Source organism: Geotrypetes seraphini, chromosome 3 (assembly GCF_902459505.1).
Source record: "Geotrypetes seraphini chromosome 3, aGeoSer1.1, whole genome shotgun sequence".
In the NCBI taxonomy this organism is placed as follows: Eukaryota; Metazoa; Chordata; class Amphibia; order Gymnophiona; family Dermophiidae; genus Geotrypetes; species Geotrypetes seraphini.
The window spans coordinates 189399052-189464365 of NC_047086.1; the positions used below are offsets into that span (position 1 = coordinate 189399052).

The 65314-nt window shown below is 42.0% G+C and overlaps 1 protein-coding gene across 3 annotated transcripts; it reads right to left on the minus strand.

The window, feature by feature from the left end:
- Window positions 1-31053: 31053 nt before the first annotated feature.
- Window positions 31054-60724, minus strand: GPR84 (G protein-coupled receptor 84). 3 transcript variants are annotated; one of them, XM_033935607.1, is made up of 3 exons: window positions 60557-60724; window positions 49623-49738; window positions 31054-32725 (listed from the first exon to the last, which is right to left on the minus strand). In XM_033935607.1, exon 3 carries the CDS (start codon window positions 32657-32659, stop codon window positions 31514-31516), a length of 1146 nt encoding a protein of 381 aa, XP_033791498.1. In that variant the 5' UTR covers window positions 32660-32725; window positions 49623-49738; window positions 60557-60724; the 3' UTR covers window positions 31054-31513. The 3 variants fall into 3 exon arrangements, with proteins under 3 accessions (XP_033791498.1, XP_033791499.1, XP_033791500.1); XM_033935608.1 differs by lacking the exon at window positions 49623-49738 and having other exon boundaries at window positions 60561-60724; XM_033935609.1 differs by lacking the exon at window positions 49623-49738.
- Between the last annotated feature and the right edge of the window lie 4590 nt (window positions 60725-65314).

Here is a 65314-nt window from a genome sequence, read left to right on the forward strand (position 1 = left end):
CTTTTGAGTATCGGGGCCTCACTCCTCCGTGGTTATGTGTTCCCCAGTGCTCTTTTCGAACAAGCAGGTTGTTCACCCGAAGGAGCGGGGTTCCCCTCCTGCCTCTGTAAAGTATCAGCACTCACCAACTCCTCCAGTTCCGTTTCCTGTAAGGACTGTATTTTGGCAACAGCGTCACTCAATCTTTCTCCTCTGAGGATCAAGGTCAGATCTCCCTCCGATGATCTATCCCTCTTCTGCTAGGCAGCTGTAGAACAGACTGGTAGTGCCTGATTAGTTCAGTGTCTTTGTGAACAGGCTTCTCTCCTTCCAGTATGCACTGGAGACACCTGTGAACCAGATTGGCAATTCCAGTGGGTTTTTATTCATTCATTCATTCATTTTTCTATACCTTTCTCCCAAGGGAGCTCAGTACATTTATTTCAGTACTCACATTTTTCCCTGTTTGTCCTGGTGTGCTCACAATCTATCTAATGTACCCAGAGCAATGGAGGGATTAAGGGACTTACCCAGGGTCACAAGGAGCAGTGTGACCTCTTTCTTACTGGGCCCCCTCTGGGGAAAGAATTCAAGGCCCCTCCAGTAACTTGACATCTTTGAATACCTCTGTTTCTGGTTTTACTCCAACCAGATAAGGAAAACTCCAAAACCTGGTAAGCTTCCTACCAAGTTCTTTATAAGTTCAAGGGACTGAACTTATTTATACTGATCATGTGGGGCAGGGACATGTCATTCTCTATATGTCTCCTCACATGTATAAACATGCAAAACCGAAATATACACACGCACATACAGACAAAACAGACACAAGACACACACATACACGGGGGATGGGGTTGGAAAGCATTACATGAACCATGCTCTGCATGCTTTCCCCTCATACCCTCAGCAGCAAGTAGGCTACACTGAAGGCTCTGAAGAAGCAGGCAGGTAGGTGAGACTGATTGTAGGGTCTTCAAAGTCCTAGGCCACAAAAGAGAGAAACTGATTAACTGGAGAAAGTTTACATACTTTGGGGAGAATGGGATAGAAAATGAATTATATGATTCTTTGGTTCTTGCCTAAGATCCATCCATCAATTGGAGAATAGGATACAGGTTTCAATCCTAGGAAATCATAGCTGTGGATGCACCTGTTCTTTTCAACCAGCAGGGGGCATCACAATACATACAAAGAAACAGACAATAACAGCAGATCAAGGCCATACATCCTGTTTAGCATGCCCAGCCACACCAATTGCTCATCTATTTGTATCTGGGACCCATTTTTCCTGTGAGACAGGAAAGATCTTATAAAACATTTTACCCCTTTCAATAAGGTATTTACTTGAAGGTGTCTAAAAAGAATCCTCAGGATGAAGATATTGTGACACAATCTTAATCATCGGAGGAACAGAAATTAGATTTAAAGAACTTGTCAGCTATATTAGAGTAATCTATAATTAAATCTATCCAAAGAGCTACATTGGTTGCTTCCTTTATTTTTGAACAAGATTTGAATAATGTAATGAAAGTTTATTTCCATAATTCTAAGACTTTTTTTTTTTTTTTTTACAAACAAAAGGCTGATTTTAAAGATCGCAAATTATCTATGCCAACTCTATGGTATGGCTGCACCTCAAATACTGTGTGCAGTTCTGGTCACCCTATCTCAAAAAAGATATAACGGAATTAGAAAAAGTACAGAAAAGGGCGACAAAAATGATAAAAGGGATGGGATGACTTACCTATGAGGAAAGGCTAAAGCGGCTAGGGCTCTTTTACATGGAGAAGAGACGACTCAGGGGTGATATGATAGAGATCTATAAAATAATGAGTGGAGTGGAAAGGGGAGATGTGAATCGCTTGTTCAACCTTTCCAAAAATACTAGGACTAGGGGACATGCGATGAAGCTACTAAGTAGATTTAAAACAAACTGGAGAATTAAACTCTGGAATTTGTTGCCGGAGAATGTGGTAAAATCAATTAGCTTAGCAGGGTTTTAAAAGGTTTGGATAATTTCCTAAAACAGAAGTCTATAGGCCATTATTGAGATGGCTTGGGGAAATCCACTGCTTGGAAATAGGATACTGGACATGGTGGACCTTCGGTCTGTCCCAGTATGGCAATTCTTATGTTCTTATGGAATATTGCTATTCCTTGGGTTTTGGCCAGGTACTAGTAACCTGCATTGGCCACCTTTAGAATGGGCTACTGGACTTGATGGACCATTTAAGCAACAAGACTAAACAGGCTATCATAGTTTTTGTTTTGTTGTTCTTTCCTATCCCTTTATACCTGCTGGAAAATACTTTTAAGAGGAAATTGTTGTGTTATTCATTGTCTTTCCTCTTATGTCACTTGGGGGGGGGGGTCCTTTTATTAAACCGTGGTAGAGCTTTTTACCATGGGCCGGCGAGATAAAATGCTCTGATGCTCATTCAATTCCTTTGAGTGTTAGATTATTTACCTCTACCGTGGTTTAGAAAAAGCCAGTGTTGGAGAATTAGGTTTTTGTTTTGATGTTTTAATGTGATTTGCTTTATGTATTCAGACTTAATCTAGTTCTTTAAACCAGAGGTTCTCAACATGCGGTATGCATGCCCCTAGGGGTACGCAAACCACTGGTAGGGGCTACGCTGCACTGTGTGGGTCTACCACCCTCCTTACTCCTCAACCCCCCTAATGGAACCACTGTTGTTACTGACTCTGCTGCTCCCGCAATTAATTTTGCAGTCTTGGTGCCACGATCCTGCGGTCCCCGCACTGCTCTGTTGCTTCAACGGGTTAGTGGTAGCGATTCCTACATGCTGCCTGCCGCTAACCCGGAAGCTTCTCCTCTGCTGGGACCCACCCTCTGTCAGAACTTCCTGTTTCTGCCCGAGCAGGATGTGACAGAGGAGAGGCTTCTAGATTGGCAGCAGGTAGGAATCACTGCCACTAACCCATTGAAGCATGAGAGAGAATGTTAGTTGTAAGTGGAAAGGAAGGAAGGAAAAATGTTGCAGGAGGAGAGAGTGGTGAGAGAGGAAGAAAAGGACATAGGGTGGAGGGAAGGGAGAGATGGTGCATGGGGAGAGAGCATGTAAGTTGTGAGTTAGTATGTATATGTGTTCAGTTGGGGGGAGGGAAGGAAAGAAAATTGTTGCAGGAGGGGTGAGAGTGGTGAGAGAGAGAGAAATGGTTTACCCAGGTTTACCCACTCCCTGGCACCATACCCTCAACCGACAAAAAAAAAAAAAAAAAAATTGAACCTAATTCATCCTTCCGAATCATATTACCTACCAACGCCTGGAAAAAGATTTGATATGTAATGCAATATAACTGCTTTCATCCAATGTTACTAAGTCTATACTCATTCTGTTACTATGTCTTACCCTAATTGTCATGTACCCTCCTGGAAATGTCCAGCTTCATCTTATGTAATCCGCTTTGAACCGCAAGGTACAAGCGGAATAGAAATCACTAATGTAATATAATGTAATGTAAATGGGCATGGGATGGAGGGGAGGTAGAAAAAGTGCATAGGAAGAAAAAATGCTGTGAGTGGGGTTGGGGAGGCTCCAAGCTTGAAAGCCAATGAAAGTCCAAACTGATCTGCTTGACACTGACAAGAATTGATCAATACGTTTTTATTCTTAATACCTGAAAAAGATTGAAAAATTAAAAGAAATGAGTCTCTACCTCCAGAAATGTCTCTAGCTCCAGAAAAGTAAACCCAGCAGATATTCTGGTATAGTCCCATTAAACACTTTGAATATAATACATGCTAGTTAAAAAGAATCCAAGCTTGTACTGTACAGGAAACCAGTGAAGAGAAATAAAGACAAGTGAGACTGTCAAACTTTTTCAAACACAATATAAGTTCAGTGGCATTGTTCTGAAGGAGCTGAAGTCTAGAACACAACTTGACTGAAAAAGAAGCCTAAAGATTATTACAATAATCCAAGTGGGACAGGATGAGATCCAGAACCAAAATAACAAAATACTTCCCTTCATAATAATGGTGGACATTATGTAATTGATGCAATTTGAAGAATACTCTCTGAACTATGTAATTAATTTGAGTTATGAAAGGGAAAGAGAATGGGGACTTGTGTGTGTGTGGTGTCCAAAATAACTCCTAGTACCTTTGAACTATGTTTCACCTTTAAGGAGAGATATTACTAATTCATCAGGAATAGAAATGGTACTTTAATATAACCATAGTAGTTTAGTCTTATCCTTAATAAGTTTAAATCCATGTACAGTACTGTAATATTCAATTTTAGAAATACATGTAGCTTGCCAAAGTAATAGATTGTTACTGATAGGTCCTAGTAATAACATATCAGCTGCATAAGAGTAACATTTCACATTCAGGGTATCAAAACCTTGTGGTTTCGCTGTCCCTAAGAAAAGCAGAAACTGCACGAGCCTGTCCCTACTGACCTGATAGGGTTTGCACAATTTCTTCCTCTCTTGCAGTACTCTCCCTTTTTTTTTGTCATGGAGAAGTGGCATTGGCAGTTCAGTTGGTGCCTTCCCGCCAGTTTCCATGAAGTAAGCAGTTTAAACGTACACACAGTATGGAAACATGAAATGCATCAGCCCTCACATGTTTCCTCATTCCCCCTCTTTCTCAAGTGCCTGGCATTGTGAAAGACTGAGAACTCCCAGTCTTCTTAAGACCTCTGAAGACAGGCTGACGGTAGATGGTGTAAAGAGCACACGATGCCTACCTACGTACAGATGTGCAATGAGGGCAAAAACAGGGCAGCAGGATCAATAGAGAAAGGTGCAGATTCACCTTAGAGAACACTTAACCCCTTCTGCACAGTCTTTTTATCTCATGCCAGATTGATACAGAAACACTCGACCATCTGACAAACTCACCAGCATTTCATTGAAAAGACAGAGACATGAATTTACGGTAACACAGTTGAAGTTCATTATAAACTAAATTCCTGTGGCTATAGGGATGTTTGTTAAAGTCTGTGCTAAAAAAATTACCTTCTATGGTTTAAGAAATAAGCACAGAGCATACCACAGTGTTTTAATTTGTCCACCTTTTTATATACCTCAGAGGAGAGGGGTGATCTATATTACCCCTTAAAACAACAACTCCCAAACCTGTCCTACTGATCTCACAGTCATTCTGATTTTAGGATATTCATGATGAATATGTATGATAGCATGAGTTGTCTTCAGTGTATGCAAATAACTCTCATAATGTTCACTGTGTGTGTCTTAAAACCCCAATCTCTCTGCACCCCTCCCCAGGAACTCCATTCACCTGGCAAATCACTCCTATCAGTACCCTTCTAGAATAACCTTGGATAAATTTCCTGAACTAGTACATTATGCTCTGCCTCTGGCCCTATTCAAATCTAGGCTAAAATTCCATCTTTTTTCTGCTGCTTTTTACACATAACCCCTTATTCACTTGTTCAGTACCTGTGTTTTAATTATCCCCATACATTATTTTTCTAATTTCATTTCTTCTTCGGTTGAGCAGCATATTTCCCTAATCCTTTCCCTAAATAGATCCAAATGCAAACATAGACTATGGCTCAGACATCTTTCCTTACAGACCAGACACTGCACACTTGTCTGGCAGAGGGTGCCCCCAGGAAAAACACCTAGAGAGATGAGGAATGCATTTGCATGGGAAAGGGGGCTCTTTTAAATAAGCGTGGCTGCAATGATCAATGCCACTATTGTATAGCCGCAGAAAGGAACTCCTCCTCTGTTTTATGCTGTTTATGTGGGAATATAATGTGCTGACATTATTGCTACTCTAGTGTGAGATGTGTGCAGCAAAAAAAAAAAAAGGAAGCTATCAGCATATTACACATATTACACTGACTTTCTTTGCAACTTTTCTCTCTACTTTTGAATGGACCAGATGGGTGTGAGCTGAGCAGACTGGGGAGAGAGAAAGAGGGAAAAGCAGTTAGGAGTTAAGAGAGAGAGTGACAGAGAAAGAGAGGAACAAAGTTTTTGCAGAGAGGGACAAAAAAGGATCCTGTTGCTTCATCAAACACCTGAGACAAGTTACCAAATAAACTCTAGTCCTGGGTTTATGCCACTGCATGCAGGGATCTGTAGTCCTGCGTCTCTTAGAGAATACAGTTTGGAACTCAGAAGTATAAGTTTCTGTATATAATGGGGTAAAACTAGGACTGGATCAACCTTGTCATACAAATCTAGCAGCACCATTTCCAGGGAGTAATCCTTGGCCATGAGAACTAAGAGCAGACATATTTGCAGGGCCAATTTTAAGTTGGTATATCTATCTATACAGTTATATTTATGTGGCTAATTTTAGGCGGTCAATTTTGCAAGGTTGAAAAATAGCTAGGTAAATATAGACACACAAATATGGTCTCCTAAAATTGACCACATAAAGTCGGCCTCACAAATATATTTGTCCAATATTAGCTGCATAGAATTAGGTGCTCAGGAACCTGCATTAACCAGTCCACGTAACTTTTTTTTTTTTAAATTAAAAAACAAAACAAAATTCTCAACTATTCCCACCCGAACATGTGTCCCCCCCCTCCCCCCGAGGAAGGACCACGAGAGGTCACGGAAGCCATTCTGAGAAGCCGTTGCACGGAAGCCATTCTGAGAAGCTAGGGCACTATGCTCCTATCCCCACCAGGGCAAAGGTAGGCACGAGGGTCTGGAGTGGGTTTGTTTGCTTTTTTACTTTATTATAGTTTAAACATTTTTTACAAGAAAACTCTTGTTTGGGAAAAACAGAAACATCATGAAGAAAAATTGCAAAATTTAAACTTTTTGCAAAATTGAGACAATTAACTACTGTATATATCTTCTTTAGACCACAATAAATGGAAGGGGAGGGTCCCGATAAAGTGGAGAGAAACTCATATCACAGGTATTACATAATCAGCAGCTAAATCCCGCTTATTCAAACTACTGTTCAAATTAGCTAAACATTCCCAGCTGCCAATTTCTTCAAATCTAGAAAGGCTTCCTCCGTATTCACGGTTTCCATATCTACAGTTTCACTTATTTGCGATTTTTTGGCCGCTGACTCCGCCCCCTCCAAACGTTTTTCCTTTTACTGTACAGTACCAATAAAAAGTTTATCATTTACCATTACTGTACTGTAACACTGAAAATTGCTGCTTCCATGCTTTCTCCCCAAAATTCGCTGCTTCCATGTTTCCCAATGTGCACTGAGAAAAACGTTACTTCCCAGCATCCCTAGAGGGAAAGGCTTCTTCCCAGCATGTATGAAATCACTGGTTGGCTGCCCTGAAATCGCTGGTTATTTGCAGTTTCAATAGTAAAAGCAATGTCATTTTCCCAAAACTGCGAATAACATATAAAAAATTAAAGTTTTTTTCATATTTGCGCCTATTGCCAGAACGCATCCACCGCGAATATGGAGGGAGAAGTGTAAAAGCATGGCTCCTTGAGGTAGCTTTTGGGCCATATGCCTTATTGTGAAGCCATGCTTTCTAGTCCTTTTAATGGCTGTGGGAAGTTGTATCTTTTAATAACACTGCTGAATACACAGGAAAAATTACCCTAGAGCAGTGGTCTTCATTCATTTTTAAGCTGAGACCATTCTGGATTCTAATGGTCTGAAAGGGAGCCACCAAATATCTTCCAGGTGGTGCCATGACACTGCTGACCAGTGTATATCAGTGACTTTCATCCTCACTAGTCCACCATCGAACTTCATTGGGGGGGGGGGGGGGGAATTCTCAAGATTGTGAGCATTTCTAGATGCATTCTCTTTTGTCCAGTATACTGAGAAATACCTTGTTTTTCAAGCATGTGGTTCTTCTCCCCTCCCCCATCCACTTTCCTGTTTCTATCCAAAGCCTGGGTACAGAGGCAGAGTACCAGAAAAAAAAATACACAGAAAGACAATGGGGGCCGCCACAGAGGTCTCTAGGGGCAAAACTAGAGGCTATCATTATCCCCCGGGCCTTGCATTGAAGAAACTACCCTAGAGTATTAGAACCGTAGCCCAAATCCTGACATATCCAGGAAATTCTGCTGTAACCCAGTCCCGTGTATGGAATTACTGACTACATCCAAACTGTACAGTATTCAACTATAATAAATTTTAATACTTCTTGAGGCCCATTTACCGCCCTCCCACCCCTTGGAACAAATCCTCTGAGCTCGTTCTCGAAACCATATCAAATGCCTTCCTCAAATTTCAAAGATTTTTGATCATTGGGGACATTAATCTCCACCTTGATGACAACACCAACAAGGATACGATCGAACTAAAGAGCTTCCTTATCTCTCTCGGATTTTCCCCCCCCTTCACCTTCCCCATCCCATGAAAAGGGACACACCCTAGACCTCATCAGTTTCCTGGACCTTACCACCTACAAAACCTCAGTCAGCGACATCATCTGGGAACAGGTCCCCTGGTCTGACCACTTCCTTGGGACCTTCCGCCTCCCCATTTTCATGTCGCACCTCGGGACCCATCCCCGCTCCACTAATTCCATCACTTTTCGCAAAAAAATTTCAAGCAACCTGTTCTGGTCAAAATTCCTCAAAAAATTCTCCTCTGCACCTAAGCATGCAGATCCTGAATCCAACTGGCATAACTGGACCGCCCTCTCTGAATCCACCTTCCTCTCCCTCGCCCCCCTTTCAACCAAATCTATCTCCTATCCTCGCAAAGCCCCCTGGTACCTCCCTTATCACAGAGAACTAAAGCAGAAATGTCGCGCCCTGGAGCGCAAATGGAAAAAATCTAACTCCCCCATAGATAGACAAGCCTGGAGAGCCAACATTAAGCTCTACAATTCAGCACTAAAAAAAGCAAGGATGAACTTCTACGGTGAGAAAATCTCCAGATCCAATAACCAGAGTAGCACACTTTTCAAAATCTGGCGCTCTCTAACCTCCAAAACGGACTCCACTTCTCTCCCCTCCTCTCCCTCAGCTGAAGTCCTTGCAAAATTCTTCAATGAAAAGGTCACTTCCCTGCGATGCTCCTTCCCACCCACAGTCTCCTACAACTCCTTGGTGCTCACGGACCCCAACCCCACTCCAATAGCCACTTCAATGGCCTCTATCGCTATCCCAGCCAATAGACTCTGGACTACCTTTGAGCACGTATCCGAATCCCTCATCCTTAAAATCTGTCTCAAACTGAAATCTTGCAATTGTTCTTTAGACCCATTTCCCTCTTACCTCTACGAGGAAATACCCTCTCAGGCCATCTCTTCCATCACCAAACTCTTAAACTCCGCCCTACATTCGGGCCTATTCTCCCCAGAAATGGGCCATATCGTCTTATCCCCTCTATTGAAAAAACCCGACCTCGACCCCTCTTTACCAGCCAGCTATCGCCCAATAGCAAATATCCCTCTCCTAACTAAGATGCTTGAGTCCATCATATCGACCCAACTTTCATCCTACCTTGAGAAATTCTCCATTCTACTACCTTACCAATATGGCTTTCGCCCCAATTTCAGTACCGAATCCCTATTGACCTCCCTAATCTCCAAGATTCAACAACTTCACTCCCACAACAAGTTCGCCGTCCTCCTGCAATTCGATCTTTCTGCCGCTTTTGACGTCGTTCACCACGATATTCTAATTCACCAACTCTCTGAGATTGGCATCACCTCTACAGTCCTCGAATGGTTCTCAAAATTCCTCCGTTCCCGATCCTACATTGTCAACATGAATGGCACCTCATCCTCTCCCTGGATACCAACCTGCGGAGTCCCGCAAGGCTCTCCTCTATCTCCTATCCTCTTCAACATCTATATGTCTTCTCTAAAACTCCTTAGTTTATCCCCCCTTGAAACAATTTATACCTACGCTGATGACATCCTTGTCCTTCTTGAGACTGACTCAAACCTCATCTCTCAGAGAACATTTCCGCTTGTGTCTCGAACCTCCAATCTTGGGCCCACACCGTCCAAATGAAACTGAATGAATCCAAGACAAAACTTCTTTGGCTCGGCCCAAACTTAGCTCAGCTACCCACCTCAATCCCACTGTCCTCTGGCTCCACACTGCAGCTCGAATTCTCCAGCAAGGTCCTGGGTGTCATTATCGATTCTACACTGTCCTTCAATGACCACCTCAACTCCCTGGTAAAAAAAATGTTATTTCAGCCTCCACATGCTGAGGAAAGTAAGATCTTGTTTCCACCAAAATCATTTTGCCGTTCTTGTCCAATCCATCATTCTATCCAGACTGGACTATTGCAATTCTATCTTCATAAGCCTAACAAAGAAAAACCTTCACAGACTCCAACGGATTCAAAATGCCGCAGCCAAGCTTATCTTTGCAAAAAGTAAATATGATCATATCTCACCGCTCCTTCTCAAGCTTCACTGGCTTCCGATAATTCCCAGAGTCCATTTCAAATGCATTTGCCTAACTTTCAAGATCATCCATGGCATCCTCCCCCCATTAATTCCGCTTTCTTGGAACTCATCAAATCCTAATACCACCAGACCCACCCAAAAACTGAAGCTATCCTTCCCCTCACTAAAAGGCATTTCCCTCCCAGGAACCTCCCTCCACTTCAGACTCACCGAGCTCTGGAACAACCTTACCTCCCCCCTTCGCAACCTGAGTGCTCTCCAATCCTTCCGTAAACATCTGAAAACCTGGTTATTCTCAAAAATCTAACACTTCCCTCCTCTTTGACATCCTAGCCCGCTAACTTCCTTCTTTCCTCTGATCCTCTTCTAACCCTCTCCTTGTAGTTCCTTTCTCTTTACAATTCCTGTAAACCGTGCCGAACTCTACAACCCTGGAGATGGTGCGGTATATAAACCTAAGGTTTACTTTAGTTTAGTTTAGTTAAGTTTTTATAGACATTTTTATAGTTTCAGCTCATGCTACAATTTACTACTTGACTTGTAACTCAATTTTGAGATAAGCAACAGTAGAGCACCATGTTTTACTCTATTATCACATTATGAACATAATGATATTCTACACTATTTCTATATTTGATTTGATTTAATGTTCTCTAAAATTATAAAACAGTTTTACATCTGCTTATTATCATTTGAACTACACAGTTTATTAGAATTATTAATTATCCAATTTAGTTCACTTATACTACACTTGTTTAATATATGCTTGGTATTTTGCGCAGTCAGGCCTTGATTCTATAAAGGACATCTAACTCCCAGGCACCGTTGAGTGCAATTTTCAATCATCCACTTAGCGGTACCTAAGTAGTCATAGGCAATAGTAGGTGTTGAATCCTTAGGCGCACTTCCATTTAGACCAGAGTTTTCTTGGCCTAAATGAGTGCACCTAAGTTAGATGCCTACTGGCACCTAAGTCAAACCACACTCCACATCTGCTACAAATCTGCCCCAAACCATGCCTATTTGCTTGTAGGCACCTCTTTGTAGACACTTACATCGAAGTGGTAAGCACTTACCGAGTTAGAACATAAGAACATAAGATTTGCCGCTGCTGGATCAGACCAGTGGTCCATTGTGCCCAGCAGTCCGCTCATGCGGCAGCCCTTAGGTCAAAGACCAGTGCCCTAACTGAGACTAGCCTTACCTGCGTACGTTCTGGTTCAGCAGGAACTTGTCTAACTTTGTCTTGAATCTGAAGTAAAGGCTGCTTTGTTTACCTCATTGGAATAACTACAAGACGGCATTGTATCTTCCAAAACAGACAATATTCGTTTATTGTTAGTATAAAAACTTACAGTATTACAGCAGCAGAGACATATCAGAAAAATGTATTGTCAGTTCAGAATATGCAATAGAGAGAAGAACTTACACCCATATGCTTAGCAGGGGGCTAGCAGATCCCCGTAGCATAAGTAAGTGAATCTCTCTGGCTTTATCTAGAATGCACGTGTTTTTTATACAGAGAAATTCTTCCTTTGTTCCAAAAAGTACATCCCCGAATTCTGGTTATGTAATTCCCTATTGGTACATAAAATAATGTAAATCTAACTCCTCCTCTCAGTCAACGCCTCTCTCACCTCCATCCCCCCCTCCCCAGTAAGGGGGGGGGGCCTTGCAGAAACAGAGAACTCTTGGTGAACTTTCTTTCTTCAGCACTGAGACATGTAGATGCTAATTAGTGGTTTTACAATTCTGTGCATCTTCTGGTGTCCTTGTATGCTGAAAGTTGGCAAAGGTGACCTTTCAACAATCCAGCTGCTTGGTTCCCATAACTTGGTTCAGAGACAGGGAGCAAATGTTTTGGTACCAAGTTCTCTCATCTCGCTACACCCACATCGTCCTGCAGGGATCCTTGCTCATTATAAAAGTTTTATGGCTTTCCAGGGTGCCTGGCATATGAAGTCATACAGCACTGATAACAGTTCAGCAGAACCTTGGAGAAATATCCTCCCAGCAGGGAATGGAGACAAAAACGTTAGCATTGCAAAGGCTGCAGGTGTTTACCGACAGCAAGGTACAGGCTGGGCCTGGCTATGGGAAAATATAGGTCTGTAGTGTCCAGCATACACAAGTGAGGCCAGTATGTCCAGTTGAATCATCTGTATGTCCAGGTTATATCCATGTCAAATCCCTGGAGGGTGTTTTCCCCTATAAAATCCTTCAGAAGAGCATTCCAGTTTTCTACCACTCTCTGGGTGAAGAAGAACTTCCTTACGTTTGTACGGAATCTATATCCTTTTAACTTTAGAGAGTGTAATCTAATGTAATGTAATTTTATTTCTTATATACCGCTAATCCGTTAGGTTCAAAGCGGTTTACAGAAAATATACATTAAGGATACAATAAAAATAAGATAAGTAAAGATAGGTACTTAGAAAATCCCTTACTGTCCCGAAGGCTCATAATCTAACTAAAGTACCTGAGGAACAATCAATGAAAAATAAAATTATAATATGTAAAGACAGAGATAAAGATTGAGACAAGATATGAAATTCCAACAAGTAATTCAATAAGCAAATTAATAAGAATTGAGAAGAAAAAAATAAAAAATAATAAAATACCAATTAAAATAAAAATAATGAACAATATATAAAATAAAATAAAGACCAGTCAAACAATATGATCTGATGAAGATGATCATAAGAATATATGCCAGTCTAGACAGATGGATCAGAGTCAGAGAAAAACCAAATTGCAGGATAGTCAAATTGGGTCCGAGTCTGGGCAATGTCAAAATACAGGCTTGATATTTGGGATGGAAGAAAGGCAATGCCAAATGCAGGCGAGATTGTAAGGATCAGGTGACCACAGAAACATCCGGGCAGCCGCCATTATCAACTCGATGTATCGCTGCCTTAACGACCAACTGCCATCATCTTTCGATTCGACGGCTGTCACCCAGGATCCCGGGAACCCTCCAACAATAATGCGACTCTCCAGCAGGACGACTGCCCCATCACGCTGCTGCACATGCTGGGGATCCCTCTGACGTTGCCCTTTCCTCAACAGCACCGCCTCCAAGCCCGCTCCGCTGTGCCGTCCTCCTTCCTGACAGCACGTCTCCAAATGCAGCGAGAGAGACGCACGCCGCTGTCAGCACACAGACACATGGAGCCGCCGAAACCAGACATCTCCCGTCCTCCATGATGAAATCAGGTCCCAACTCAACATCCTTCAACCACCGCCAAGGAACCAGTCGAGCAGCAGCAAGAGGCTCCCTCTGCCATTAGACCGGAGCAACTGTCAAACCTGGAGAATCAGTTGAATGAACTTAAAAACGATATAAATAAGAATAAAAGTCCCAAATGAAAATAATAAAGTTAAAAACAATACCAGTAACAAAGAAATTCAAAAGGTAGACAAAATAAGGCAAAATAGAACCAAAAACAAAAATAGGATGAGGGAGACAGCACAGTTGATGACCTAACTGGCCGCCATCTTGTTAGAAAGTGCTCTCTCATTCTCTCTACCTTGGAGAGGGTGAACAATCTCTCTTTTTCTACTAAGTCTATTCCCTTCATTATCTTGAATGTTTCAATCATGTCCCCTCTCAGTCTCCTCTTTTCAAGGGAGAAGAGGCCTAGTTTCTCTAGCCTCTCATTGCATGGCAAGTCCTCCAGTCCCTTAACCATTTTTGTTGCTCTTCTCTGGATCCTATTGAGTAGTACTATGTCCTTTTTCATATACGGCAACCAGTGTTGGACACAGTACTCCAGGTGGAGGCGCACCATGGCCCGGTACAGCAGCATGATAACCTTCTCCGATCTGTTTGTAATCCCATTCTTAATAATTCCTAGCATTCTGTTTGCCTTTTTGCCGCCACCACACATTGCACGGACAGTTTCATTGACTTGTCTACAAGTACTCCCAAGTCTCCCAAGTACGCCAATTTTCAAAAAAGGATCGAGAGGAGAACCGGGCAATTATAGACCTGTGAGTCTTACGTCTGTCCCAGGCAAGATGATTGAATCACTGATCAAGGATAGCATAGTTCAGCACTTGGACACACACGACTTGATGAAACCCAGTCAACATGGATTCAGGAAAGGGAAATCGTGTTTGACGAATTTACTCCAATTCTTTGAGACCGTGAACGAGCAAATTGATAGTGGAAAGCCGGTGGACATAATATACTTGGACTTCCAGAAAGCGTTCGACAAAGTTCCACACGAAAGACTTCTCAGGAAACTACAAAGCCATGGCATAGAGGGAGATATACAAAGATGGATAGGCAAATGGCTGGATAACAGGAAGCAGAGAGTGGGCATTAATGGGAAGTTCTCCGACTGGGAGATAGTGACTAGTGGTGTACCCCAGGGCTCAGTACTTGGACCGATCCTTTTTAATATTTATATCAATGACTTGGAAAACGGAACATCCAGTGAGATCATCAAGTTTGCAGATGACACAAAACTCTGCCGGGCAATCAGATCGCAGGAGGATAGTGAGGAACTCCAGAGCGATTTGTGTCGGTTAGAAAAATGGGCGGAGAAATGGCAGATGAAGTTCAACGTGGAGAAATGCAAGGTAATGCATTTAGGCAGTAAGAATAAGGAATATGAGTACAGAATGTCAGGTGCAAGTCTGGGAAAAAGTGTACAAGAAAGGGATCTGGGTGTACTGATAGATAGGACCCTGAAGCCGTCAGCACAATGCGCGGCAGCGGCAAAGAAGGCAAATAGAATGTTGGGCATGATAAAGAAAGGAATCTCGAGTAGATCGGAGAAAGTTATAATGCCGCTTTATAGGGCAATGGTCAGACTCCACTTGGAATACTGCGTCCAACATTGGTCTCCCTACCTAAAGAAGGATATAAAACTGCTGGAGAGGGTGCAGAGACGAGCAACCAAACTAGTGAAGGGTATGGAGAAACTGGTATATGAGGATCGACTTAAAACACTGGGATTGTTCTCCCTTGAGAAAAGGAGACTGCGTGGGGATATGATCGAGACCTTCAAAATACTGAAAGGTATCGACAAAATAGAGCAGAGAAGATTATTTACATTGTCCAATTTGACACGGACAAGAGGACATGAAATGAAGCTAAGGGGGGACAAGTTCAGGACTAATGTCAGAAAGTTCTGCTTCACACAGAGAGTGGTTGGCATCTGGAATACTCTCCCAGGGGAGATTATTGCAGAATCGACAGTCCTAGGCTTCAAAAGCAAACTAGATGCATATCTCCTTGAGAGAGGCATATAAAGTATGGTTGGCTATAAAATAAACCAGGTGTATACCTGGCAGGGCCTCCGCGTGTGCGGATCGCCGGACTTGATGGACCGAAGGTCTGATCCGGAGATGGCGCTTCTTATGTTCTTATGTTCTCTTTCCTGGGGGATCTCTCTGAGTACAGCACCAGAAATCCTGTATTCGTGAAAACAGTCATCGTATATCTAGATTTTCAGAAGGCGTTCGACAAGGTCCCACATGAATGTCTACTTCGAAAAATTGTGAGCCATGGAATCGAGGGTGATATACTCACGTGGATTGGAAACAGAGAGTGGTAGATAGGAAACAGAGAGTGGGGGTAAGTGGACAATACTCAGACTGAAAAAGCGTCACGAGTGGAGTGGTGCAAGGTTCGGTGCTCGGGCCCGTGCTCTTCAACATATTTATAAATGACCTAGAAATTGGTATGACAAGCGAGGTGATTAAATTTGCAGATGATACAAAGCTATTCAGAGTAGTGAGGACACAGAAGGACTGCGAAGACCTATGAGACATAAACCCACTCTTGGAATGGGCCGCGAAATGGCAAATGAGGTTCAACGTGGATAAGAATAAAGTAAAAATACACTAATATAATACATAAAGATATTCCTTACAAAATATTTCACATATTTTAAAATTCTAATCCATATAATCTCCAAACATTTTATATGACATACCATAGTCCCCCCCTTATCACCCCTTCCCTTCCCCCCTCCCTCCTTCTCATTCCCCCCCCTACCCTCCTTCTCATTCCCCCCCCTACCCTCCCAGGATGAAAGGTGACAAAACCAGCCAGGTTTTGGAATACAATGAAGGCAACCATAGCTTCAATGTAATTCATTAAGAATTAAACTTCTTGCTCTAGATGAAAGTTTTTGAATATATGGGTCCCAAGTTTTCAAAAAGAAACAAGTTCATCTAGGAGATCGATGAACCTCCCAAACCTCAAATAAAAATACACGATGAAATTGATTCCTCCAATGCCAAAAACTAGGAGGTTCTGTCTGTAACCAATATTGCATAATACATTTATGACCTACCATACAAGCTTTCTGAAATAAAAGGCATCTTCCTTGACCATATACCTCATAAGCAGCTGCCTTACCAAAAAGTACTCCCCTTGGAGATCCCACCACAGGGCTATCCCATAATGAAACTAATATAATAAGATTATTCTGAATCTTTGTGGTGGTGGTGGTGGTGGGGGGGGGGTGTTATTATTATGTCTTTCATTTTGTTACTTGCTATGGTTAAAGCAGGATATAAATTTTAAAATAAATAAATAAATAATGTGAAAGAGAGTTAATAGAGGCCAATGGATAGTAGCCATAAGAGGTGACTAATTAAGACTGTCAGCAATTCCATGTTAGAAAGGAAGATACATCCAATCCTGGTTTTATATTGGTGCATGAAGCAAGACTTAGGTTGCTTTGCAGAAGGAGATAAAAATGCATGCACTGGAGTAAAATCAGGACTGGAGCAGTGTCTTTTGGTATATTTGGCTCATTTGGTAACTATTCCTGCAATAGCAGCGGATATGAACCGAGTCTATGACTGCTAATAATGCAATGCCCTAACAGAGAGACTGATCAGTCCAGTGCACTATCAAAATGAGGAAGTGAAATTGGTCTGCTAGTCCTCAGACAGGAAAGTTCTACTATATTTGAAGGTTTTCTCGGGGAGAGTCGGAACTTAGGGGGCTGACCGGCAGCTTCAGCTCACCACACACTTCCTCTCTGCCTGCTCCAAACCCTCAAATTACATGGACTGCTGTCATCAGGCGGCAGAAACCTCATTGCTCAATTTACCCATCCAGCACATCATTTCACAAATGCTATAGTGTTTCTTAACATAACATTGTGCTTGTTGACCGCGTAACCATTAGTTCAACGCGGTTTACAAAAACTTACTAAAGAAAATCATAATTCATGGGATGAAGAGAGTTAACAAAGATATTTTTGGTTATGACATTATTAGAATGATGTCCCTGGTGGGAAGTGACGTTAATAGAGTCATAGGGAGGGTAATTTTATGATAGGGTACCTAGGCAGGAAATGCACATGGGTGAAACTAACCACAAATACAATATCTCCTCCAGTTCTAAATGTTATGTGTGAAATTTTTCATAAAGGAAGTCAATAAATCCCAATAAATCAATAAATAAATAACTATCCCCCCCTTTAACAAAACCACAATAGTGTTTTTTTAGTGCAGGCCAGCGCGCTGAATGCTCTGTGCTACTCCCGATACTCATACCCCCTCTTTTACAAAACGGAGATAGCGGTTTCTAGCGCGGAGAGCCGCGCTGAATGGCCCGCGCTGCTCCTGACGCTCCTAGGAACTCAATGAGCGTCGGGAGCAGCGCAGGCCATTCAGCGTGGCTCCCTGTGCTAGAAAGTGCTATCACAGTTTCATAAAAGGAGGCGTCAGGAGCACCGCAGAGCATTAAGCGTGTTGGCCTGCGCTAAAAAAACGCTATCGCAGTTTTGTAAAACGGGGAGGGGGGAGGGGTATATTATGCTTTTTGTAGAAACATAATTTTATCCAGTTTTTATTTTTCTTATTTATTTCTTAAGATCAGCGGTGTCAAAATGTTTGTCATTGGAGAGCCTACAGCGGGTTAAATACTCGTAGGTTGATACTAGTGCAAGAGCCATCTCAGTTGCTAAGGTGACTTTATGGAACAATTTAGCTGGACAATTAAGAATGATGAACATACAGTACAGCACATTAAAAAACTTTTAAAAAACAGAGTTATTTGTGGAAGTTTTTTTTAAATAGTTGAGCATTGTTTTTTTTTTGGTTTTTTTTTTTTTTTTTTTTGGGGGGGGGGTGAATACAAGATACAGAATGAATAATGTTATGTAATGGTATTGTTTAATATTATATGGCATTATCCCTGTCTTTTATCAAGCTGTGCTGCTGAGCAGCACAAACTAAATGCCGAGCCACCCATAGGATTAGAATATTTTATGTACGTATTTTATAACCCACTTAGGCTTTATGTGGGCTATAAGTCTATTAAATAAATAAATGTTATTTAGTTATTTAATTGTGACTCCAGTTGCAGGCCAGTTAGCTGAAAAATGACTCATGCTGAGTCATTCAGCCTTGACCACACTGTAGTTCCAGTAAAGTTTGATTTGCTTCATATCAACGTCTGCCTTTGTCATCCATTCTGTTGTTTGCTGTTATTTACATGGTAACATAGTAAATGATGGCAGATTGGTTTTTTTTTCTTTGTTTCTTCTGGGTCACAAACCTTAGAGTTCACCTGGTACAGTCCTTAGGTTCCAACTACTGGAGTTGTCATCGAAGCTTGCTCCAGCCTATCCTATCCATCTCCTTTGTGGGATTCAGACTGTGAAAGTTTACCTATTCATATTCTAGATAGAAATTCTCTGTGTTCATCTCATGCATTTTTGAATTCTGTCACGGTTTTCCTCTCCACCACCTCCCTTCGGAGGGCATTCTAGGCATTCCAGGCACCCTCTCTGTGAAAAATAATTTCCTAACATTACTCCTAAGTATACCACCCTTCAACCTCAAATTATGTCCTCTAGTTTCTCTGGAAAAGATTTGGTCCTATATTAATACCTTTCAACTAACTTTTTGCCTAGTCACTCTCTCAACCCTTCACCAGCATCAGTAAGTAATCCTATATGAAGATATATTGCAACACATTGTATGTAAACCCTATATTGTAACACTGTGAATGTAAACTGTAACTCGTTCTGAGCTCTTTGGGGATGATGGGATATAAATCTAAATAAATAAATAAGTTAACTATAAGATAAAAATAATAAGAGAGATGTCTGCCCAGAGAGATTAACCGAGAAATGAGACCAATGACGGTAATGGTATGGTAAGTCTGCATGTTTAAAGTTTTTTCTTGCAGTGACACCGCTGAGGTCTGAAGTACTTTATTCAGGATAGTGACTATGAATGTTTTTGATGTTCTTTTCCAGATGTATTCATATGTGCATTTCTTGGAACTGCTACCCCCTATGGCACATAAAAGCAGGTGTTCTCTTTTTTAAACACCTACATCTATATTTGAATATCATAGAGCAATCAATGGGGAGAGTGTGGGGCAGTGGTTAAAGCTACAGCCACAGCATGAGGTTGTACGTTCAAACCCACACTGTTCCTTGTGACCCTGGGCAAGTCACTTAATCCCCCCCCCCCAATTGCCTCAGGTACATTAGATAGATTGTGAGCCTGCCAGGACAGACAGGGAAAAATGCTTGAGCGCCTCAATAAATTCATGTAAACTGTTCTAAGCTACTCTTCCAGAGTATACATATTGAGGTCCTCCAGTCTCTTCTCATACTTATTTTGGTGCAGACCCCTCTACCATTTCCTCTGGACCACTTTAGGTCATCTTATATCTTTGGCAAGATGCGGATTCCAAAACTGAACACAATACTCCAAGTGGGGTCTCACCAACGGCCTGTAGAGCGGCATCAACACCTCCTTTCTTCTGCTGGTTATGCCTCTCTCTAGTCTATAGCATCCTTCTGACTACAGTGAAGGGAACGTGAAGGTTTAAATATCACCAAAACCTCTAAAATGCTCCGGCCATATAATAATACCAGAAAACTATTCAAAATAGATTCATAAAGATGATAATTCATATGAATTTTAAAAAAATCTTTTTTAGGATGTGGGTCATCTATAAAGGGCAGTAAGTCATGCCTAAAAAAACCCAGCAATTTCACTTGGGGATGAACGCAGCACTCTTGTTTACTTTTTACTCCTCTCTCTCCCTCCCCTAAGGGCTCCTTTTACTAAGGTGCGCTAGCGTTTTTAGCGTGCGCTAAAGATTAGCGCACGCAAACCACGCGTTAAATGAAAAATACTAACGCAAGCTCTATGGAGGCGTTAGCATTTAGCGTACGTGATATTGTAGCGCACGCTAAGCACGTGCTAAAACCACTAGCGCACCTTAGTAAAAGGAGCCCTAAATGATCTGACACTGCTCCAGCGCTCATAGAATTCCAATGTGTGTCGGAGCAGTGTCAGGCCATTTAGCACCCTGGGGTTGTGGTAGAAACCTCTACCACAGCTTAGTAAAAAGGAGTCTTAATTTGTTATAATCATAAGCTCCAATTTTCCTATAAATGCATATTTAAAACAGGCTTTAGTCATTCATCCATCAGCAATATTTTGTGCAAAAATAAAACTTTCCAAAGAACAATATCAAAATAGGACTTATCTGGCAATCGCTGTTCCTTGAATTGTATGGCACATACAATTCCACAAAAAGCAGACAAAATCACGTTTCGAGACAAAGCTCTGTGTCAGAACATGGCTGTAACCTGTTGCAAAATTTCAAAGCATCACAAAAATTCCCTTTTTAAAAAAATGTTTTTCTTTTAGAGAATAAATCCAATATCAAATTCCAAGCTTCCAACCTTTAGAATATTCTTTCTATGTTACTCCTTTAAATCCTTAACTGATGTTGCTACTTCTGTTTTAGCCATAGACCTCAGAAACACCCCTCCTCCGTCCCATAAAGGTTATGATCTCATAACGGGGAGATTCATGTGTAACCTCCTCATCGGTCAAGGCTTAAATTTTTAATGGCTGATGCTCAATAATTTTATATTTATTTTGAACACTTTTTATACTTTAAAACGACTAATGAAGATTATGTACTTATCTTCAAAAGTGTTGCTGTACATAGGCTGGTGGACCCGACATGTTTCGCTGCCGCTTCGTCAGGGATCCACTCTTGCCGTTAACCACCATCCCGCATAGACTCTTAGGATACAAGACTCTTGATCTGATCACCATCTTATAACCATCAGCTATACCATTAACAAGAAGCAACCCATAAAGGCAAAAGAATCCCAAATCAAGCAGATATACAATGACAATTCTATAGACCTAGAAACCTTCTCATCTAGCATCGCTCAACTAACAAAACCTGCAAAACTAAACCCAATCTCCATCAATGATACCGCCATAAACTGGCACACAGGAGTCAAATCCCTCTATGACAACCTAGCCACAACCAGAGTGATTAGACAACACCCTCACAATCCACCCTCTTCCTTTTTAACCGATCAGCTAAGAACCAATAAAAAGAGAGCTGAGAAGAGCCAAAAAAAATGGTGCAAAACAAAACACCCTGTCGATAAGACTAAGTGGAAAGAACTACATGAACAATACAAACAGGCCCATCCTTGAAGCAAAACAGACTTACTACTCCCAGCAATTACTAAAGTCTCCAAACAGATCAAGAAACCTATTTACGCTGATAAGAGATTTTTCACCTCATTCTAAGGAAACGATCAACTCCTAAACACCAACTTAACCAAGAATAAGACACTCTCTACCTTCTTCACAGACAAAATTGATAAAATATGTTCCAACCTCGACTCCTCCACCCAACACACTCCTCAACCTTATATCAACCTCCTCTCCACCAAAACACCACCAGCAATAACAGATACCATCTCCCATATAGAACTCAGCGGATCTTGGACCCCTGCACATCCATCTCCTAATGTCAGCCAAAGACTCCATTATAAACTCTATCCTTCTACTCATCACACCTCACTACAAATAGGACAAGTGCCCAAAAGTTGAAAATCAGAAATCATAAGGCCGATCTTTAAAAAAAAAAAATCCCTCGTCCCAAACACACCAACCAACTTCAGGCCTGTCTCTAACCTGCCCTACATATCTAAGATACTGGAAAAGGCATCACTAACCCAACTAAAAACATTTGACAAACAGGAGGCCCTTTCTACATTCCAGTCAGGCTTCAGGAAACACCACAGCACTGAAACTGTCTTACTCGACATCATAGGCGACTGCTGGCAACTGCTGGATAAGGGAAATGACATCCTACTTGTTTTGCTTGACCTAAGTACAGCTTTTGATACCATCAATCACTCTATCCTCCTCACCCTCCTCACAGAAATCAGTATCCGTTATACAATACTACACTTGTTCTAATCCTTTCTTGAGCCAAGGATCCTAAAAAGTACTACTTGGCACTAATCTATCCAAACCAAAACAAATCAAATATGGAGTACCATACGAGGCCCTATTATCCCCTCTTCTTTTCAATCTCTACATCAAACCAGAACTTGATGTAGCCCAAAATTGCTAAATCAAAATCCACTCCTTCACAAACATTCAACTATACCTACCACTAGGAGCAAATCGCGACACCCAGACCACAACCCTACACAACTGCTTATCTGAAATTAAATATTGGATGACCTCGAACAAACTTCAACTAAACGCCTCTGAGACTGAACTACTATGGATTAGGAAAGGAAAATGTTCCTACACCTAACCTGGGAATCAACTACCTGCCCACAACCAAATGCTGCATTTTCAAAGACCTACCCCCTCTTCTACAAAGCCGCGCTAGCAGCTGCCGTGCGGCAACAGTCCCGAAGCCCTTTAAATCTCTATGGGCTTCTGGGCCGTTAACGCGCAGCTACCACAAGCATGGTTTTGTAGAAGAGGGGGCTAATGTTGACATATAAATCCCTCTACAACATGACACCTAAATATTTCTCAGACAAACTTTCTCTCTACAACCCAATGAGAACGCTATACCCCAATGAGAACGCTATGCTCCCAAGATGAAATACACCTACATATACCATCAGGATACTCCCTCCAACTCCAGATATATTCCCATTTCTTACCAAACCTCTGGAACAGCCTACTTCCTCATATTAGAGCCCTTAAAGGACTTCTTAACTTTAGAAAAACCTAACATTTTGCCTAGTCACTCTCTCAACCCTTCACCAGCATCAGTAAGTAATCCTATATGAAGATATATTGCAACACATTGTATGTAAACCCTATATTGTAACACTGTGAATGTAAACTGTAACTCGTTCTGAGCTCTTTGGGGATGACGGGATATAAATCTAAATAAATAAATAAGTTAACTATAAGATAAAAATAATAAGAGATATGTCTGCCCAGAGAGATTAACTGAGAAATGAGACCAATGACGGCAATGGTATGGTAAGTCTGCATGTTTAAAGTTTTTTCTTGCAATGACACCACCGAGGTCTGAAGTACTTTATTCAGGGTAGTGACTATGAATGTTTTTGATGTTCTTTTCCAGATGTATTCATATGTGCATTTCTTGGAACTGCTACCCCCTATGGCACATAAAAGCAGGTGTTCTCTTTTTTAAACATTTACATCTATATATGAATATCACAGAGCAATCAACGGGGAGAGTGTGGGGCAGTGGTTAAAGCTACAGCAACAGCATGAAGTTAAAAATGCTGGGGCTGTTCTCCCTGGAGAAGAGGAGACTTAGAGGGGACATGATAGAAACCTTCAAAATCCTTAAGGGCATAGAGAGAGTAAATAAGGACAGATTCTTCAAACTGAGGGGAGCCACAAGCACTAGGGGTCACTCAGAGAAATTGAAAGGGGACAGGTTTAGAACAAATGCTAGAAAATTCTTTTTTACGCAGAGGGTGGTGGACACATGGAACGCGCTTCCGGAGGAAGTGATAGGCCAGAACTCTGTACAGGGGTTCAAGAAGGGTTTGGATAGGTTCCTGGAGGATAAAGGGATAGAGGGGTACAGATAGAACTTGAGGTAGGTTATAAAAGAGGTCAGAAACCACTTCACAGGTCGCAGACCTGAAGGACCGCCGCGGGAGCGGACCACTGGGCGAGATGGACCTCGGTCTGACCCAGTGGCGGCAACTTCTTATGTTCTTATGTTCTTGTACGTTCAAACCCACACTGTTCCTTGTGACCCTGGGCAAGTCACTTAATCCCCCCATTGCCTCAGATACATTAGATAGATTGTGAACCTGCCAGGACAGATATGGAAAAATGCTTGAGTGCCTCAATAAATTCATGTAAACTGTTCTAAGCTCCTCTGGGAGAACAGTATTGAAAATTGAATAAATAAATTTAAGCACTTACTTGAGCATGTGGAACATTATTATATGCTCTGTGGTGCCACCTATGTCAAAATTGTGTTGAAATCTTACTTTAAAAACAAAATTTCCTTTTTTGCAGTCAATAAAATTCAGATGTTTCCAGTGTGTCTTGTTCCACACAGCTGAAAAGGAAATGGTTTATTCAATTGAAGCCTAGGGTTTTTACAGATGGAAGGAGGGGGAGGGCTTTTTAAGGTTCCCTTGCAAGTGCAAGACCCCTCTCAAAGGGTTTTCTTGTAAATAAGATTACCCCAGAGGTTGATTCAAAATAGGGGGGAGGGGCTATATAGAGGTTCTATAATTAAGATACCACTAATAATGTAGATTTAGTAGATAATGTAATATGTGTCTTTATAATTATTAACCCTTTTTTTATGTTTTCCAATTTTTCCTCATTATGAGATCTATATCACCTGATTGCTAATATTTGTTAATTTAAGTGATTTGAAATGTTGATATTGATGTGGTATAATTTCTATGATTTTAAGTAATGAAATTAATGATTTAAAATAAAATGAAATAAGTGATCAATATTCAGCTTCTGGCAGCCGGCAGTTTGATGGCTGCCACGAGCAGTATCCCTGGATAGTCAAGGCCGGGCCACGTCCAGGCACTGGTATTAAATATTCAGTTATACATAGCCAGATCACACTTATCTGGTTCAGTGGATATTCAGAATTAAAGCAGATAAGTTAAACCGGATAATGTTAAGACTGTGTTTTATGTGTTCCTATTTATCCTGTTAACTTATCTCGTTAAGGGGTCCTTTTATTAAGGTGCGCTAACCAATTTAGCGCGCACTAAAGTTTAACATGCGCTAAATGCTGATATCCAGTATATTCCTATGGGCATCTTAACATTTAGCATGCGCTAATGTTTAGCGTGCACTAAATCAGTTAGCACACCCTAATAAAAGGACCCCTAAGTGCTGAATATTGGCCTCTGGAACTCCCTGCTACAAGGATTCTTCAAAGGAATATCCTACTTCTCCTTCCGGAAACAATTGAAAATAATTCTGTTCCAACAGGAACCCTATGCAATAATTTTTCCTAGTTTACAGGTGATTTTTCCCATGAACAGTAACTCTTTACTTCCGGCAATGTCTCTGACTCTTAAGTGATCATTATCCAGCAAATGTCTCTGGCAATGCCTCTGATCCTCATTTGTTCATTATCTCCACTCTCAGGAGTTGTCACTGTAGCTCTTGCACTCACATGCTCTTTGTAGACCTCTTGCCTCCCTTTTCTCTTCTGATGGATTGAATCATTGTAATCTCTAACGTAATAGTTTTTGTAACCTTCATTTCAAATATAATAGTATTGTAAACTGCTCAATACGTGCAAGCGATATATCAAATGTAATAAATCCAATGCAATCCAATAAGTGTTGATTCTGTCCTTGGACTATCCACAAAATAGCTGGTTTTGGCTTAGGTGCTAAGGCCCAGATTCTATAAATAGTGCCTAAAGTTAGGCGTCTAGATCAGCACGCTGAGCCAATCTAGGCGCTTAATCTCATTTTCTAATTGGCCTATATCAGTGCAGATAGTTGAAAGCTCCATTAAAAAACAATCTAATTAGCCAGTAGGCGTCTACCGCTTTGAGGTAGGCGTCTACACCAAGGTGCTTACTGGCAAGTAGGCATGATCAGGGCAGAATTAATTCGTCAAGAGCCCCTAGGCACCCAAGTACACTGGGCCCCCTGCCCCGCCCCACCCCACCATGCGCCCAGGCGGAAACAGGAAGCTGCGTCAGAGAGAAGCTTTGGGCAAACAGCTTGCATAATTACAGTTCCCGTTGCCTTTCTTACCCGCGTTGCTTGCTTGTCTTACTTTCCGTCTTTCCGTCAATGGGGGGGGCCGCGTTGCCGATCGGGGAGGGGCCCGTGTTGCCGATCGATGCTGGAGGGGCCTATCGCCATTTGGAAAAAGCAATATTGATGCTCTCCTTCATCGGGCTCCCCTGACCATTTCGGGCCCTAGGCATGTGCCTACTTGGCCTATTGGTTAATCTTGCCCTGGGCATGATTAGGAGTAGTTTTGGGGAAGATTCAGAGCGGATTTTGGGATTTGATTTCGTTTAGGTGTCTACTTTAGGAAAACCCTGGCCTAAATGGCAGTGTGCCTAAGATTTTAATGCCTACAAGCACCAAAGAACATTTAGGCACCCCTAGGCATGAATCTATAAAGGCGCCTAATGAATGATTGACAACCACATTCAACAATGCGTAGGAGCTAGCAGCCGTTTATAGAGTCTGGGCTTAACTGGGTAAATTCAGTTGTACTATCCAGTTAGCCGTCACTGAATATATCCAGATACTCCCCGGAAAAGCAATTTAAATAGCCAGAAGGATAACATTTTGGTTGGGTCATTTTCTTATATCATCCTCCATTTGTCTACTGTACCATCTGGGAAATATCCTGTATATGAAGGGACACTATCAGGGTAGTGATACATGGGTGCAATTTCTAGGTAGTATCCCATTAATGCAGTGATGTTATCAGGGCAAATTCTGCCTGTGAAGTGATAGTGGTAATGCTGGAGTTATTTGGATAGCGCCACTAGGTGTGCTCAGTACTTTATAGATACATGAGAGCAATGTCCAGTGAGAGCAATGTACAGCGATGCTATCTGGGGTGATATCCCATATCTGACATATGGTAAAACAGAAGCACACCACTCAATATTCAGCATTGTTTGGATAGTCAGAAATGACTCCTGACCTGCCAAGTAGCGCATAGCCACCTATCTGCTGAAATTCAGCAGGCGATGGCCATCTATCTCCGGCTGAATCTCCCATTCAGCAGATTGGCCAGTGACTGACCATCTCAAATGATACAACCACTCGCCATCAATATTTGTTGGCTCACTGGTTGAGTTCAGTGGCAAGATAAACTCAACAAAAACAAGGTCTATCTTTGGCCACTAGGACTTAGGGCTAGATTCACTAAGCAAACTGATCGTGTACCGATGGTCTGTTCATGCGTGGGGATCACTATAGAACGATCTGTGCTGGCAGATGGGGGCATTCCTCCGATCGCCCCCATCTGCATGTTGCAGTTTGGTGAATTCGTCGGACCTGCCCTCAGTCAGCCAGCCAGTGAATATCAGAAATTCAATGCCGGTTGCCAGATATGGTGTCAGCACTAAATTTATAAGAACATAAGAATTTCCACTGCTGAGTCAGACCAGTGGTCCATCATGCCCAGCGTCGGCCCTCTGGTCTAAGACCAGCACCCTAACTGAGACTAACCCTAACTGAGACTAACCTTACCAGCGCATGTTCTTGTTCAGCAGAAACTTGTCTAACTTTGTCTTGAATCCTTGGAGGGTGTTTTCCCCTATAACAGCCTTTGGAAGAGCGTTTCAGCTTTCTACCACTCTCTGGGTGAAGAAAAACTTCCTTACGTTTGTACGGAATCTATCCCCTTTCAACTTTAGAGAGTGCCCTCTTGTTCTCCCTACCTTGGAGAGGGTGAACAACCTGTCCTTATCTACTAAGTCTATCCCCTCAGTACCTTGAATGTTTCAATCATGTCCCCTCTCAATCTCCTCTGTTCGAGGGAGAAGAGGCCCAGTTTCTCTAATCTTTCGCTGTACGGCAGCGAACTGTCTCCCATGGTCTGAATTACTGAGTGGCACAGATAGAAAACAATGACAGATAAAGACCATCCAGATGATCCGACTGATAATCAGTTTTATTTGGCCTGCTAGGAACATCTCCTAGCCGACAAAATAGAACATAGCTGACTATCTACTGTTATTTAGTGGGAGATAAGCGGTTATATCCTACTGAATATCCAGGTCAGTGGTTTGCCTGGTGACTGGCTATGTCGTCCAACATGGCTGGTCACCGCCAATATTTATTAGCTCACTGGCTAAGTTCAGCAGCTAGACAGACCTGGCTATGTCTTGGCTGGCCACAAAAACCTGTAAATTCAATGGTGGGCACTGGATATGGTGCTGGCATTGAATTTTTGGCTTCATCGCCAACCGCAGGAGATAGCCAGCTGTCTCCTGTGGGCTGAATATCTGGCGGCATATGGCTTCGGGTTACCATATGGCTTCAAAAAAGAGGGTTTTGCTTCCACTGAAAGCATAGGGAGTATGGAGGACAGATAGAGACATCTAGGTTTTACTTCCATAGAAAGTAACATAAGTAAAACACGGATGTTGCAATCCATCCTCTTTTTTCTGGAGCCATATGGTAACTGTAATATGGCTTATCTAATCTGTCTGTCTCTCCTTTAGAGATCTTGTGTGCTTGTGTGTTCCATGCTTTTTTGAATTCAGATACAGTTTTTGTTCCCCTACATCCATCAATATTATCAGGATGATGGGCTGTCTGTATAATGATACAACTGTAATCCAAAAAAGGGGAAAACCCAAAAACAAAACACCTCAAGTCACACTGCTGAGTAGCGTGAGCTAATGCTGAACTGCCCATTCTAATCCTATGGGCAGCTCGATATTTAGTTTGCGCTGCTTGGCAGCGCAGCTTGATAAAAGGGAGGGTAAATGAAGAAAACCAAGGGGTACATTCCTCATATTTGGAAAATTAATTCAATTTGTTTTCTGAATTTGTACTTATTTCTATTTTTACTAAAGAATTACATGTTATAGATCATTGTATAAGTTTGGAAATGCATACATTAAAAAAAATTTCTTTTAAACCAAGGGGTACTAAAATATAAGCCATATAGAAACATTCATAATTATGTCAAGAAAGTAACTTGTGGCACAATATTAAAAAAAACAGGAGCTTAAGATAACTGAGGGTTTCAAATAGTTTGTCCCAGCCACTAGCCCCCCCCCCCTTTTACAAAACCCGAGGAAGCAGTTTTTAGCGCAGGCTGGTATGCTGAATGCTTTGCACTGCTCCCAATGCTCATAGGAACTCTATGATTGTCAGAAGCAGCGCAGAGCATTCAGCGTGCTGGCCTGCTCTAAAAACTGCTTCCGTGGTTTTGTAAAAGGGGGGTGCGGGGTGAGTAATGCTCATATTCTAAAAGGTGCCATATCTTGGGCACCAGTAGGTTCCCTACCAGCACCTAAGTTAATTTCAAAACACTGCTTAAAATAGTACCAAATTTCTTATATCTTAATCAGATTTATGCGCAGATTATAAATTTATCTTTTTTGTGTGTGTGTTCCCCACCATATGTGTTCCCCCTTAAATGTTTCCTTTTTTTCTTTAAAGATTGTAGTTCATCCCCTTCACCCTCTGTACCAGTCATGTATTAAGATGTATAGAATTTGAATGCAATTGTATAAGAGTTTTGTTTCGCCCCCCATTTTTAAAAAATGTTATATGCATTGAAGCATTTGACATTGCGTACATAACAAAATTTAATAAAACTTGAAACTTACTTAAAAGAAATTTCAAGGTGCCTAAAAAAGGGAGCTGGAATCACACCTCCGAAGGCACCTACTGGTGCCTAACGCCCCTGTAGGCATGACTAATGCTGGACTGGCATTAGGTGCGATTCACGTCAATGGTAGGTACCAGAAATGTAGGCCTTGAAAACCTTGGCCTACATTTCCGGTGCCTGCCTTTGCCAGAGGCGTGATTGACACATGATCAGCAGCTGCTTTTAAGGCGGCCACTGATAATGGCGCCATTGAGAGAATCCGGGCCTAAAAGTATAATCATATGCCTTTAAAAAAATGGCGGGGGTCAATATTCAGCCAGCGGAGCTCAGCATTTTGCTGACTGCTGCTGGAATTATGTCTGTATATTCAAGGCCAGGCCATGTCCAGGCTTTGGCATTGAATTTCTCGGTTTGTAGAGCCAGCTAACACATAGCTGGTTAGGTGCGATATTCAGCACTTAAACAGTTAAGGTGAACTGCATAAAGATAGGACTGACTTTTATGCAGTCTTATTTATGTGGTTACCCTAGCCAGTTAAGTGCTGAATATTGGCATTTAACTAGCTAAATGCTGACTCTGCCCCTAGAATATCCTAAAATAGCTTATTTTGAGATAGGGGCTAACCAGTGACGTATCCCCGAAAATGAGTGTTTCACCCCGAACAGGTCATTTAACTGGTCAGGAGCTATTTCTGGCTAGTTAAATGGCTTTGAATATTGACCGAAGTCTTTTTATAGCAATTTAATATTGCAGTTCCCCACACCTAGTGACAGTCAAAACAAGTGAAGTTTTCTAAGTAACACTTTAATGATAAAATTATGACTCCTTATATATATATTCTATATTTTTCTCCATGCGATAATAGCATAGTTATATATTGTCTTTGAGGTGCAGTATGAGGGACAAAGTATCCTAGCCGGTGAAGAAGGGAACTTTGTGGTCCTGAAAGTCCTTGTGGATCATCATTTTAGGGTCATCGGTTTAGTTCAAAGGAAGATTTCACTACCTACAAGTGCTTTTATTTTCTGGGACCAGCCAGCATCAAGCAAGTGATTAAAATCAGTAAACTCAGGTACTAAATAAAGGTTGGGACACTGATCCCTCACATCATCTACCATGCAATACGCTTTGAAAGGAAGCTGGGCACAGCAAGAACAGTTTTGACATTTATTTTCTTTTATTGGTAACACTCATAAAAAACAACACAGAGAGAAATAATAAATAAGTAATCAAAGAAGTTGCTGTATAAATGTTTCACTAAATGTTTCACTGAATGTAAGGTCCGTGACTCCCTAGGGTGCACTGGATTACTGGGTCCATATCAATCCATTTTGACTTAAAAGGGCTAAAGAGAATTCATTACAAGAAGAACTAACACCTCTCAACAGTCTCAAGGAAAATCTCAAGGGATGCCACTTAGTTCTCCCTACTCTCTCTAGCTCTACCACCTTGTTTGTTTTTTCAAATATTTCTTGGAAATGTTTTGATTTTCCAGAGGGAGCTGTTACAACAGAAAGGTGGCATAAAATCCGCTAAGCTTGCAGTTCTAGTGAAATCACATAGGTGATGAGTTAGTCATCAAATAGTGATGGGTTTCATTTCAAGGGCAGTACTTAGGCTCTCCTGATGGCAATGAAAAAGACTTTCTGGTAGGCTTCCTTAAACTGGCGGTTCATGGCAGCGTAAAGCACTGGGTTGATGCAGCTGTTCAGCCATGTCAGGTTGGCTGCTATCATGTGAAGCATCTGTGGCGCTCTGCTCTTGGCGTCAAAGATGTTTAGGAGGAGAAATGGAATGTAGCTGAGGACGAAAAAGAGGAAGACCACAAAGCACATACGAGTGACCTTCTTGAATTCCAAGTTGGAGCTCTTGGGCTGACACGAAACTGCCGGGGCAGGGATTTGGGAAGGAATTGGCTGGGATGTACTCTGATTGGATTGGGTTGATGAAGGGTCGGATGGAATCACAGTTCTAGATGTATGCACTTGATCAGAAATATATTCACTGGACTGTGAAGCTCCTGAATCCACCCCGCTGTCCAGCTCCTGGGCTTTACCACGATTTGTCGAATTATTGCCAGCCACGAGGTCACTCTTCACATTTGTTTTCTTCAGTTTGTACTGATCTAGAGCTTTGGCAGCTGCTTTAACTTTCCTATGGATCAAGAAATAGAAGACTCCAACACACCCAAGGCCCACCACAAAATAGAAGGCCATCAGAATTGTAGTATAAGGTCTCCCCTTGATTCGATGGAAGCTGCAGGTGCATACTTTTTGGACCAGGACATAGACATGCCAAAGAGGGGCAAAACTAGCAAACCCAATCACCCAGGTACCCAGCAGGATGAATACCATGCCAACCCTGGTGAATATGCGGTCAAATAGCTTGGTGTTAGCAATGAGTAGATAGCGGCTAACAGCGATCAGGCAGAGGGTGAGGATGGAGACAGAGTTGGAAACAAAGAGCAGCATGCCAAAGACCCTGCAAAAGGTAGTCCCACTACGCCAGTACAGATAGAGGTACGAGTCCACTGAGAAGGGTTGCAGGAAGGTACAGTAGAGTATATCTGCCAGTGTGAGGTTCACAATCAGGAGATTGAAGCGTGTCTGTAACTTCTTGTCGAGAATGAAAGCCATGATGGTGAGGAGGTTCCCCACCGTTCCCACCAGGGACACGATGATCCCCCAAGTCACACCCACATAGCGGTATGTCACTATAGAAGGGTCGTAGCAGGAGAACTCATCTGTCTCATTGGACATCTCTGAGGCAGTGTCAGCAAAACTTTCCTTCTACACAGGACAGGCAGGTCTAAGGTTTTTCCACTTCTAAACAGAAAGAGAAATACATCAGTTACTGAAAAATAAAATAAGTTGACACGGTTTTCTGTCACCTATTTTTAATGTGAATAGTCTACTTTTAAATCAGCACAATGAGGTTAGGTAGCTGCTGAGAAACTGGGTTACTGCTTACATCGCAGACTAGTATCACACATTTTTAGACCACATCTAGAAATTTCTATGTCAAACCTTTGAGCAAGGAAAAATAAAATACTTGGCATTTTTTCATAGTATCACCCACACGTGTGATAGCAATGAACAAATAGCCTTCTATAGACATCAAAAGAATCAGCATTTTAACTATTACTGGGGTTTTAACTGTTACTGAAGTTATTAAAGTGCAAACTGACATCACAAAAGGGGGCTTGGTGCAAAAATCATACAAAATATTTCTGACATTTCTACATCTTGTACATTTTTACAAAGGCGTAACACAAGAGATTTATTAGGGTCAGCAGTTTTGCAGAAACAGAGAAGAACATATAGATTAAAATCCACTTTGACATGATGTTTCCCTCTTTTAGGCCCCTTTTTACAAAGCCATGGTAGTGATGCTGCCGCAGTAAATGCTCTAATGCCCATTCAATTCCTATAGGCGTCGAAGCATTTACCATGCTAGCACGCACTAATAGGTTTGATAAAAGAGGGGTTTAGAAGAATAAAATATAAGGACTTTCTCAAATCTCTGTTCTCTTATAAAGCAATATCTGTGTGGAATGGTCTAACTCTTACAGTTAGATTAAACTCTTCTTACAAATACTTTCGAAAGTGCCTTAAGACAGAATTATTCCAGAGATTTTTAACTTGAAATCAAATTATTGTTATTTTTTCTGTAACTACTTAATAGTGAATTTCTAGGTGGTATTGCTTAGGGATTTTGTAAGCTGTTTTAGACCCTTTGAGGGGGGATAACAACAGTATATAAAAGTCAGATGAGAAATACTTGAGTACCTGAATGTAAACTACTTAGGTACAAGTGGTCTATAAATACTAAAAATAAATAAATGTTTGCTGATAATGATCATAAGGCCTGTTTATTCTGTCAGATTTCACCACACATTGATTTCTGGCATTTCATTCCTTTTTTACTCCTTTTACTATGGTGTGCTATGCGTTTTAGCGCACGCTAAATGCTAACGCACCCATTATAAGTCTATGGATGCGTTAGCATTTAACGTGCGCTAAAGCACTTAGCGCACCTTTGTAAAAGAGGGTGTTTGTCACTAAAAGGGATCCTCTGTGTTTATTCCGAGTTATTTTAAATTCTATTACCATTTTTCTCTCCTATACCCCCTGGTAGGCCATTTTGTGCATCCACCAGCCTGTGAAAAATATTTTCTGATGTTACCCGAAACCTATTTCTAGCATGTTCTTTTCTCTCTCTCTTTTTTTTTTTTTTAATCTTTATTGATTTTCAAGTAATTAACAGAGCAATACACATGTATCTGAACGTATAATAAATCAAGAAAAGCACATTTAACTTACATTCAAAAGTAATCATTTTCCCCCACCCCCTTTACTTAATCAATAATATAAATGCACCTATTCTTCCAATAACCCACTCTTATTTAAAGTAGTAATACATTCCCACCTCTTAAAAAAAGGTTTGCTTCTGGTGCATTATTTATACCTTTTACAGTGTTTCAGTGTCTCTGTCCTACACCTCCTTTCTCCTCTTCAATATACTTATTAGTCCATAATTCACATCTCATTGTGTTTTTGGTGTAGACTCTGCAATCATTTTGGCAACCGTTCTAGTCATTTTATATCATTTCAGAGGTAACATAGTAACAGTAAATGGTCCATCCAGTCTTCCCAAACATACACTCTCTATAATTTAATAATTGTTCTTTTTCTTTAGATATTCCTGGGCCAGAAACCCAGAGCTCTGCCCAATATTGTGCTGGAGTCTCCATTGAAGCTCATTCCAGCTCATCTAAACTATCGCAGCCCATCCTCAACTGAATGGCCATATACAGTATAACCTCTAATATTACACCCCCAACCTCAGAAACATTATCACCTACCTTTTTCTGTTAATTATGATCCTCTAGGCACTTCCAAATCATGAAATCCAAACACAAGTGATCCAAGCACTCCAGGCACTGTCTGTATTATCCAAAATATGTACCAAACCCACCTAAAACCTACAGTACTTAATTAAAGATGACACGTGCAGGCAGTAAGTTTAGGTTGGGTTGGGTTTTGGAGGACTCACCATACAATATAAGTAGGTTATGGTGAGATGTGTAGCTGGGAATTTTTAATATGTAGTTCACTGCAGTACTCCCTAGAGTGACCCTCTGCTCTCCTGAAATGTCTCCATGGCCATCTGAAGCTGTAATCTAGGCTAATATGTACCGTTTCTTCAAATCTTTGGGAGGTGGGGGAGGGGGTGTCGGTGACCACTAGGGAAGTAAGAGAGAAAGGTCATGCCTTAACCCCTCCAGTGGTCATCTGGTCATTTTGGTCACCTTTTTGGCCCTTATTCGTTTTTAAAACAGGTCTAGCCCCAAATGTCTAAATGGTGCCCTGGCCCTTTTGTTAAATGTTTGATTATTTCTACACAACGTCCCAAGTCCTAAGCGTGCCCAACATGCTCCCTTGGAATTTAGATGAACAGGGGATGATCAGACTAGAAAGAAGTCTAAAATATGGGTTTTGAAAATAGTGATTTGGACATTTTTTGTTTGTTTACTCTTTGCTGATATAGTTTGATTGGCTGAGCAGGCATTCTGTTCAACCAACCAAACTGCACCAAGCAAAAAAATAAACACCCATAAAAAAGCATGGTTGGGCTGGGGGATTCACTGAAGGCCCTGATAGCAAGCTACTGAAACTCAACTAGATGCAAGAGGCATGTGAAGCAGGACAATTTCTGTCCCAGCAGCACCTAATAGAAGGAAATGATGAGGGCTCACAATTGGTTCATGGGTGTGGTCTGGTTTCCATCCCCAAAAGGAAAAGTAGTAGCCTTTGTCATTGGAAGCAGTCACGACTTCCCCTCCAAGCTACCTGGCTTCAATTTTTGGTGTGAGATCTCCTCCTGGCCTTTTGTCTCCATTACCTATGTCAAAAATTTCAGAAGTTTCAAGGGAATACTCCTTTCATCCTGCTGAAAGTTTGGAGGGACCTCCACCCCTATAAAGAGGCATGTAAGATTTAATCCAGCCCTGCATATCTTCAAGTTAAACAGAGTTGTAAGGAGCCTGGTCATCACATATTTTAAGCTCTATTAGGGTCCTATGAAAAACCATGGCCTGATCTTAGTAATTCAGTTATTCCCCCTTATGTAATTCTGTCATAATCATTTAGCTGCTTTCCCCACTGTAACATCACCTTCTCCTTCTGTAAATATTGAGCAAAATAAGCTATTTAAGACTTCCGCCTTTTTGCTGGTTTTCCTCTTGGCAAATTCCACTTCCTCCTTTTATCATGCCTACTTCCTCTTTGGATTTTTTTGTTTTGTTTGGATTTTTGTCTCTATCCCTATGTAGCCATGGAGTACTGGATGAGCAGTGGTTTGTAAGGGCAGAGGTTGGCACTCCAGCCAAAGCCAGAGGAAAGACAAGCTTTTAAGACACTCCCAATGCTCATCTGCACACTCAGCCTCCGTAAAAGGAAATTGTCCAGTCTGGATGGGTGCTTATAATAAAACAGATTTCTTCTGAACCGTTTCTCTAAAACAAATACAACTACAACTATTACTATTACTTATCATTTTTATAGTGCTACTGGATATACGCCGTGCTTGTACATCACAACATAGAAGAGACATTCCCTGCTCAAAAGAGCTTACACTACTGCTATTTATCATTTCTGTAGCGCTAAAAAGTGTACACAGCGCTGCATATTTGACATTCAGTAGATGGTCCCTTCTCAGAAGAGCTTACAATCTAATTTGGACAGACAGACAGGATAATCTAGTCAAGACAATTTGGATGAGAGTAAAAAACAAAGGTTCTGAAATCTTTTCCACCCTCTTCTGTATATCCACAAGCCAGCAAGGTATCTCTTCTCCATAGTTCTCTGTAGTCTTCAAGCTAGTAGCCAGACCTTTGCTACCAGTGGCTTTCTCCATATACTCAATAAATCACTTCACACCACAATCTCTTGAAGCCTTCTTCTGAGAAAGTTAGGAGACAAACCCCAGACACCCAATATTCAGCACTATTTAGCCAGCCAGTCAGCTAAATAGCACATAGCCACCTCAGACCTAATATTCAGCATGAGATGGCTGATGAATACGTGCAATTCAGACCACTGGCTGACTTAGTCGAGCAACCAATTTGGACTACTTAAATAGCTGGTCTATCTTTGGCCTCTATAACATAGTAGATGACGACAGTTAAAGAGCCGAATGGTCCATCCAGTCTGCCCAACCTGATTCAATTTAAATTTTTTTTAAAAATTTTTTTCTTAGCAATTTTTCTGGGCAAGAATCCAAAGCTCTACCCGGTACTGTGCTTGGGTTCCAACTGCCGAAATATCCGTTAAAACCTACTCCAGCCCATCTACACCCTCCCAGCCATTGAAGCCCTCCCCTGCCCATCCTTCACCAAACGGCCATAATAATAATAATAATAATAACTTTATTCTTGTATACCGCAATACCATGGAAGTTCAATGCGGTTAACAATAGAAGAGACTGTACATTTACAGCGATGATACATATTACAGTGTTATTACATTTACAAAGATGTTACATAAATAGCAGTAATAAAAAGGCATATACTAAAGAAGAGACTGTACGTATAAAGCGATGTTCCATGTTAAAGCGGTGGTACATTTACAGTGATGTTAAATGTGAGGCAATGAAAAGGCAGGGCAATTAGATAAAACAGAGCTTGAGAAAGAGAGGCCATAGTGGCTAGGGAGGGGGGCGTAGTCAGAGGGAATGGAGGCATGTCGAGGTCAGGAGGGTGCAGGGAAGGGGGGAAGGCAGCGTTAGCGGAATTTGTCGAAGAGGTAGGTTTTTAGTGACTTCCTGAACAGGTGGTAGGGCGGGGAGTTGGAGATGAGGGCGGTAAGGCAATTGTTCCATTTGCCCGCTTGGAATGCTAGGGTTCTATCAGTGAATCTCTTGTAGAGGCAGCCTTTTAGGGAGGGAAAGGTGAATAGGTGGGCGTTTCGTGTGTGAGAGGGGCCTGCTATTTCAAGGTGCTCAGACAAGTAGATTGGGGAAGATCCTGTTAGAGTTTTGAAACAGAGGCAACATACACAGACACAGACCGTGCAAGTCTGCCCAGTAACTGGCCTAGTTCAATCTTTAATATTATTTTCTGATTCTAAATCTTCTGTGTTCATCCCACGCTTCTTTGAACTCAGTCACAGTTTTATTCTCCACCACCTCTCTCGGGAGCGCATTCCAGGCATCCACCACCCTCTCCGTAAAGTAGAATTTCCTAACATTGCCCCTGAATCTACCACCCCTCAACCTCAAATTATGTCCTCTGGTTTTACCATTTTCCTTTCTCTGGAAGAGATTTTGTTCTACGTTAATACCCTTCAAGTATTTGAACGTCTGAATCATATCTCCCCTGTCTCTCCTTTCCTCTAGGGTATACATATTCAGGGCTTCCAGTCTCTCCTCATAAGTCTTCTGGCGCAAGCCTCCTATCATTTTCGTCACCTTCCTCTGGACTGCCTCAAGTCTTCTTACGTCTTTCGCCAGATACGGTCTCCAAAACTGAACACAATACTCCAGACTTAGCCGGCCAGTGCTGAATACCGGTCACCGGAAATGGCCTGGCATTGAATAGCTGGACTCAGCAGCTAACTCCTGCAGTCTGAATATTGGCCCCTGTGTCCTTGGGACCCTTCTCCTCAAAGATTAGGTGCTCCCCTTGAATCTCAGTTATAAGATATGGCTATTTAATCAGGGGAACAACCTGCTGGTGTTCAAGCAATCATATGTCAAACTCTGGAGTCCTTTGCTTGACTAAGGAGGACCAACTGTCACTTTATCACTTCCCTGCCTTTAGGGTACAAATCATAGCACATTTCTTCCTGTTCTCCTTTCTTTTTTTTTATTTATTCAAATTTCTATACCGTTCTCCCAGGAGAGCTCAGAACGGTTTACATAAGTTTATTCAGGTACTCAAGCATTTTTCCCTGTCTGTCCCGGTGGACTCACAATCTATCTAATGTACCTGGGGCAATGGGGGATTAAGTGACTTGCCCAGGGTCACAAGAAGCAGCGTGAGTTTGAACCCACAACCCCAGAGTGCTGAGACTGTAGCTTTAACCACTGTGCCACACACTCTCCGTAAGTGCACTCTGTTCTGCATTCTTTGTGCTTGCAGCCAACACCCAGAGCTCTGATGTCACTGACCACCTGATTAGCGGTGACGGCTAAGAAAGCAAATACGAGAATGTTAGGACTTACCAGGAAAGTAATGGAAAACAAAGATGAAAATGTTAGAATGGCACAGCCGAACCTCGAATGCTGTGTGCAATTCTGATCGCCATATCTCAAAAAAAGATATAGCGAAATTAGAAAAGGTACAGAAAAGGGCGACAAAAATGATAAAAGGAATGGGAAGGCTTCCCTATGTGGCTAAAGTGGCTAGGTCTCTTCAGCTTGGAGAAAAGACGGCTCAAGGGTGATATGACAGAGGTCTGTAAATACTGAGTGGAGTGGAAAGGGTAGATGTGAATCGCTTGTTTACTCTTTTCAAAAATACTATGACTAGGCGGCATGCAATAAAGTTGCTAAGTAGTAGATTTAAAACAGACCAGAGAAAATATTTCTTCACACAACATGTAATTAAACTCTGGAATTCATTGTCGGAGAATGTGGTGAAATCGGTTATCTTAGCAAGGTTTATACAAGGTTTGGATAATTTCCTAAAAGAGATTCCATAGGCCATTATTAACCCCTCCTCTTTTACCTCCAGAAGATTCACCTACCTTCAGATAACCTTCCCCCAAATTACCCACCTTAACACCTTCCAATTAAACAAATACCATAAATAGATTGTAACCTACCCTCTCTAACTGAATTCCATATGTATTTTTCATACAGTTCTTCACTGTCAGTTTAATTTCCATCCTATAAGTTCACATAGAATTTTTCTTTTTTCAACCATCTTTATTTTCTCTTCTTTATTAATTTCCAGGTACTTTAGTTAGATTGTGAGCCTTCGGGACAGTAAGGGAATTTTTTAAGTACCTTCTTACTTCTCATTTATAATCTTAATGTATATTTTCTTCAAACCGCTTAGAACCTAAAGGATATAGCGGTATATAAGAAATAAATTACATTACATTACATTATTGAAATGGCTTGGAGAAAACCATTGCTTATTCCTAGGATAAGCAATATAAAATCTGTTTTATTATTTGGGATCTAGCCAGGTACTTTAGGACCTGCGTTGGCCACTGTTAGAAACAGTGCTACTGGGATGGCTGGACCTTTGGTCTGTCCCAGGATGGCAATTCTTTTACTGCTATGTGAGAGGCTATTTCTGCATGTCATAAAGTTTTTGTGAGCATCTTTTTTTCTCAGTGAATTTCTGGTGGCCGTTATTTATTGGGCAGTGTACAGGTCGTTTTGGGGTGTTTTTTTTTAAATCAGGTATTCTAATTATTTTCTCTATCTGTCCCAATAATCTAACTATGGTACATGAGGCAATGAGAATTAAGTGACTTGCTCAAGGTCACAAGGAGCAGCACTGGGATCGAACCCACAATCTCAGTGTGTTGCGGCGGCAGCTCTAACTACTAGGCCACACCTCCACTCATGCTATTTTGGATCGCCTTCCTACTCCAGCTCTCCTTCAGTTTGCTCCAACAATCTCAAACTGCAAATCTTCAGCAGGATGCAAGTGAGAACACCAGCAGCAATCTGGCTTATATGTATAGACTGACTGAAAATTCACCTAAAGTAAATGGATAATTTATCTATACAGTACATCTTCAAAGGGAGATGACCCTACTGAATGTTGCCAACGTCAGCATTATTTGGAAAGGCAAGCTAAAATCCAAATGTGTTATTAACACCTCCTGTTATGAAAACAGAGAAAATGATGGCAGACTCCATCCCATAAGAATGTTATAATGCCCCTGTATCGCTCTATGGTGTGACCTCATCTGGAGTATTACGTTCAATTATGGTCTCCTTATCTCAAGAAAGATATAGCGGCACTAGAAAAGGTTCAAAGAAGAGCGACCAAGATGATAAAGGGGATGGAACTCCTCTCATATGAGGAAAGACTAAAATGGTTAGGGCTCTTCAGCTTGGAAAAGAGACAGCTGAGGGGAGATATGATTGAAGTCTACAAAATCTTGTGTTGAGTAGAATGGGTACAAGTGGATCGATTTTTCACTCTGTCAAAAATTACAAAGAATAGGGGACACTCGAAGTTACAGGGAAATACTTTTTAAAACCAACAGGAGGAAATTTTTTTCACTCTGGAACATATTGCCAGAGGTTGTGGTAAGAGCGGATAGCGTAGCTGGTTTTAAGAAAGGTTTGGACAATTTCCTGGAGGAAAAGTCCATAGTCTGTTATTGAGAAAGACATGGGGGAAGCCACTTCTTGCCCTGGATCGGTAGCATGGAATATTGCAACACCTTGGGTTTTGGCCAGGTACTAGTGACCTGGATGGGCTACTGGGCTTGATGGACCATTGGTCTGACCCAGTAAAGCTATTCTTATGTTCTTATTTATATCGTTTTGAAGGTGCACTCTCCAGAAGTGAACATAGTACACCAAAGACTTATAGAGAGGCACCCTTACCTCCCTTTTCCAGCCAGCATAAGAACATATGAATAGCCTTACTGGGTCAGACCAATGGTCCATCAAGCCCATTAGCCCGTTCCCATGGTGGTCCCTAGTACCTGACCAAAACCCAAGGAGTAGCAATATTCCATGCTACTGATCCAGGGCAAGAAGTGGCTTCCCCCATGTTTTTCTCAATAACAGACTATAGATTTTTCCTCCAGGAAATTGTCTAGCATTTGCTATGGCCTTTTCTATATCTTTGACCACCTTAAGTTCATCAGATATGATCACCCTCAGGCCCTACTCTTTTTTCATGCACTGAAATACTTCATCCCCTATACTAGAGCACTACACAGAAACTGCATGCTAGCAAAATACCTCATGGTGGTCACAAATACAGAACACTGAAAACCCCTCACCAGATAAAGAATAAGGGAAAATCTGCCAAGTTTGCCACATTCAGCAGGAGACTCCTGCTTTCACGGGTCATCTCTTGCACTCCTACTCGGGTGCAAAGAACTACCGTTGAGCAGCCTACTTGTGTATCGGCGGCAGGAGATGCATTAAAAAGATATGATCTGCTCCCATGGACCAGTTTTGTGATAAGAACTGCAAAATCTCACAGCTCTTATCTTAAGACTAATCCCGTGGCAGCAGGAGGTGTTTTAGGAAGGTTTCACCTGCTACCTTAGGGGAGGCAGTGCCACAACTGAGGTATGTCAGGGGTAGAGCTAGGACAGGGGTCGACAACCTTTTTACAGCAAAGAGCCAACTTATTCAAGATTTTCAAAGAGCCGCAAGGTGTAGGCTCTCCCCTACGACCCCTTGTAGATATCTGCATTTCTCATCCCTCCCTCCCTCCCACCACTGGCCTTCCCCCTAACCCATAGCCAAGGTTCTCTCCCCTTTCCAGGCCCCGACCCTTTAATCTCCTATCCAACTCCATGATTCTCCCCCCTTCCCCTGAGCCTACCAAAGTAGCTGGTGGTCCAGCAGGAGTCTTTGTGACAGGAGCATGGCCCTCACACTTTCTAAAATGCACCCACTTTACAGATACCCTCTCAAAAGTTAGATGCCCAAATGGCAGATAGGCACCAATATGGCAGTTAGGCACCTAACTGAACTGAGGTGCTTAAGAGTTCTAGCACATAATTGTGAAGGGGGCATTCACTTGGTTGTAGCATGGGTGGAATATGATCATGCTGACCCTTTTGAATACCCAAGAAGCATGAAGGGAAGCAATCTGCATGATCCAAGATGGCCAAAACAAACAGCAGACTAAATGTAGAGCATCCGTCACCACAACATAGATGAAATACAAAAAGCTTGACGTGGCCATGTTTTGCCCTCATAAAGGCTGCATCAGGGGCATGAAAAGACTTACCCCCTCTTCTACGAAACTGTGCTGAATCACCCACGATGTTCCCGACGCTCATAGGAATTCTATGAGTGTCGGGAGCAGCGCGGGCCAGTTTCGTAGAAGAGGGGGATTAATGAATACCCAAACAGAACAAATATAAGTATAAACCCAGAAGAACTAATATGAGTAAAACCATAAATAAAGGAATAACTCATTCTAAAAGTGCATGGCATGGAGAGGTGAAATGAAAGCTGACTTGCTCAAGCGGTGTAATCCTGCAGCGTCACTCACTTACTTAGTAAAAAGCTAACAATCAAAACATAAAGAAGTGATCTTAAAAAGCAGGAATACTCAATGAAACTACTGCAGGATGAGTTGGGTAGCATGCAACTTAATTAGTTAACAAGCCAATCTGCACTGATAATTGCCAATTAACAGGCAAATATTGGCTCTAGTTAAAATTTATGCACACATTATATCGAGTGTGTGGATCTGAAAAAGGGGTGTAGCCACAGGAAGGGTCATGGGCATTTCTAAATTTAGGCATCCTGTTATAGAATGTGCCTGATCTGCTCGCAATGTAGACACAGGCATTTATGCCATGTTTTGGTTGGTGTAAATGGCTGTGCCTAAATTTTAGTCATGCAGACGGATGCTATACATATTCTATAAACCACACCTAACTCCAGTTATGGTTTATAGAATAGCACTAAAGGGGAAATTATATAAATGGTGCCTTAACTTAAGCGCTGGTAGGTGTCCTACTCGTGCCTAAGTTAAGAGGGAAACGTAACTTAAGTGAAAATTCAAAATGTCTACTGGTACCTAAACAAACGGCACTGGAATAGTGCCTCCGGAGGCATCTACCACCACTATAGGCGTAGCTAATGCCGGAATTGGCATTTGGCACCATAACTTGCCATCACGATACACGCTGGACATGTGGGCCTTGAAAACTCTGGCCTACATTTCCAGCGCCTATCTTTGCCAGAGATGTGATTCTCTAAACGGTGCCACCATGTGAATGACACGTGATCGGCGGCTACTTTTAAGGTGGCCGCAGACTACGGCGCCAGTTAGAGAATCCAGGCCTAAGTGTGACTTTTTTTCAGCACTGATTTTTTTAGGCAACATAAATAGAATTTGACCCTATATACATGTTTGTAATTATTCTATATTTATGTATATTAAACAGATGTTTTAGTCATTGTGGTTTTTAGATATCTATGTTTTATAAATATGTCAGGTACTTTTATAATGAGTTATTCATTTATGTATGGATTTATTCATATTAGTTGTTTTATGATTTTAAACTTACATTTGTTTTTTAATTTGTGCATTCATTAACAGTCCTTTTATGCCCCTGATGTAGCCCCAGGGCCGCCATCAGAAATTTCTGGGCCCCTTACTGAGCAATCCTATTGGGCCCCCCCCACGCACCCCTTCCCCCCCCCCTTTTGTCCGGAGGGGGTGGGTGCTATCAGGAAATTGGCAGGGGACAAAAAAAAGTATGACAGCAGTGTTTATTGTTTATTGTTGTGCACAGCAGAAGCATAATACAGGAATTTGTGCTATGGTGGCCTAGGACCAATGTTTCCTCTAAGGATTGATGAGGTGTGTGCAAAAAAAAATATGCATGAGCGACAAGTTACATACTCCACAAATTTATGAGCAGGCACGGAGGACGCATTTTTAAACAAATGTAGTTTATCCTTGTACTCCTTATGTATTTTTAATCATCTATGGATATGTTTGTATGTTTATTGTTCAAATGGTTTTATTTATTTCCCCAAATTTATTTTTGTTATACGCATTGAAAATATTTGATATTGCGTTTAAATCAAAATCTCAATAAACTTGAAACGAGTGCCCGTGAGATTGTGGGAGGGTTAAATACTCAAAACTTAGAAGAATAACAATTTACTTAAAGTTTTTGCTACACCAGCTTTCTGGTATCTTTACATACAGTGGCGTACCTAGCATATGTAACACCCGGGGCCCATCATTTTTTAGCACCCCCCCCATCTGTAAGAAAAACATGATTTTTAGTAACAAACCACACGTCACACATGAGTACCTAGGAAAAGGCAGCATCTTACATATTGCAGTGAGCAGTACATCAATACACCCATTGTAAAACTAAACAAGCCAGACCAGCACAGATCAATCCTACATCGTCAATCCTAACAGAAAACCATGTCTTTCAAACACACAGAACACAGAAAACACCTTCGCCTAGTATGGAATATGTCATCACAAACGAACTCCTCCCCCTTTTACAAAACTGTAGTGTGGATTTTAGCCACAGTGGTAACAGCCCTGACGCTCATAGAATTCTGAGCATCAGAGCTGCTACCACCACGGCTGGCGCTAAAAAACGCTCCACAGTTTTGTAAAAGGGGGGATAAAATAGAAATACACAGTTTCAACGCTCTAGCTCAGAGATGCCCAAACTTTTTGGGCTTGAGAGCTACTTTAAAATGACCAAGTCAAAATGATCTACCAAAAATAAAACTAAAAAACACAAAGCACACTATACGCTGAGAAAATGTTAATTATCATTCCTATTCTGGGTTTTTTCAAAGAGGTCAAGGCAGATGACTCTATGCATTGTCACCTCAGTAACAACCATACAAAAATAGACAAATATACCCCCCTTCCTTTTTATTAAACCACAATAGCAGTTTTTAGCGCAGGGAACTGCGCTAAATGCCCAGCGCTGCTCTCGACGCTCATAGGCTCCCTGTACTAAAAAACACTATTGCGATTTAGTAAAAGGGGGCCATAGTGCAAAATATAGACAGCATATATAAATTCAGACACATTTTGAGCTCTAAATTGAAAATAAAATCATTTTCCTACCTTTGTTTGGTAATTTCATCTGGTTGCACTTTATTCTTCTGACTGTGCATCCAATATTTCTTCCCTTCTTTCAGCCTCCTGTATGCTTCCTCTCCTCCAGACCTCATTCCCTCCCCCAATTTTTTCTTTCTTTCTCTATGTCTGTCTTTCTCTGATTCTGTGCCCCATTTTTTTGCTTTGTTTCTGGTTCCCTGCCCCCCCCCCCTTCTTTCTTTCTTCCTTCCTTCCTCCGTGCCCCATTTTTTGCTTTTTTTCTGGCTCCCTGTCCCCCCCGCCCCCCTCCCACACACACACACCTTCTTTCTTTCTTTCTTCCTTCCTGCCTCCCCCATGCCACCACCGCCACGGAATAGGCTGCTGCCGCTGCCGCTATCGGGAACAGGACAAAATCTCCCTGCTTCTCTTCTGCACGTGGCCGATCAACTCTCGCCGCCCGACGTCAATTCTAACGTCGGAAAGGACGTTCCGGGCAGCCAGGCAGCGATTGGCTAGCCAGAACGTCCTCTCGACGTCAGAATTGATGTCGGGCCGCCGCGAGAGTTGGTCGGCCCAGCAGGGAAGAGAAGCAGGAAGATCAAAGACCCGGTGCCGGCCTGATCCCCGATGGCAGTAGTGAGAAGGGAAGGGAAGCAGGTTGGGCACCACTGCTCTAGGCGAGCCGCGAGCCGTGAGCCGCATGCTAAGGAGAACAGTTGACCGCCCCCCCCCCCTTGGTACGCCACTGGAGCAGCAGCGTATCTGACCGGCTCATTCGTTCAAAGCCGCGGGTGGCAGCTCCTTGCGAGATCCGCGCCTGCGTCTGAAGCCTCTCTGATGGTGTGACGTCAGAGAGGCTTCCGATGCAGGAGTGGATAGCGCAAGGAGCTGCCAACCCGCGGCTTTGAACGAACGAGCCGGCTGCTGCTCCAAAAGGAAGAGAATGATCGCCTCCAGACCGCGGGCCACAAATAAAACCTGGAGAGCCACACGCGGGCCGCATGTTTGAGACCGCTGCCTTAGAGGGAACACTGCCTAGGACCCTGGGGGAGCCCGGGCCCCCTGTCACCTCCGGGCCCCTGAATGCAGGACTGGTAGTACTGCCCTAATGGCGGCCCTGTGTAGCCCTTATAAGGATGAAATGTGGCCATGTCGGGTTTTTAGCTTTTCATTTATGTTGTGGTGAATAAATCTTGGCAACAAAACTGGAAAGGAAGAACTAATAAAGTAAATTTCACTTAATATATAAACTTTCAACCTGAGTGGGAGTTTACTCTATATGTATAGTGGGCGTTTAGGAGGAAGTTACTCTATCAGGAAGTGATGTAATCACGGGTGACGAGGAAGGTACCACCGGCAGCGATGTAAAGTTCAGTGAGTGTTTATCTGTATAGTTTTCATTTAAAACAATGTATCATTGAAAGCACTCTCTTGTATTGGCAGGAAGAAGTTTTCACTCAGTTCCAGCTTGTTTGGCGGCTCTCTGAAGAAGCCTTGCGGCGAAACGCGTTAGAGCCCGCTGGAGTGAGACAGCTTCCTAAAGCACCCATGCAAGCTAAGTTCACATTTTTGAAAAAACGCTGAAGTTATTATTTTGTTCACATGATTGTTTTGGGACATTAACTCAATTTTTGGAAAAATTGGTTCACTATATTCTTTCTAACACGGGAGAGGATGCAATGATAGAACACTGAAATGTCTATAGGGGCTTGTCCCCATTAGCATTTATTCCACCTTGTTTTTCAAGGTTCTGAGCACCTCTCAGGTTGAAAGTTTATATATTAAGTGAAATTTACTTTATTAGTTCTTCCTTTCCAGTTTTGTTGTATGATTCTGCTCTTTTGGGAGACATAGCTTTAAGTTTGACCCAGTAGTTTTCATTGGGAATAAATCTTGGCGACAGACATTCTACATTTGGTCTGCTGTATTTTATTTTTTTATTGCCAGGTTCAATTACTATCAGCACCCAACTGCTGCATTTTGGCATGCCCATCTATCTACACCTGCCATAGAACAGCGTAAGTGGTGGTGCCTGATTTATGCTAACATTCTAGAATGGATTAGGCATGAATATTTCCTGTTATAGGATTAGGTTACTGTCTTAGCATAGATTTTGGGTGCCTAATTTTTCGCATCCTTTGTAGAACTGACTCTATGGGATGCATTCCATTGTAAAAAAATGTGTACTCTTGACTGCCCATCCCTATCATATATTGCATTATATATTCTTCTCGTGCTTCACCTAATTGTCACACTATACCCGAAATTCCAGGTGACTGCTTTTTCCCTAAGTTAAGGCATTTCAATCTTATGTTCCCAACTCCACATGGTGATTCCTCACTGTTAACGAGGAGGCAGGGTAGTTTGTGTGGGATTTACAAACAGTATTGCTTAGAAAGCATCAGCTACCAGTCTGTTGTGGGGCTAAAATTTTGTAAAAAAAAAAACAAAGCAAAACTGAATGAAAAGGTTGAGTTTACAAAGCAAGATTATAATACAAAATATTGGCATTAGCAAAAAAATGAATTTGAAGGATAAAGATGAGCATAATCATTGCACACCAAAATTTTTTTTTTTTTTCCCATTCTGATATTTTTTTGGCTCTCAGATTTGTTTTTAATTTCTGAAAATGTTTCCTATTTGGTTGCTGCTTTCATGAGCAGGCAGTGCCATCACACACATTAGAATGTCAGAGAACACATTTTCACTCCAGGTTCACTGCTGTTTGTCTTCAGAAAATATACAGAGATATAAATCCAATATTTCTGAGAAAGTCTATGATAACTATGGCAATAAAGGAGTCTTCTGCAAGCGTAACTGCCTGGCCCAGTGCAATAGGAGCAGCTCAGCCATTCCTGGTCTTCCAGTTCTCAAAAGAAGATAAGAAACACCATACTGTTTCAGACCAAGGTCCATCGAACCCAGCATCCTGTCTCTGACAGTGACTAGTCTGGGTCACAAGTTCCTGACAGATCCTAAAAAATAGATGTATTTATTTATTTAATTTTCTATACTGTTCTCCCAAGGGAACTCAGAATTGTTTAAATGAATTTATTCAGGTATTCATCCCTGTCTGTCCAGGCAGGCTCATAATCTGTCTAATGTACCTGGGGCAAGGGGGGGGGGGGGGATTAAGTGACTTGCTCAGGGTCACAAGGAGCAGTGTGGGTTTGAACTTACAACCCCAGGGTGTTGAGGCTGTAGCTTTAACCACTTCACTTTTCCATGAATGAAAAATGGCTCTCCAAAGTCTACTTAGCCAATTATTTTTATGTTTCCTCCAGAAACTTGGCCAAATCTTTTTTATTTATTTTATAAATTTATAATCCACTTATGCCTAGGCAGAGTACAATACAGCTAACACAAAACAAACTGATAAACACATGCTAACTACAAAAAACACACCTTCCAGCAATAGATCCGCTGCTTAAGTGCTGTGTGAAACAAAACTTTCTATGATTTGTTTTCAATCTGCTGTTCACTGTTTTCTTGATTTTGTGTCATTTGGAAGGTTAAACAACCATTCCCCGTTTAACCATTCCACCGCACTCATGATTTTGCAAACTTCTATCATATCCCCTCACAGTCGGCTTTTCTCCAATTTCCCGTAAAGAACCCTAAACCTCTCTTCATAAGGGAGGTACTACATCCTCGTTAGCATATTTTTTGTCAGCCCTTCTCCGAATCTTTCTGAGATGGAGCGACCAGAACTGCACACCTTACTCAAAAGTGCAGCCATACCAGGGACTTAAAGAGGCGTTGTGATAGTTTCAGTTTTATTCTCCGTCGCTTTTCAGATACTCCCTACCATGCTATATGCTCCAGGTTGTTTCTTCCTAGCACACTTTGAAACAGGATTCAGAAATATCAGATGGATTCACCTGTCTGCTGTGACATGGACCCAGCCATTTTAGCATTTAAACCCAACAGTTGTAGAAAATAATAAACCATTAACTTACTGTGCGTGGTGGTGCTGACCCGTTGAAGGGGATAAGTGGATTGCTTTAATTGCTCCTCAACTGTGTAGTAGCCCTTGTTGGACTTATATATAGTCTGTGCATCCTCTTCATGTTTCCTGAGTTACAAAAGAAACCCCCCTAGAATTACAAAATGTCACAAGCATACTTCCCCCTGCCCTGGGCTCTGCCTGATCGTGCTTTGGTAACTTATTCATTTAGCTGCGCCCCCATCACGCAGCTTCAGCCTTCCAGCACTGAGGTAGTGGAATGTATGAGTTCTGATTGAAAAGTAATGAGACGGGGTGGGAGGGGGGGGGTTCTTTAAAAATTCAGAATCAGATGACTTCACAGAATCTGAACATTATTTTTTTTTTCCAAAGTAGCATCCTTCACATTCAATACATTTTTGCAGCATTTCAAAAAATGATTTAGACATGCAGTAGACTTTTTGGTGCCATCACTTTTAGCGCTGCGGTTATGACATTTTTCACTTCAACATCTGAAGAGATCTTCTTTCCATGCGGTTCTTTTTCAGGGTTGAGAACATTTCAAGAGTTTCATTGTTGCTCTTTCCAAGTTTAACACAAAATTCAGTCACACACCTCTGGCGTACTCTCACAGACATGTCTTTCTCATCTGTCATGACAAAACATACGAAGTTCTTCCTCTCCCTTTGACCCATAAGAATATAAGAAATGCCGCTGCTGGGTCAGACCAGTGGTCTATCGTACTCAGCAGTCTGCTCACGCAGAGTCCCTCTGGTCAAAGACCAGTGCCCTAACTGAGACTAGCCCTACCTGCGTACGTTCTGGTTCAGCAGGAACTTTTCTAACTTTGTCTTGAATCCCTGGAGGGTGATTTCCCCTGTGACAGACTCCGGAAGTTCATTCCAGTTTTCTACCACACTCTGAGTGAAGAAGAACTTTCTTACGTTCGTACGGAATCTATCCCCTTCCAATTTTAGAGAGTGCCCTCTCGTTCTCCCTACCTTGGAGAGGGTGAACAACCTGTCCTTTTCTACTAAGTCTATTCCCTTCAGTACCTTGAATGTTACAATCATGTCCCCTCTCAATCTCCTCTTTTCGAGGAAGAAAAGGTCCAGTTTCTCTAATCTTTCACTGTACAGCAACTCCTCCAGCCCCTGAACCATTTTAGTCGCTCTTCTCTGGACCCTTTTGAGTAGTACCGTTCGAGTAGTACCATTCCCTTTCGAGTAGTACCGGTTCAGAAATGTTAATGTCTGATCTTCACAAGAACCAGCACCCACAATCGAAACTCTAGTGAAAAATCACGGAGCCAGTTATTTTAACATCATAGCGTGTTCACTGTCTCCGCCACCAAAGTTTTGATATAGTTCCAACTTTAAACAAGATATTTATTACATACATTTCGGTTTTGCCACTTCCATAGATAAAATCTTGTACTTATCTGACATGCAGGATGGCAATACTGCTGCTCTATGGGTACATTCTTAAGTTATTACTAAACTGCTGTTATAGACCAGTTATAGAGCAGCGATAACGCCATCCTGTATGCCAGTGGAAGTGGCAAAACCGATATGTATGTAATAAATATCTTGTTTAAAGTTGGAACTATATCAAAACTTTGGTGGCGGAGACAGTGAACACGCTATGATGTTAAAATAACTGGCTCCGTGATTTTTCACTAGAGTTTCGGTTGTGGGTCTGAGCATTCACTGTGAATCCTGTTACTGTTCATGTGATTATTTGATTTATTGACCAGTATTAAGGTGATTAGTGTATGATATCTATGTAACAAATGTCACAGTGATCAGAGCTAATACTCAATGGTGCTATCCAGTAAAGTGCTCTGAATACTAACATTTGGGCTGGCCTGTGTAATCTGCCTGGCTAAATCGCTCTGTATATCGACCCCAAAATTTCTGCTTCCCCTGAAATGCTTGCTGTAGTCAAAGTTATAAAAAAAATTCTCCTAGATTCTTCCTGATCTCCCCCCCCCCCCCCCCCGAATTTTCTCTTACCCCACACAACCTCTTCTGTGGAGAGCAGTGATCTCATGTCATTCTTGCCTGGGTCCTGCTATTTCTCAAACCTGAGGTTAGCACCATTTTTCTTTTCCGACATAATTGAAGACAACATCCCAAACTGAACATGTGTTTTAGTTGACAAATCCATTAACACTTCTATTATTAAGTTTTACAAGTTCCTAAAAGTAACTACAGAAGGTTCAGTTCTTTCTTCCTTAACTTCTGCCGTTACAATTGTGGTCATAATATAGCAGAATAAAAGAAGATATTATATAGTGCTACCAGCATAAGGCAGTACTGTATGAATTGTTGTTGTATTTTTACTGTGCTAGCGATATACCCAGAGGGCCATTTTCGATAGGACATCTACGTCCAAATTTGGACATTTCCCACAAGATGTCCAAAGTCGGAAGAAGAGAAACATACATTCTTGAATAGAATGTCCAAATACTTTTTCTTTTTTTTTAAATAGCTTACTTGGATGTTTTGGCTGCTAAAACAGCTAGACCCCCAAAATGTTTAACTTTATTCATCATTTTCGCCCATAAAAACATCCAAGTTAGAAGTGTCCAAATCAGCACTCTACAAATGTCAGAGAGACTGCCATTCTAATGGACTGGCCACATAGACATGTCAACAGAGCAGTGGGGCACCTTAGAGGGCACTGTTGTGAACGTCACACAAAAGGCGCCAGATATTTGAGGGGGTGCTGAAAAGTTCTCAGCCCAATCAAGAAGGGAATGATGTGGAGACATATGACTTACAAGTTATTCCTTATATTCACCTCTAAATTCAACACACTTGGTATATCATGTCTGAGGTAACCCTTTCCCCCCAAATACTTTGAAGGTCACTGAATTACTGCTCCACCGCTTCATTCACCTCTGAATCACTCAAAAATTGTGGCCCTTTCAAACTCTTTTTAAGGTTTGGAAATAGAAAATAGTCTGATGGAGCAAGATTTGGTGAGTAGGGTGGATGGTCTATGCACTGAAACCCCAACTATGTCAAAACATCCACCATTTTGCCAGCCTTGTGACCCTCGGCCACAAGAGGGCACCCGCTCAAACTCAGGGGCGGAAAATTTCATGGTGACACCAGAAAGTATTTCTTCACAGAGAGAGTGGTTGATCATTGGAACAAGCTTCCAGTGCAGGTGATCGAGGCAGACAGCGTGCCAGACTTTAAGAATAAATGGGATACCCATGTGGGATCCCTACGAGGGTCAAGATAAGGAAATTGGGTCATTAGGGCATAGACAGGGGGGTGGGTAAGCAGAGTGGGCAGACTTGATGGGCTGTAGCCCTTTTCTGCTGTCATCTTCTATGTTTCTATTTCTCAGCTTCCCTCTCTTTTTTTCTTTCAATGCCTTTTTTAATCGATATGATCCTGCTATTTTGCCTATTGATATGTTCAAAAAATATCTTACTGAATTGCTTAAATTCTCAACACAAACGATTCCACCTTTAAATAAGGTATATTATGTGCATCAGTCTAAACAAAAAAAATCTCAGACTGAGAATATTTCATCACAAGCTCCTGATCGACATGAATTGGATTTACAGAATATTTCAGCTATATTAGAAGAATCAACATATGTATTGGGTCCTCCCAGAACTCATGGAAAAATTACCAGATTGGTTAAGGCTGGAATGGCAACTCATGTCTCCTGTAAGGCTGTGTTATATTATTAGTACTAAAATGCCTAGGCCGTACAAAGAAAATAAATTATTAATTGACACCTGGAAAACTTTAAAATTGATAGATAATTTAACTTCTAATCCAATTCATAAATCTACAAATCAAACAATATGGCTTAACTCCAAGATTCAAATTGGCGGATTTAAGCTTGTCTGGAAGCAATGGTTAATAGCAGGAATTCGTACTCTTGATGATGTAATGTCTAATGGTAAACTGCTTGATTTTTCACAGTTGCAACAAAAATTTGGCTTGAATAAATCACAAAGTTATAAATGGCTGCAACTGAAGCAGGCCATTCAGGCAGGTTTCCCTGAATGGAAAAATCTTAATAATAATATAGTTTAGAATTCCTTTGCTTTCAAGCAGACTATCTGGGACACCAGGCCGCACAGTGGTAAAAATTAATATCTGGATTATTGAAAAAAAAACAAGGAATGGTCTTAGAGACATTTGGAGCATTGAGATTAAGCACGAAATTATGGCATCTCAATGGCCACGTATTTGGTCTTGGAGGATGAGATGTACAATGTCTGCATCTATGAGACAAACGTGGTTTTTCTTGCTGCATAGAGCTTTCTGGATCCCTGTTCGTTTAAAAAAATTAGATAGCTCTAAATCTGATAAATGCTGGCATTGTCATCTTGAAGCAGGGACTTTAGATCATTTGTTATTCTATTGTCCATATATATTAGAATTTTGGAAATCAATCTGGAATCAAATTAATTCCCTATTAGAAAATCATGTGGCATTATCATATGACACAGTTTTATTTGGTATAGAAATGAGGGCTACGAAACAAATCTCATCTAATAATAACAAGTTATTGATAATTTTAACAAGTTATTTCAACAGATCACTAACAATTGGAAGAATTGGAATAGATTTAATTATTGTTTTTGGTGGAACTCTGTATGCCATATATATAAAATGGAAAGGACGCTAGCTGTCCAAAAAGGAAATTATAACAAATTTCAAGATGTGTGGAGGCCATTAATAGATTATTGTAAAGATTAAAAATATTCTTCCCTGTATAAAATTTTAAGACATTAAGGGGGAGGGGGGTGGGTATTTTTGATTATAATTGAAACAAATCATTTTCATAAATAAATAAGGGAGGGGTAATATTTTATATTATGATGATCAATTATAGGATTTCAAGTGTATTTGAATGCTTAATTGATAAATGTCAATATTGTACTTGATTTAAGATTTGAAATGAATAAAGATTTAAAAAAAAACCAAAGAAGAATCAACATACGAAATCCCACAAGGATTAAATTTAAGTGTTTCCTTCATATTTGAACACAATTCAAATAATCTTATGAAAATATATTTCCGCAATACTCAAGTTCTTTTTTTGCAGTTATAAAGTGTGGATATTTCCGGGTGTTACAAAAGCTAGGTTTTTCTGTCTTATAGACAAGAAATCTCGGCTATTGTAGCAACTTTTAAATTGTTATACCCATGTAAATGTTTGGTCCGACTGGGATGTGTTAAGTACATTTTTTTTTCTCCTGAACAGCTGAAACCATTTATAAATTTGAATAAAATAACAATTCCAGAGACTGGCCGGATATTATATTGTTGAAGTTCGTGTTAGGGCTTTTTCTTTTCTATTTCTTTAGTTTCTTCTTTTGCAACGGATATCCTTGTCTTATGGGCTTTCCTCCCCCTATTCTAGTGGTCTGTGAAGGAAAATATTATTTTTACATATAAATTTGTTCTTACTTTAAAAGAGGAACTTCCTTCTGTATTTCTGTAATAAGTCTTAACTTGTGTTTAATTGTATTTGAAAAAGCAATTTAAAAAAAAGAGAACTCCATTCCGCAGCTTCCCTCTCCTTTTTTTTCCTTCAATGCCTCTTTTAATTGACACAGCAAATTACAGTACTATTTTGCATTGTTTGGCCCTTGAAAGATAATCAGTCAATACAACACCTTCCTGATCCCATATATGTTGTGGTTAGAGTGGCTTATGGGTCTGGCTCCTCTTCTTTATGGTTCATTAGCCCACCCACTTGGAGATCTATTTGGCTTCTCTATACTAGATGCTGCTGTTTTGGAGACAGATAGGTACTGTTTCATTAAGATTTTGGGGAGTGAGAAGGGTTGAGTGACCACTGGGGGATTGTGGGGGCATCATTACTTAATCCCTCTAGTGGTCTTCCAGTCAGTTTGGGTCCTTTTTTTGGCACTTTAGATGCTTCCCAAAGAGGTCTAGCCCAAAGCATCTAAGTTCTGCCCAGGAAGTCTTGCAAAGGTTTGATTATCTCCACAAGACGTCCAGGTCTAGCACTCCCAAAGCACACCCATAACACAACACTCTCCTTTGAACTCTGGACGCACAGTGAGGAAAACCGCAGTCCTCCAGGAAAACGGTTTTGAAAATTGGCACTCGGTCGTCTCAGCAGTTTTTTGGATGTCTTAGTTTTTTTTATTATGCCCTTGGCAATGATATATGAGACATTATTGTATTTAAGTAGCTTGCACAGCATATGCAGGTTTGTATAGCTAGTAATGTGCTCAGAATTCAGCCAGGCCAGGCCAGTGTTTAAAGTTAAGCGCCAGCATCACTCTGCATTTATGAAGTGCTGCTGAATATACTTGTAAGAAAGCAATGATCATGCTGGCAGCCATTTGTTCAGATTTAAGCCTGCTGAATGTAAGTACTTATTCATTTAAAGGGTCATTTTCTAACAGGTCACCTAGGTTGGGAGGGCAAATAGGTACCTATTTTGGACCTATTTTAATAAGACATTTTCAAAAGAATGTCCAAGTCAGAATTAGGACATTCTGCTCATAACATTCAAAAAGAAAATCCATCTCATAACCATTTCTGAACAGGAAAATTTTCAGATTTCCTTTTAGAAAATACTTAAGAAGAATATTCTTGCTCTAAAAATGTCTGAACAACTAATTTCCAAAATGAAACATCCAAAATATGAACACCAAAAAAAGCAAGCATAAAAGCGTCTGGCATCATTTGTGCAAAAAATGGCCACACAGACATCCCTGCAGAACAGAGGGGAGGCCTTGTGATCGGTACATAGACAGTAACGCGGAAGACAAAGGCGCGTGCCGACAACTGAGCGCAAGATGGAGGCGCGTGCCGAAAAAAAAGACTGTTTTTAGGGGTTGCGACGGGGGGTTTTGTTGGGGAGCCCCCCCCCACTTTACTTAATACAGATTGCGGCGGCGTTGTGGGGGGTCTGGGGGGTTGTAACCCCCCACATTTTAGTGAAAATATAACTTTTTCCCTAAAAACAGGGAAAAAGTTAAGTTTTCACTAAAATGTGGGGGGTTACAACCCCCAAAACCCCCCACAATGCCCCACAACGCGGCGCGATCTGTATAAAGTAAAGTGGGGGGGTTCCCCCCCACGCCCCCCGTCGTAGCCCCTAAAAAGAGTCTTTTTCTTCGGCGTGCGCCTCCGCGCTGCGCTCAGTTGTCTGCTCACGCCTTTGTCCTGGCGCGCTTTTGACCTGATACCCTTGTGATCAGTACAGTTGACTTTTAAACAATGTGACCCAGGTAGAGTCCCACCTTAATTCCTTTATATGTTACTGTGAGCTCTCCAGGAACAGATAAAAACTTCCTGTACCAAAAAGGTGCACCACTACAATAGTCATCATGTTTGCAAGTGTCATATAAATTCAGGCACATTAGGTATTTTGTAGGTTACAGGAGGGCTCACATATTTGTACAGAAATAAAAGAGTTAAAGTGAGAGTTATACCTGGGTCTCGTTATTTAAATCCACTGCATTGACTACACTTGCTGCTTTGTTAGGAATGGCCATAATACCAGAAGCTGTCATAGAGTCTGGTATCCACTGTCACTTTATTTTCTTAAGGGGGTGAGAAGGGATAAATAACCACTGGGAGATGAAGGAGGGGGCCATGCCCTCATCTCTCCAGTGGTCAGTTGCTCAATCAGGGCAACATTTTGTACCCTGGACATGATTAAAACAGGTCTGGATAAAAGCATCCTTCTTTTTTGCCTTGGACATCTCCCTTCTATGACCTTACTCCCTCCATGATTACTATCTTCCCTCCACCCCCAAGCAGGCATCCACATCCTTTTACCCTTTGCCTCTTCCAGCACTCAGCTGCCATCAACCCTGCCTTCGGCCCCAGTCCCGCTAAACTGGATGGCAACAATGAAGACAGAAGCCATGGGGCTTTCCCTCTTGCTTACATCACTATAGGCTCTGCCGCCCTCTGAAGTTGCTTCTTGTTTTTGAGGGACAGGACTGAGACTATCACAGCCTATAGTGACGTAGGCAAGAGGGAAAGCCCCGCGGCTTCTGTCTTCCTTAATGCCAGCCAGTTTAGCGGAATTGGGACTGAAGTCAAGACTGATGGCAGCCAAGAGAAAAGCCCAGTCAGCTTCAAGAGCGAAGAACAATACCAGTAAGTGCAATGCCGGTCAGGGAAGGGGCAGGGAAGGAAGTGCTTGTTATTGGGGGCAGAATGTAACCTTTGGGGAGAAAAAAATAGACTGGGAGGGAAGGAGGAAGCAAGTAATCAAACAAAGACTCGAATATAAACCGAAACCCCCCATTTTTGGGCTATTATTTTGCCCCAAAATCTTGTTTTATATTTGAGTATATATGATAACTATCTCTGAATAGTGGGCTGATTGTATTTATACAGTGCTGACACTTGGGGCTCTTTTTATTAAAGTGTGCTAGCGTTTTTAACGCATGCAGGAAATTACTGTTATGTTAGCATTAAGTTCTAGCGCGTGCGGCAATATGGCGCATGCTATTCCGCGCGTTAAAGCCCTAGCACACCTTAGTAAAAGGAGCCCTTGGTTTGTGGAGATTTACAAGATCTTACTGTGTCCATACAGTGCATACACAGGGCTGTCTGAAGTATTGTGGTATATCTATAGCACTGACAGAGTACACAGTGCTGTGGGAAAGATTATATTTACAGGGCAGGATTCAGGCACAGGGTAATCTGGGACCCAGACATCTAGGAGAGATCTCTCACACGTGTAATTCAATGGCTCCCAAAGCAGAGGTTTTTTCCCTAAGTTCAGCTGCTGGCAGAACAAAATATTGAAAAAATGCACACTTATAGTGTTGACTAAATGTTGCATTTGTCTTTCTTGCACCTGCATGTCTGTGCAGGGACTGGGGGGAGGGGTGAAAAGACATGGTAAAGTGGGTCTCGTATGAAGCATATAAGTGCATGTGTGTCTTTGTCTGTGGCTTTCTTTGTGTCTGTGTGATGGACACACAGATAGACAGATGACTAATAATCTAAACTAAACCTTAAGTTTGTATACCGCATCATCTCCACAGAAGTAGAGCTCGACACGGTTTACAGTAATTGGTATAGAAAGAAACTACAATGAAAAGTAGAAAGGCTTAGAAAGAGAGGCTTAGAAGGAATTAGTAAAAGCAAAGGCAAGCAAACTTAAAAAAGACCCTTGCTTCCACAGGCAGCCAGTGTAGTTTTCTGTAATATGGTTCTCAACCCTGTCCTGGAGGACTCCCCAGGCCAATTGGGTCTTCACGATAACCCCAATGAACATGCATGGAGCAGATCTGCATGCCTGGCACCTCCATTAGATGCTGATCTCTCTCTCATGCATATTCATTAGGGCCATCCCGAAAACCCAACTGGCTTGGTGGGGGTGGGGGGGGGTCCTCCAGGACAGAATCGGGAACCACTGGTCTAGACCAGGGGTAGGCAATTCCAGTCCTTGAGAGCCACAGGCAGGTCAAGTCTTCAGGATCTCCACAATGAATACGCATGAGATGGATCTGCATACACTGCCTCCACTGTATGCAAACTTCTTTCATGCGCATCCATTGTGGAGAGCCCGAAAACGCGACCGACCAGGCCCGAACTGCGACGGGCTCCGCAGGCTCATGATATCCAAAACCCACTCCAGGCTCACCTTCGACCCGCACCCTTTGTCCAAGCAGCGCCCGCACAGCCCAACACAGTGACCTCAGTGAGGGAAAAAGCAGTTGACACCTCAAAAAGTAGGGAAACAAGATTTTATGTATGTGATATGGAAACCGCATATTTATATGTGGTATATAAATTTTTTAATAAATAAATCTGGGCAAAAAGCATCTAAAAATTGGGGGAAAGGGATACTGTCAGGAGAGGTTTGCCTATTCTCCCTATTGGCTGCACTTGGGGAGCAGAGTTTCTTACCTCTGGGGGGGAGGGGGGGCAATTGTCATAGTGCACATAATGGCAACATCCACAAGCTACAATGCCAGTGCTGTAGAAATGTAATAACATCTCATACTTCAGTGTGTAAGGCAGCAACATCTCATACAGCCACATGTCCACTTTCAGCACAGTATAAATACAATAACCCCTATACAACAGTGGTCTCAAACTCGAAGCCGCGGCTTGCCAGGTTCCATTTTGAGGCCCTCAGTATGTTTATCATAATCACAAAAGTAAAATAAAACAGTTTCTTGATCATATGTCTCTTTAGCTATAAATTGCAATATTATTATTAAGACTTAGCCAAAAGGAAAGATTTATAAACTATAAAGAGTTTTACCTCATGCAAAATTGTCATTTCTTTAATAAGACATTAAGTATTTTTTCTGAGGCCCTCCAAGTACCTACAAATCCAAAATGTGGCCCTGCAAAGGGTTTGAGTTTGAGACCACTGCCATACAATATACCTCATAGAGCACCACACATGCTGTTAACATGTTACAAATACAATAATACCTATACATATGCTCATCAAACCCCATTTTCCCGTGCACTCTGAAATGAGTGGGCGATTATAATTAGTGAAGAGGTGCAGGGGGGTGTTATTCTTTAAGAGCATTCTTATCATTTGCCATTATGTGGCTACAAACACAGTTGTGTTGGAAAACTATGCTGAAAGGCAGACCTGGAGGAGGAAACTTTAAATAACTGGAGGCATGTATGGAGAAAGAACAAACTTTTTTATTCTGCAAAGAAACATGCAAAACAGAGGTAAAATATATTGCACAAGGATAAAGAAATCAGAATTAGGAACAGAGAAGAAAGAGGAAGCTGGCTGCCTAAAACTGAATAAGAGGCTCATTTTCAAAGCCTTTAGACACACAAAAAAACCCATAGAAACCTATGGTACTATGTGTGTCTAAGAGTGCTTTGAAACTGAGCGCCTAAATGTCATACTAGAATGATTGCTTAAGGAAGTACCTTCCCCAAAGAGCCTACCATCTTAAGAAAGAATACAATGTTTTACCTGCCTTGAATGACTTTGAGATAGCTGTGGGAATTCTGTGTCCAGATGCTGATTATAAAGATTAGAGTTTTCTCCTGAGCTTCAAATCCTCTGTCTGAGCCACAGATTCCCCGTTCTTCCCCTAAAGGTGCTCCGCTTTGTTCCTGGTTGTATAACTTCCTCTTGAGAATAAATAAACCTGCTCACTTCTTCCCTCCTATAAAACCTGGTTGGGCAGATCACTACTGCATGCTCCGCTAAAAACTGGGACAGACAGGTGTGCAGGAAACTCTAAACTACACCCTGGAATTGCTCAGTAAGTAGGGAAATTCCTAGATTTCATAGAACTCTGTAAAATGATTACATCAGTCAATATTGAAAAAGCTAGGGGAGGGGTGGTGTAGAGCAGATGTGTAGTGCGCTGGCAAGGCTTTCTGTGAGTGTGTATCTGAATACTGACAAAGCAGGGGATACTACTTTCTCTGAAATTATTAACTATGATAAGCCAATACTCTTGGTAAGAAATACCTCATTTAAGAACTTTGTTGATCAGAGTTCTCTGAGGACAACCAGGCCTAATGTGTTCTCATATGTGGGTGATGTCTTCCAACAGAGCCTGGTGCAGACACTGCCTGGCAACAGGGCCGCCATCAGGGCAGAACTACCAGTCCTGCATTCAGGGGCCCGGAGCTGACAGGGGGCCCGGGCTCCCCCAGGGTCCTAGGCCACAGTCTAGGGAGGGGGGCGAGCCGCCCCAGGTGCACAGGAGAGAGCTGGACGGTGAACCGCGGAGTTCAATACATCTCGAGCCGCAAGGCTCGTCTTCTGTTCCTACCTGCCCTGCCGCTCACATATAGCCGATCGGAAGTGTTCCCCGATGTCAGCGCTGACGTCGGAGGGAGGGCTTAAGCAAAGCCTGCCCTCCGACGTCAGCGCTGACGTCGGAGAATTCTTCCGGTCGGCTATTTGTGCGCGGTAGGGCAGGCAGGAAACAGAAGACAAGCCTCGCGGCTCGAGCTCCGTTTTGCTGAGAAAGTTGCAAAGATGGGCTGGGAGGCAAACGCGGAACACAAAAGGGGGGAGGGAGTGCATTTTGGACACAAGGCATGAACTTGGGAGAGAGGAAGGGAGGGAAAGAGATGCTGAGGTGGGGGAGGGAATGTGTTTTTAGACACAGAAGGCATGGACTTGGGAGAGAGGAAGGGAGGGAAAGATATGCTGAGGTGGTGGAGGGAATGGGTTTTTGGCACAGAAGGCATCGACTTGGGAGAGAGGAAGGGAGGGAAAGATATGGTAGTGTACACGGGGAATAGAAGAAAGGAGAATTTTTGGTCATAGGGAGGGAGTGAGGTACAGATAGTGGCATACCAAGATGGGGGGGGGGCGGTCCACCCTGCCCCGCCCCGGATTTATGTCCCAAGGGGGTACACAGCTGGCCACCCTCCAGTGTTCTCCCTAGGCCGGCAAACTGCGGCTCTTTAGCCACTTGAGTGCCACCGCCGCCATCAGGAACAGGCTGGCGCCGAGTTATCCCTGCTTTTCCCTGTGGGGCTGACCAACTCTCGCCACTCGCGTCAATTCTGACGTCGGAGAGGACGTTCTGGGCCAGCCAATCGCTGCCTGGATGGCCTAGAACGTCCTCTCTGACGTTAGAATTGATGTCGGGTGGCGAGAGTTGGTCGGCCCCGCGGGGAAGAGAAGCAGGGCAAACTTGGCGCCGGCCTGTTCCCGATGGCGGCAGTGGCAGCCTATTCCCCAGTGGAGGTGGCAGCATTTTCCCAATGGTGGTGGCATAGGGGAGGGCAGGGAGAAAGAAAGAAAGGGGGGGACAGGAAGCCAGAAAGAAAGAAAGGGGGCAGGGTGAAACAAAGAAAAATGGGGCACGGAGAGAGAGAGAAAGACAGACATACAGAACGAAAGAGGGTGTGGAGAGAGAAAGAAAGAAGGGGGCAGGGAGAGAGAGAGAGAAAAACAGACATACAGAAAGAAAGGGGGGTATGGAGAGAGAGAAAAAGAAAGAAGGGGCAGGGTGAAACAAAGAAAAAGTTTGGGGAGGGAATGAGGTCTGGAGGAGAGGAAGCATACAGGAGGCTAAAAGAAGGGAAGAAATATTGGATGCACAGTCAGAAGAATAAAGTGCAACCAGAGACTGATGAAATTACCAAAGGTAGGAAAAATGATTTTATTTTCAATTTAGTGATGAAAATGTGTCTGCTTTGAGAATTTATATATGCTGTCTATATTTTGCACTATGGCCCCCTTTTACTAAACCGCAATAGCGTTTTTTAGCGCAGGGAGCCTATGAGCGTTGAGAGCAGCGTGGGGCATTCAGCGCAGCTCCCTGTGCTAAAAACCGCTATCGCGTTTTAGTAAAAAGGGAGGGGGAAAATTTGTCTATTTTTGTATAGTTGTTACTGAGGTGACATTGCATAAAGTCATCTGCCTTGACCTCTTTGAAAACCCGCGGAATATAAATGATAATTAACATTTTCTCTGCGTACAGCGTGCTTTGTGTTTTTTTAAAATTTTATTGTTGGTAGATCATTTTGATTTGGCCACAAAGGTAAGGGGGAGGGAGGGGAACTGCTGAAAGACATCTAGTAATCCTTGCAGGCTTGACTGTGCAGGGAATTATTTTTGTAAAATCATGTTTTGTTATGTGGCATTATTTAGACTTTAATTTCTATGAATGAATAGAATGAAAATGATATAAATTACTTGCTTGTTTTTATGTGCGTGCGCTGAAGGAAAGTGGAGAGAGAGTGGGCTGAGGACACTGAAGGGAAATGGGGAAGAGAGAGTGGGTAGAAGACGCTGATTTATAAATTGACAATTGTACAGAATATTGTTTCTTTTTTATATTCATCCATAGCTGCATATTAATGATGTGCTCATATGCACTTATTTATCATCATAACATAACATAACATATCATAACATCATTAACATGCAGCTGTGGATGTGTAAGGACAGGCTGAGGAGGATGGATGGGAAGGAAGGAAGGTGCACATATCAACATATCATACATTTTTAACATGCATGATGCAGCTATAGGCAAGCTGAGGAGGATGGGATCATACAGATGTGTATGTTCAGATATGCGCTCAGATGTGTAGTTTTTTCTGATATATTTATTATGCTTACAGTATTTATAAAAACACATTTAATACTTGTTACAAAAAATATTGTGCAATTGTGATCTACTTCTGGCCTACAAAGGTCAAAAGAAATCCTTAACTGAGATTTTACATTCAAAAGTGAATTATAGCTACTGGCACTATCAGTGTTCCCTCTAAGCGGGCGGGTGTTGTGAGCAAACTTTTTTCACCGTGAGCCAAAAATATCGGGCGCCAGCAAGTTATGAGCCAACTCGCCCGATTCTCCTCTCGCCGCCCTGCCATCTGCCGTACGCCTCTTCCGATCGTGCGCTGTGACGAGAAACGTGTGCGCTGCGATGTAATATTTTGTGCGCCAGCGCACGCCAGCGCAGCTTAGCGGGAACACTGGTTCAAATGGTTTTATTTATTTCCCCAAATTTATTTTTGTTATATGCATTGAAAATATTTGATATTGCGTTTAAATCAAAATCTCAATAAACTTGAAACGAGTGCCCGTGAGATTGTGGGAGGGTTAAATACTCAAAACTTAGAAGTTTTTGCTACGCCAGCTTTCTGGTATCTTTACATACAGTGGCGTACCTAGCATATGTAACATCCGGGGCCCATCATTTTTTGGCACCCCCCCCCATCTGTAAGAAAAACATGATTTTTAGTAACAAACCACACGTCACACATGAGTACCTAGGAAAAGGCAGCATCTTACATATTGCAGTGAGCAGTACATCAATACACCCATTGTAAAACTAAACAAGCCAGACCAGCACAGATCAATCCTACACCGTCAATCCTAACAGAAAACCATGTCTTTCGAACACACAGAACACAGAAAACACCTTCGCCTAGTAAGGAATATGTAATCACAAACTAACCCCTCCCTCTTTTACAAAACTGTAGTGTGGATTTTAGCTACGGAGGTAACAGCTCTGATGCTCATAAAATTCTGATCATCAGAGCTGCTACCGCTAAAAACGCTTCACAGTTTTGTAAAAGGGGGGATAAAATAAAAATACATAGACAAAGGTTAAATTGAACCAGCAAGAAGCTGGACTCTGCATACAATGCTTCACAGAAACAGTGACACATGTCTCCTAAAGCAATAAATAAATAGAAATTTTTTTCTACCTTTGTCTTCTGTGGTTTCTCCTTTCCTCATCTTCTTGTAACTCTCTTCCTTCCATTCACTGTCTGCCGTCTCTCTTCCCCTATATGGCATCTTCTCTCCTTCTATGCCCCTTCCAGAAACTGTATGCCTCCCCCTTCCATCTCTCCTTTCACCCCATTGGTCTGGCATCTCTCTCCTCGCCTTCCCTCTCCCACACCTCTCCTCATAGTCTGGTATCTCCCCTTCCCTGATTCTCTGGCATCTCTCTCCTTTCCTTTTCTTCCATCTTTCGTTCCCCCTCCATGCTCTCACATCTCCCCCTTCCTTTTCCCTTAGACTGGCATACCTTCCTCCTATGCTCCAAGCCCTGGCATCTCCTTTAATTCCCTCCCTCATCTTCCTTCTCCCTCCAGCTGGGTACCGCAACACTCTTCCCTGCAGCTCTGCACTTCCCCACAATTGCCATGCTTCGGTTCCTCTTCTTCCTTCCTTCCTCCCCCCCCCCCCGCGGGACCCTGCGGCACCATCAACTCTTACTCCCTCTAATGTCGGCCCTGC

Bases quoted from the DNA above. Each gene is read 5' to 3' on its own strand.
- GPR84 (XM_033935608.1), bottom strand. From the start codon at position 32,659: ATGTCCAATGAGACAGATGAGTTCTCCTGCTACGACCCTTCTATAGTG.